The sequence below is a fragment of the Camellia sinensis genome, chromosome 10, assembly GCF_055761805.1.
Source record: "Camellia sinensis isolate YWXY chromosome 10, ASM5576180v1, whole genome shotgun sequence".
Lineage (NCBI taxonomy): Eukaryota > Viridiplantae > Streptophyta > Magnoliopsida > Ericales > Theaceae > Camellia > Camellia sinensis.
In genome coordinates, this window is record NC_138970.1 from 25,483,228 (window position 1) to 25,555,316 (window position 72,089).

The 72,089-nt window shown below is 36.5% G+C and overlaps 3 protein-coding genes across 3 annotated transcripts; all 3 read left to right on the forward strand.

The window, feature by feature from the left end:
* Positions 1-26,735: 26,735 nt before the first annotated feature.
* HIT3 (HIS triad family protein 3) lies at positions 26,736-42,823 on the forward strand. The gene is made up of 5 exons (XM_028234082.2): positions 26,736-27,151; positions 28,640-28,697; positions 40,360-40,449; positions 42,304-42,421; positions 42,515-42,823. The coding sequence occupies exons 1-5, from the start codon at positions 26,886-26,888 to the stop codon at positions 42,580-42,582; spliced, it is 600 nt and encodes a 199-aa protein (XP_028089883.2). The 5' UTR covers positions 26,736-26,885; the 3' UTR covers positions 42,583-42,823.
* Positions 42,824-50,916: 8,093 nt separating this feature from the next.
* On the forward strand, positions 50,917-53,205 carry PKS4 (phytochrome kinase substrate 4). Its single transcript, XM_028234083.2, has one exon. It carries the CDS (start codon positions 51,119-51,121, stop codon positions 52,736-52,738), a length of 1,620 nt encoding a protein of 539 aa, XP_028089884.2. The 5' UTR covers positions 50,917-51,118; the 3' UTR covers positions 52,739-53,205.
* Positions 53,206-64,356: 11,151 nt separating this feature from the next.
* On the forward strand, positions 64,357-67,313 carry LOC114290187 (DUF309 domain protein). The gene is made up of 3 exons (XM_028234084.2): positions 64,357-64,796; positions 65,409-65,556; positions 67,022-67,313. The coding sequence occupies exons 1-3, from the start codon at positions 64,455-64,457 to the stop codon at positions 67,255-67,257; spliced, it is 726 nt and encodes a 241-aa protein (XP_028089885.2). The 5' UTR covers positions 64,357-64,454; the 3' UTR covers positions 67,258-67,313.
* Positions 67,314-72,089: the final 4,776 nt, after the last annotated feature.

The window sequence follows — 72,089 nt, forward strand, 5'->3', positions numbered from 1 at the left end:
TAGTATTAGAGACAGCAAGTTTGTAGACACTAACCTAAGTGATTTTTGGTCTTTTTTTGCGGCGGTAGGAGACCGTCTCAATTAATACTCTTTACCGTTGTAAATATGGTGCGACGACATAGTTCCCGACTCAAAAAATTTTAGCGACCCTCGTACTCTCGTCCCTCACCATACCGTCGAAACGCCGTTGCAAAAAATTTTTTGCGACAGCAATTATGTTTTTTGAGACAGCACTCTACCGACTCAAAAAGTATGTTCTCTTGTAGTGCTTTCAATAGATATTTTTCCAAATTCACATAATTCACATGCTTAAATTTGCAAATTCATCTCGACCACATAATCACATGCATATATAGTACGGGTTGGGTTATCACAGTCTCCCTCTTTTAAGGAGTTTGGTCCTCCAAACTTGTTTACCTCAAGTTGAAAATAATTCCAGATATCGTTGCCGCATTTCTTCTTCCCGTTCCCAAGTGGCTTCACTTCCATGATGTTCCCTCCATTCTACTTTTACCTTTGGGATAGTCTTGTTCCTTAGTTGTTTGACTTGCGGATCAAGGATTCGAAAGGGTTTGTTCTTATAAGCCATATCGTCATCAAGTACAATTTGATGATAGTCAATAACATGGGAAGGGTTCCAAAGGTAGCCTCGCAACATTGATACGTGAAACACATTGTGTATTTGCTCCATGCCTGGTGGTAAAGCACTCCGATAGACAATCAGACCCAATATTTCCAAAATCTGAAACGACCCTATCTATCGGGGTGATAATTTCCCTTTTTTCCCAAATCATATGTACCCTTTCATTGAAGTGACTTTGACAAAAACATGATCCCCAACTTCAAGCTCCAAGTCTCTCATTCTTTGATCTGCATAGCTCTTTGTCGGCTTTGAGCAGTTTTCAATCTCTGTTGGATGATTTGAATCTTTTCCGTAGTAACTTGCGCAATTTCAGGCCCAATCAACGACGTATCCCCAACCTCGGTCCAACAAATCGGAGTTCGACATTTTCTCCCATACAAAGCTTCATATGATGCCATTCCAATACTAGAGTGGAAACTATTGTTATAAGCAAATTTCGCCAAAGGTAAATGAGTTTCCCAACTTCCACGGAAATCCAAAACACACATTCAGAGCATGTCCTCCAACGTCTGTATAGTTCTTTTAGATTGTCCATCGGTTTGTGGATGAAATGTAGTACTAAACCTCAACTCTGTCCCCAGTGCTTTTTGTAAGCTTTTCCAAAACCTTAACACAAACTTAGAATCTTTATCCAATACAATGGAAACCGGAACACCGTGCAATCGAATAATCTCAGCAATTGTCACGACCCAAACCCAGCCCTATGGGTTTAGCACCGTAACCGGCCAGTAATCCGAGATTACCGAAGGCCTGCTTAACAGTAATACAGTAAAACAGAGTACAGGGCCTGGCGGAAGCCAAAACAGTAATTAAACAATGTCCATTGAGCTGTGACAGTCTGTATGCCAAAAAGATTTTTCATGCATTCATACATACACAAACAGTACAGTCTATACAGAATTTACAGTCACACAGTACAGGGACCTAATCCCTTGATAACAGTACAGTTAGCAACAGACAGTCTATACAGTAATCCAAACAGTATGGAGACAGACGGGGGAAACAAACAAAACACCCCAAAGCCATAGCATGGCAACTCGGAACCTCGCAGTGAGGCACAAAGGCTGGCTTGACAAAACTGGAGTTACCCTGACGCTCCTAGCTCCGATCTGGTGCCTGTACACCTACATATATATATGAGCAGTGAGCTAAAGCCCAGTGAATAACATAAAGCGTAAAGGGGTTTAGAATGAATGTCCTTACAGTAATGAAAACAGTTCAATTCAATCAGTATTTCAGTTGTTCAGTACAGTAAACAGTCATATGTGGTACATCCATTAGCATAACAGTGACAGTGGGTCTTAAAAGACCGAACAGTAATGATGGCCATCAGTCAATAAACAGTAGTGGCTCCACGAGGGAACCGACAGAGAATTCTGTCGCAGTAACAGTAACAGTAAACAGTAAGTACTAAGGATGCCACAGTACAGTTCAGAAATAAAGGACATACATTCATTCAGTAAATAATACCAGTTCAATAAACAGTTCAGTTCAGTATCCAAAAGATAATCAGTTGAACATATCTTTACACAATTGTTACTCACAGAGTTCTGGGCTACAGTATGCTAGAGTGTGTCTCCCCAGTTGCCAACCCTACACAGTTCACAGGTTGAACACACACTAAGCTACACAGTTGGGAAATATCATAACTTAATCCCTAATTTGCCTTGGTGTGTTCTACATCTATATCCTCATTAAGATGCCTTAAACTAGGCCTAAGAATGCCTAGGGTGGGATGAGGATGCAAAAATACACTTAGAAAACATTTCGCAAAGTTTGCTGAAAATAGGAGCCTCGCTCGAGCGGGACTTTCTACGCTCGAGCGTAAGTTCAAAATCAAAGGCTTCGCTCGAGCGAGGAATCCTTCGCTCGAGCGGTCTGCAAAACAGTAAAAATACTGGATGCTGCGATTTTGCGCGCAATGGTCGCTCGATGGTCGCTCGAGCGGAGCCCTGGACAAAGGTGCTCGCTCGAGCGGGTAATCCTTCGCTCGAGCGAGGAAGCCAAATCTGGAATTTCCAGATCTGCCTCCCAAGCTCAAACCAAGCATTCTACCACTCCAAACTCGACCTCTTGGGCCCAAATTCTGGAAAACATAACTAAATTCAATGTATAACAAGTTTCAAAGCTCAATTTATAAATTCAAGCCCCAAAGGTGAGTCAATTAAAACCATATTCAAACCCATTTTCAAGAATATGAAGAACATGCAAACATGCATGAATTCAAACCAATTTCAAAGCTCCAATTTATGCTCTAAGGACCTAATTGTTTCCAAAACATGATGAAATCATGGACCATTACAAAATTATGGACATGCATGTGAGGAAACATGAACTTACAACCTCAAAACTCAAGAATGGCAACATGCATGCAACAATCAAGCTTCAATTCAACATTAATGACCCAAAACATGACTTAGCTTCTACAATCTAACCTGGACTAGGGGTGAGCATGGTCCGGATTGGACCGGATTGGGATAAAACCAGGACCAATCTGTTATTTACGGTTCCTAAAAAATTGGAACCAATCCAATCCGTTTAAATCATGGAACCAATCCGAACCAATCCATTTAAATACGGATTGGATCGGTTTAGGACCACGGATTCACATAATTAAATAACAAAAATATATATATAACACTTGAATTTCATAAAAATATAAACATAGCGCTATATTAGTTCCATAATAGCAACATGTTTTTCTATAATAACGACATACTGTTCTAGAATTTAAACAACCATAAGAAAACTGGTTTCACCATAAGTATTTAGACCATTGCAAATTAAAACTTAAAACTAACAAACAAAAGTAATAAAAGAAGATATTATACGATTTTAGGTTTGAGTTTAGATTTTACATAGAATAAGAAAAGATACTATGGGGGAGGATGTATAATAAAAATATAGACTATTTGTATACGGTCCGGATCGGTTCCAATCCGGAACCGTGGGATTCAATCCGGAACCAATCCGTGAACTACGGATTTTTAATTATTCAATCCGGAACCGAACCACGGATTCAAAAAACCAATCCAAACCTATCGGATTGGACTGGACTGGATCGGATTACGGATTTCACGGATTCCTTGCTCAGCCCTAACCTGGACCATGCAACAATCAACTCAAAACATGAACAAGAAGACAATGGAGCTACCTTTAGTCTTGTAGTTCAAGAAGGGAGCTCAAATATGCAATCTCCTTAACAATTTCTTCAATTTCCAAGCAAAACCAAGCCAAAAGAGGTGAAATCTAACTCTCTCCCTTAACTCTCTCCCTCTAGTCGGCAAAAGCAAGAAATGAGCTGAGCAAAATGTTTGATTCAAGCATACCAAGGCTCTAACATGTTATAATAAGGGCCCACTAACAATGGCAATAAGGTAAATAGAGCAACTATTGCAATTAACTTATTTTAATCTAATTTAATCATACCTAATCAATTTTCAGATAAATATACCATAAAATCACATTAATTCTGAGGATCATGGAACATCAATCGGTTTCTAATTCGGCCGCCGATATGGCCTTCAATTAGCAGTTTAAACATATAAGCATGAACAGATAATCATCCAGTCAAACAGATAGAATGCAATTTAACTAACATATACTCAATCAATTCGGTTTCCAAATTTCAGTCAGTCAGTTCCGTACTTTAATCAGTTCAATTATCAGTCGTAATCAATTCAGTTTAACGGTAATCAATCAGTCATAAGTCGATAAACAGTATGAGGGTTGTTACAGCAATGTACACAGTAGCAAGTCAATCTGCATTATAAACAGTCTCCACAGGCAAAAAGTGAACAGACTTAGTCAATCTATCCACAATAACCCATATAGAATCCATACATCGGGGTGTTCGGGGTAAGTCCACAATAAAATCCATAGTTATATGCTCCCACTTCTATTCTGGAATAGGGAGAGGTTGAAGTAACCCTGTCCGTCTTTGATGCTCCGCTTTCACTTGTTGACATTGAAGGCACCTTGAAATGAATTCCGCAATTTCTCTCTTCATATTAGGCCACTAAAAGGCTTGCTTGAGATCTTAGTACATTTTGGTATTCCCGAGATGTATAGCAAACTTGGACTTGTGAGCTTCTTCCAAGACTCTTCCTTTAACTTTGGGGACATTTCGAACACACAATCTTCTCTTGAACTTCAACGCTTGAGCTTCTAAAGAAAATCCCAGTCTCGGTTTTGCTTCCATCTTATCATGTACTTTCTCGAGAAATTCATTCTCTAATTGCCTTTGTTTAATTTTCTCAATAATAGTTGGTTGTGCGGTCATTGCGGCCAACATTCCATCCCGTTCATGTAACAAAATTTCTACCTCCATTTTTTCAAAGTCAAGTAATAGTTCATTCCGCTCCATAAGCAAATGTCACGACCCAAACCCGCTCCTAAAAGTTTGGTTCATGACCGGCCCGTACATAGGCCTCAAACAGAATTAAATTATAATATTTAAACACATACGGGGCCTTAAGCGGAAGCAATATCAATAAAAGACAACATCCATTGAGCTTGTGCATACATGATAGTTTAATTAGATTCAAGCATTTAAATACATTCCCAGAGTTACACATACAATCACAGACTTTATATAGATCTCACATACACTTACATAAGACTTAATAATTTATATGACTCCCAACACAAATTAAGGCCTCAACACGGAGGTGTACCCCAGGCGACTTGGCAAACATGTAGACCTCAATACAATTCTAGTGTCAATCTCCGATGGCTCACCTACATAAATATACATAAAAGTGGAGTGAGTAGGGCTCAGTGAATAATAGCAATGTAAGGAGATGAGTTAAACGGGTATCGGCTTTAAAGAATGTAAACATGCATATCAAACCATACACAGATCTTATTCATAATTATATTTTAAAACGGCCTCAGACTCACATGTAACATAGAACGACCTTAGGCCCATATATAATACAGAGCGGCTATAAGCCCAAATGTGATACAGGACGGCTGTAAGCCCAGATATAATACAGATCGGCTATAAGCCTAGATACAATACAGAATGGCTATAAGCCTAGATATAATACAAATCGGCTTTAAGCCCAGATGTGATACAGAACGACTTTACGCACAGACACGATACAGATTGGCTTTAAGCCCACAAATAATACAGAACGGCCTTAGGCCCAACATATTATGCAGAGCGGCCTCAGGCCCAATATCAACAGATTGGCCTTGGGCCCATTATTAACAAAATAGAATGATTCCAGATACACAAAGATATCATTGTTCCATAATACACATATGCTCCATTTGTTCATCATGAATTTAGATAGTTAACTTGCAGATAATAGAACGTCAGTATTAACTCTTAACAGTAAGCAAAACGTACTGCTACAGTACTATTACTCGATAGTGCACAAAGATTTTTCCATGGTTTATTACAAGTTGACATAGTTGTCTTGCGGATAACAGAACATTAATAATAACTATTAACAGAAGGCAAATGTATCACTGCATTAATAGGGACAGAACAATTCACATCATAACGGCCTCAAGCCCACTTCTATTAATAGGGACAAGACGGCCTTAGGTCCATACTAATGTCATTATTCAATTATATCCATTAATTTAAGCAAAGCACAATATTAATGGAATAGACCATTCACAAATGACAATACATAAATCATAATCATAGGAAGTAAGTGAGATATATCGTTACACTACTATTACTCATAGTGATCGGCTCCCGGTAGTAATGGGACGATGTTTTTGTCTCGACCTATGAGCACAATACACAACACGTAATATAAGATTATATTCGATCCTTTACTTATTGTCTTTGATCATTCAATCAATTAGCCATGGTGGTACCAAGCTCATTATTCCTTAATAAGTTATAATCCATGTCTTAGAAAACAGGAGGAATCGATGGGAAATGGTTTAGGTGAAGTAATGGTACAAAATTGGTTGGCAGAAAGTGAACAGTCATCACTAATCTGGGTATAACTATTTTTGTATTTATAATTTGGGAGTGAGACCACTACCATTGGAAACTAGACTTCCGGGACATGATTTTAGGCACAAGAATCACTCAAAACGGAGTTCGGAGGCAAAAGATATGCTTATTCAAAGTTGGCTGAACAGAGCTATCTCCCGCACGTACGGGAAACAGAGCCGCACGTGCGGCTCTGGGCAGTTTGCAGTTCGAAAATGACTCTTTTTGCTCCAACACTTGGTTTTTCCATTTTTAAGCTTGGTTCTTAACATAAATCACTCAAAAACATGTAAAATTATCTCATAACATGATAAACTAACATCAATCAAGTGTAATTCCATTTTAAACAAATAAATCCTTGCCTCAAAAATAGAAATTCAAGTCTCATCTTCTATATAATCAAACTTCTATAATATATACCCCAAAATCATACAAATACATCTTACACATGGTTGATCTTCACACCAAAACTTGGTATTCTATGAATCATTCTTAAGATTGAACCCAATTCAAGCAAATTTAAGGAAATCAAGGTTCAATTCCTTGAGTTCAACTCATTTCATTCACAACCCAACACACTTGTTCATTTACATATTAATTTTCCAAGTTCATCCTTGATTTCATGTAGTAGATGCATTATTTACAAGGATAATAGTTGAAGCCACATACCTTAACTTAATTCCTTGTTTTTCCCTTTAATCTCTTCAATTTTCCAGGCTTCCATGGATGATCCTCTTTCTCTCTCTATCTCTCTTTCACGGTTCTCTCTCTCTCTCCCTTAGATATTTTGTTTGACTTCAAAATGACAAACTCCTAACTCACATGGCCTATCCATATATGTATATATCACACACTTAAGCTTTTCACAATAAGGAGGGCCAAACACGCCCTTACGAATCGCGCAAAATCAAATTTAAATTAAACTTCTCATATGACTCTAAAAATTATGCTGATCATAAATATGTCATCTGTTCCGGTTTCTGAAGTCTTGAAGGCCTTTAATTTGCAGTACAAAGTTAACCACCCAAACATGCATTAACGAATCAAACAAATTAAATTTCCAATTAATTTTTCCAAGCAGCTCTTAAAATTCCCATTAACATATCCAAATACTCAATTTTAATTTCTGAACCCGTAAAGGTCGATAATTTCAATTTTAAAGCCGTGACTCAACAGATAATTCCTCAATTTGAACAAATATCATTAAATTAAAATGCATTAACCCATAAGGACTTAAAAGTAATTTCGGATACGGATTTTGGGGTCGTTACATTCTCCCCACCTTAAGAAGTTTGGTCCTCCAAACTTGATTCACCCTGTCATAAGTCAAGTTCGTTTTGGATATACAACATTTCTCAATTATTTAGCCATTCACAATCCTATACAATCAATTTCAATGGAGTTTGCTCCTAGAATCACAAGTAATTCATCTTTACTGGCTAATTGGTAACCCAATTTATAATAGTACTCAATAACGTCAAAGCATCATCTCATTATTCACAACCCTCGTACATTTCAATTTATTGATCCACAAGTCATACCTTCTAAATAATATAACAACTTAAGGGTATTCAGAAATGGATTCACTTCAAGTGTTCGCTTACATGTGACTCATAAGCTATCAAACATAATTCAAACTCTTTGGGTTCGCAAACAACCCCAATTATCATAATTCCTCAAAGGGTAAGGAAACGTTCACCACTTAATCGTGTTTCAAAGGCACGTGCATGCTACAACAATTAAACCTAGAATAAACAAATAAGTTCGACATTAACGGCCTTATGGCTCTTGCTCACTAGTAAGTTAAGTATTCAAATCAATGGTTTGGTAATTTGAAGTATCCTCAAGCGATTTACTTCCATAACAGATGGGATAATTGAAGTCTAAATTTTGAATAATCAAATTCAGGCTTAAATCCTCAACTTCAATGAAGGCTCAGATGATCAGAATTAAACTCATCAATTCGAATCAGATTCCTAACAGATTTCAAAGAGTAACCCAAATCCCATATCAAGGAATTACATGTTTAGAGTAAATTATTAGTAAAATTAAATACGGATCAAACCTTTATGGTCATAATTTCCAAATTACAGTAAGGTACTAATCATTTAAAATTCATGTTTGCTTGGAGGATCTTAAAGTCAATATCATGACATTAAACATAAAATGCATTATTCGGATTCCAAATCAGAAACAGATTCATATACATATTCATAATCATTTTCATATTCAGATTTTACATAGAATCATGCGTGGAACATTCATTAGTACTAACAAATCCGATGACCCATAAAGGGACGGCCTCGAAGGCATTCTGATGACCCATAAAGGGACTTGATGACCCCTAAAGGGACGCATATCATATGATGCTATGGATGCCACGAATGCATTTCAGAATTCTAGACAAACATTCACTCATTGTAAGGCACAACTAACGTGCTGAGGCATGTTAACAATCATACATCCTCATACTCCATACGAGAACATTAAATCAGGCCCATAAAATCCTTTATACATAATCTCAGCCCAAGAAGGATTAATTCCTTATAGACTTAACGATTCAAACAAATAGATAGAGCCCGAGGTAATCATACTAATCACAATGTACCACTTTCGTCTATCACATTCCTTAGATATTGTACTAAATTAATCACATGTCACCCAGCACTTCATGCATATCATAAACAATATCCCTGATATCAATAGGTGTTAATACAACCTCAATAACAAGGTCAGTCTCGGTCTACCAATTTCTTTGCAATAGTTATCCAGACATTCATGTACGAGCCATAAATCATCAATAACAGACTCGTAGATGGGTATCTACGCCAATAGTTCCATACAAAGTGCACAAAATTCTGTGGGTCATAAACAACTCGTTTAGGCACGTGGTCAATTTACCCATCAAACACAAGATCACATATTATTCATCTATGTCAGAAGTACCGAATTTAATTGATGGTATATCATCTCTGAGTAACATAGATCACATAGGTTTTGCCTGAATAACAGTTTATATACCTCACTGATCATTAAGGCACCAAATCAAATCTTTATAACTTTGAGTAACACAGAAACTCTTAACATAGGCTATTTGCCCGTTGATCTACTCGTTCTATAGTCAAATGATTCAAATAAACGAATGAACTCCAACTAATATTTTGCTTAGAAATATCTCAAATACATAAAACAGTCATCGGAGTAAGTTCTGTTTCACCACTTAAAAGGATCATGCACTCTCCAATAGCCCGTCAAACATACATAACACTTCCTACCGTATTCTTTGATTCCTTTATTGAGTTCACATGCAGACTGTTAACACATCAAGTATCATTTATTAATTACTCCATGACACATAGTTTCGCATACTTAGTCATAACACACACAAGCGTACAAGGATACGAGTGGGACAATTCCTTTATTTCCACTTCTTATATCAAACCATTCTTAAGTTCCATACTCGTTATTAATAATTGCATTTCTCAATTGCCATACACTTCATTGATTCACAACAATCTCAGTTTCCCCAAAATTCCTCACGGTTTAATTTCACATATAACACAGATAGAAGCTCAGTTTAATCTCTTTTCACCTTATGTTTCCACAAACAGGCCTTTATTTATCAATTTGAATATCCTAAGAACATCGATATTCCACATCCTTCAAAACTTTAGCCTTATGTACCCCATTCTCATTTTATAACAATTATCCAATTCTCCTTAATCACAAAACTCAATCCATGAAACAAAACATATGAATCTTCTTTTATTACCCCAAAGTCCATAAGAGATCAGATTCTTAGGCTCAATACTTAACTGATTGTAGAAGCTCACATACCTCGTTCAAAATGCACATCATCTCATTTCGTTACTAGATACATGCAACTTAAATGCATTCTAGACACTCCAATACTCAATGGACACGTGTGTGAGATCTTAACTCGTGCTCTGATACCACCTGTCACAACCCAAACTCGCCCCTAAAAGTTTGGTTCATGACCGGCCCGTACATAGGCCTCAAACAGAATTAAATTATAATATTTAAACACATACGGGCCTTAAGCGGAAGCAATATTAATAAAAGACAACATCCATTGAGCTTTGTGCATACGTGATGGTTTAATTAGATTCAAGCATTTAAATACATTCCCAGAGTTATACATACAATCACAGACTTTATATAGATCTCACACACACTTACATAAGACTTAATAATTTATATGACTCTCAACACAAATTAAGGCCTCAACACGGGGGCGTACCCCAGGGGCTTGGCAAACAGGTAGACCTCAATACAATTCTAGTGTCAATCTCCGATGGATCACCTACATAAATATACATAAAAACGGAGTGAGCAGAGCTCAGTGAATAACAGCAATGTAAGGAGATGGGTTAAACAGGTATAGGCTTTAAAGAATGTAAACATGCATATCAAACCATACACAGATCTTAATCATAATTATATTTTAAAACGGCCTCAGACTCACATGTAACACAGAACGGCCTTAGGCCCATATATAATACAGAGCGGCTATAAGCCCAAATGTGATACAGGACGGCTGTAAGCCCAGATATAATACAGATCGGCTACAAGCCTAGATACAATACAGAACGGCTATAAGCCTAGATATAATACAGATCGGCTTTAAGCCCAGATGTGATACAGAACGACTTTAAGCCCAAACATGATACAGATTGGCTTTAAGCCCACAAATAATACAGAACGGCCTTAGGCCCAACATATTATACAGAGTGGCCTCAGGCCCAAATATCAACAAATTGGCCTCGGGTCCATTATTAACAAAACAGAATGATTCTAGATACACAAAGATATCATTGTTCCATAATACACATATGTTTCATTTGTTCATCATGAATTTAGAAAGTTAACTTGCAGATAACAGAACGTCAGTATTAACTCTTAACAGTAAGCAAAACGTACTGCTACAGTACTATTACTCGATAGTGCACAAAGATTTTTCCATGGTTTATTACAAGTTGACATAGTTGTCTTGCCGATAACAGAACATTAATAATAACTATTAACAGAAGGCAAATGTATCACTGTATTAATAGGGACAGAACAATTCACATCATAACGGCCTCAAGCCCACTTCTATTAATAGGGACAAGACGGCCTTAGGTCCATACTAATGCCATTATTCAATTATATCCATTAATTTAAGCAAAGCACAATATTAATGGAATAGACCATTCACAAATGACAATACATAAATCATAATGACAGGAAGTAAGTGAGATATATCGTTACACTACTATTACTCACAGTGATCGGCTCCCGGTAGTAATAGGACGATGTCTTCGTCTCGACCTATGAGCACAATGCACAACACATAATATGAGATTATATTCGATCCTTTACTCATTCTCTTTGATCATTCAATCAATTAGCCATGGTGGTACCAAGCTCATTATTCCTTAATAAGTTATAATCCATGTCTTAGAAAACAGGAGGAATCGATGGGAAATGGTATAGGTGAAGAAATGGTACAAAACTGGCTGACAGAAAGTGAATAGTCATCACTAATATGGGTATAACTATTTTTGTATTTAGAATTTGGGAGTGAGACCACCACCATTGGAAACTAGACTTCCGAGACTTGATTTTAGGCTCAAGGATCACTTAAAACGGAGTTCGGAGGCAAAAGATATGCTTATTTAAAGTTGGCTGAACAGAGCTGTCTCCCGCACGTGCGGGAAACAGAGCCGCACGTGCGGCTCTGGGCAGTTTGCAGTCCGAAAATGGCTCTTTTTGCTCCAACACTTGGTTTTTCCATTTTTAAGCTTGGTTCTTAACATAAATCACTCAAAAACATGTAAAATTATCTCATAACATGATAAACTAACATCAATCAAGTGTAATTCCATTTTAAACAAATCAATCCTTGCCTCAAAAATAGAAATTCAAGTCTCATCTTTTATATAATCAAACTTCTATAATATATACCCCAGAACCATACAAATACATCTTACACATGGTTGATCTTCACACCAAAACTTGGTATTCCATGAATCATTCTTAAGATTGAACCCAATTCAAGCAAATTTAAGGAAATCAAGGTTCAATTCCTTGAGTTTAACTCATTTCATTCATAGCCCAACACACTTGTTCATTTACATATTAATTTTCCAAGTCCATCCTTGATTTCATGTAGTAAATGCATTATTTACAAGGATAATAGTTGAAGCCACATACCTTAACTTAATTCCTTGTTTTTCCCTTTAATCTCTTCAATTTTCCAAGTTTCCATGGATGATCCTCTTTCCCTCTCTATCTCTCTTTCGCGGTTCTCTCTCTCTCTCTCTCCCTTAGATATTTTGTTTGACTTCAAAATGACAAACTACCAACTCACACTGCCTATCTATATATGTATATATCACACACTTAAGCTTTTCACAATAAGGAGGGTCAAACACGCCCTTACGAATCGCCTAAAATCAAATTTAAATTAAACTTCCCAGATGACTCTAAAAATTATGCTGATCATAAATATGTCCTCTGTTCCGGTTTCTGAAGCCTCGAAGGCCTTCAATTTGCAGTACAAAGTTAACCACCCAAACATGTATTAACGAATCAAACGAATTAAATTTTCAATTAATTTTTCCAACAGCTCTAAAAATTCCCATTAACATATCCAAATACTCAATTTTAATTTCTGAACCCGTAAAGGTCGATAATTTCAATTTTAAAGCCGTGACTCAACAGATAATTCCTCAATTTGAACATATATCATTAAATTAAAATGCATTAACCCACAAGGACTTAAAAGTAATTTTTAATACGGATTTTGGGGCCGTTACAGCAAACATGCTAAGTTTCCCGCTGACTTTCTACTAAGAACATCCACTACCGTGTTGGTTTTACCGAGATGATAATGAATCTGCAAGTCATAATCCTTGATGAGTTTTAACCACCATCTTTGTCGCATATTAAGCTCTTTTTGAGTAAAGAAATACTTGAGGCTCTTGTGGTCGGTGTTGTAGCGACCCTAATTTTCTTAAGTCATTTATTTATTATTATGATTATTATTATCTTATTTTATTTTTGGCTTTATTAATTATGTGATCACATGAAAATTTAATGTGATATTTAATGAATTTAATGTGGTGATTAATTAATTAAATTTGTTATTTAATTATATATATTTAATCCAAATATTTATATATTTATATTTGTTATATAAAAAAAAAGAAGTGTTATATATATAGGTATATATAAATATATTTTATCTTATATTTATATCTATATATATTGTAATTATGTGTATTATATAATATAATATATTATAATATTCATATTAGATTAGAAAAGAAAATTAGGTTATTATATATATATATATATATTATATAAGTAATCAACTAGGTATAGGAGTTGATAAGAAAATAAATATTAGAAAAGTGAATTACAGAGGAGGCCGCCGTGAGAGAGAGCCGAGAGAGAGAGAGAGGGATTGATCATCAAAGAAAAAAAAAAAAAGAGTGCTGTGTGCGTGTGGCGTGAAAGTGAAGAAGAAGAAAAAGAGCAAAAAGAAAAAATAGATTATGGTTTTATTTTGGTGGCTCCATTAGTTTTTCAAATATTTCTTGGATTTTCAAAATAATATTGTGAGTACAAAACCCACTTTCTTTGATTTATGTTTAATTCGCTGTTTTATTTGTTTATTTATTTTTATTTGTTTGATGTTAGTTTGATTTTGTTTTATATAAAGATGATAGATTAATTTTAATTATTTTGATTAGTTGTGAATATAAGATTTAGGGTTTATAGATGATAGATTGATTTTAAGTATTTTGACTAGTAGTATACGTAAAGTTTAGGGTTCTTAGATAAGTGATTGATTTTAATTACTTTGATTAGTTGTGTGGGTAAACTTTAGGGTTTTTAGATGATTGATTAATTTTAATTACTTTGATTAGATATATATGTAAAGTTTAGGATTTTTAGATGATTGATTAATTTTAATTATGTTTATTAGACGTATATGTAAGATTTAAGATTTTTAGATGATTAATAGATTGTAATAATTTTAATTAGTTGGGTATGAAAGGTTTGGGATTGTTTTAGTCGATTGATTAATTTTAATTATGTTGATTAGACGTATATGTAAGATGTAGGATTTTTAGATGATTAATAGATTGTAATAATTTTAATTAGTTGGGTATGAAAGGTTTGGGATTTTTTTAGACGATTGATTAATTTTAATTATGTTGATTAGACGTATATGTAAGATTTAAGATTTTTAGATGATTAATAGATTGTAATAATTTTAATTAGTTGGGTATGAAAGGTTTGGGATTGTTTTAGTCGATTGATTAATTTTAATTATGTTGATTAGACGTATATGTAAGGTTTAGGATTTTTAGATGATTAATAGATTGTAATAATTTTAATTAGTTGGGTATGTAAGGTTTGGGATTGTTTTAGATGATTGATTAATTTTAATTATGTTGATTAGACGCATATGTAAGGTTTAGAATTTTTAGATGATTAATTGATTGTAATAGTTTTAATTAGTTGGGTATGTAAGGTTTGGGTTTTTTTTTTAAGGTGATTGATTAATTTTAATTATGTTGATTAGATGTATATGTAAGGTTTAAGGTTTTAGATGATTAATTGATTGTAATAATTTTAATTAATTGAGTATATAAGGTTTAGGATTTTTAGATGATTGATTCATTTTAATTATGTTGATTAGATGTATATGTAAGGTCTAAGATTTTAGATAATTAATTGATTTTAATTATTTTAATTAGTTGGATATGTAAGGTTTAGAATTTTTAAATGATTGACTAATTTTTAATTATTTTGATTAGACGTGTATGTAAGGTTTAGAGTTTTTGGATGATTGATTGATTTTAATTATTTGCATTAGTTGGGTATGCAAGGTTTAAGGTTTTATTTTGGGTGACTTTATTAATTCTTTGAGTGATTCTTTGATCTTCAAAATAATATTGTGAGTACAAAATCCACTTCCCTTGATTTATATTTAACTCTTTGTTTTTATTTATTTATTTAATATTAGTTTGATTTTATATTTACATAAAGATGATAGATTGATTTTAATTATTTTGATTAGTTGTGTAGGTAAAGTTTAGGTTTTTTTTTAGATGATTGATTAATTCTAATTATTTTGTTTAGTTATGTATGCAAGGTTTAGGGTTTATAGATGATTGATTGATTTTAATTATTTTGATTAGTTGTTTCTATAAGGTTTAGGGTTTTTAAATGATTGAATGATTTTAATTATTTTGATTAATTGTATATGCAAGATTTAGGATTTTTATATGGATTGATTTTATGATTGTAATCACACTCATGATTATATAAAATTAAAATAAACTTAGAATCCATTGATATTGGTTAGAGGATGGATTGATTCGTTGTTTTTATTTATTTATTTTTATTTTGATGTTGTATTGATTTTGTATTTGCATGTAAATGAAGGATTGATTTTACTTATTTGGATTAATTGTGTATGCCATGTTTATGATTTTTATAGGGATTTATTTTATGGTTGTAATTACACTCATGGTTATATGAAATTGATATTAATCATGAACTTGTAGATAAATTCCTTATACTCCACCATGACTCCATGGATTGTTGTTTTATTTGAGTGATGGGGAGAAAGAGTGTATAAAAAAGTGAGGATTATGAGAGTTGTTTAATGCCTTATACCCGGCATTGTTATATTTGTCTCATGATGTTGATGAGATGTTATTTATATTGTTGCCTCGTTCTCATGAGTAGACGAGTGCTTTGATTTACGCGCGTACGTATATGCTAACCATCCGGGGAGTGTGAGTCAAACTCGGGACGATATCCCCGTGCAAGTTTGGCTTCGGAGCGGTGTTAGGTATACGGGAGGCACATGGGATATATGTGTAGGCCGGAAGGGGAGGGCCGAAGTGGTGGAGTTAAGGTACGAAAATTTAATTATGAGTTTATTGATTTGTACATCTTGAAAAATAGTAATCGACCTCAATAAATTATGAAATTTGAGGAGAGGCATGTATACGTGGTTTTGGACAACTTTTGTGTTGTAGCTTTTTATTAAAAAGATCGATTAGAACTTATAATCGGATGACCTTGGTTATTGTCGGTTTGATTCATTTTGGTAATGCAGATTTTATAGGCTGTTTTAACTCATGAAACGAGCTCATTTTTATTGGTTTCGCGTAAACTGAAGTAAAACATCATTCTGCACACTTTTCGTGTTTTGAAATTTTTCGAAAAAAATCATCTTAGGGCAGTTTTGGTTCGTTTTCAGCTTCAGATTTTTCGATTGAATTCTGTCTAGATTTTTATATCAAGTTTTTCTCTTAACCTGTTCAGTTTCTGTTAAATTCGTTCGCGCAGTCTTATAGGAAATTTGATTCTGTACAACTTTCGTTCTTTGAGTTTTGATCAATTCGAATTATTTAAGTATGAAACGGTGTAATTTTATATTTGATTCAACAAGTTGCTTATGATTAAATTATACTAACTTTATTTGTTTTGCAGGATGGTGGGTCTTACTAACTTTTTATGCAGGGCTGACCCACCATATTTCTATTTCTATTTTGTGTATTTTATAATAAATTTATATTTCGTTGTATACGGACAAGAAACTAAATGCCACCGTGTCTCGAGAAACTACCCATTCGTCTCGGTGCGGTTGGAACTACTTGTCTTGTCCCGTGATAAGAAATAATGTACTTTTTGTTTGTGTCTGGTAGACACATGGGTGTCAATTCTTGTACTCATACCAGTATACTTGTATACTGACCCGTTTTGTCTCTTGGCAACTCGGGTGCGTTCTGTTGGAGCGCAGCTGAGCTTCCTTTGCAGGATTAGTAAGGGCTTTGGTGGTGACAAGAAATAACCGTGATCGTAGGACCAGTCGTTTGGACTTCTTTTATTTTTCTTGAGCTTAGGGTTGATACTAATTTATGTAATTATTATTATTATTTTTTTTTAATGATGACCTTAGTATTTTGGAAAATTTGGCTTAGGTTGTAACCTTACATTATTTAAGTTGTTTTGAAGTATTTATTGTTACTGTAACGTTGGATATATTAGATAGTTTATGAAATTATGGTGCATGGTATGATTGGTGTTTTGTTAATTACCTTATTGAGACTAGAATGTTTAGATTTTTGTTTCACCCCTAGGATTTGGATGATGGAATATTGATTGGGGTTTAGTCCTAATTTAATATTTAATTGTCCAAATTTTGGGGCGTGACAGGTGTAGACTTCACATGTTGCTTCATAAAGATAATGTTGCCATATCTTCAATGCAAATACCACAGCAACTAATTCTAATTCATGCGTAGGGTAATTCTTTTCATGTGGCTTCAATTGTCGAGATGCATACGCAATTACCTTTCCATTCTGCATAAATACACACCCTAAACCCTTATGAGAAGCATCACTATAAATAACAAACCCTTCTGTACCCGATGGTAAGGTGATGATCGATGCTGTTGTGAGCCTTGTCTTTAATTCTTGGAAAGCGGACTCCTTATGTTATGTTCACTCAAATGGAACACCTTTTTTTGGCAATTGGGTAAGCGACACCGCAATCTTAATGAAATCTTTAACAAATCTTCAATAGTAACCGGCTAAACCCATAAAACTACGTATTTCTATAATATTGGTAGGAGCAGGCCAATTCACAATAGCTTCTATCTTTTGCGGATCGACAGACACACCATCCTTGTTAATTACATGCTCCAAAAACACAACTTCATTCAACCAAAATTCACATATCTTCAATTTAGCATATAACTTTTTGTCCCTAAGTGTTTGAAGAATTAATCTCAAGTGCCTTTCATGTTCCTCCATACTCTTCGAATAAATAAGAATGTCATCAATGAATACCACCACAAACTCATCCAAGTACGGTTTGAAAACCCGATTCATTAAATCCATAAAAGCTGCCGGTGCATTTGTAACCCCAAATGGCATAACTAAAAATTTATAATGGTCGTACCTGGTTCGGAAGACAGTCTTCTCAATAAACTCTACTTTGACTTTCAACTGATGGTACTTGAATCTCAAGTCGATTTTTGAAAACACTTGTGCCCCCTGTAATTGGTAAAACAAATCATCAATTCATGGTAAAGGATATTTATTCTTCACCGTTACCTTATTAAGTTCTCAGTAATCAATACACAACCGAAGGGTCCCATCATTCTTTTTCACAAATAAAACGGGTGCGCCCTATGGCGATGTACTCGGCCGAATGAACCCATTGTTAAGCAATTCTTGCAACTATATTTTCAATTCCTTCATTTCTGCCGGAGACATTCTGTACGGAGCCTTGGAAATAGGTTGAGTTTGTAACGTCCCATTACTTGCTGGCCCAAGTAACCTGTGGGTCGACCAACCATACCTAAAAGCTTAAGTCCAAGTTATTTAGTAGGAAGGTACTGGTGTTTTATATGTCCAAGATCACTTATGCAAACTTCCGATGTGGGATGGGGTATTACAAACTCCCCTATTTATAAATCCTTGCGTCCTCGCGAGGGTCTATAATCAATCAGAATACCACGACAAGCTCGTGGCCGGCCCAGAATAAGTGGCCCATATGGTTGTGTGCATGGGTCGACTCTGATACCATTCGTAACGCCCCACTATTTGTTGGCCCAAATAACCCTGTGGGTTAACCAATCATACCCAAAAGCTTAAGTCCAAGTTATTTAGTAACAATGTAGTGGTGCTTTATATGTCCAAGATCACCCATGTAAACTTCCGATGTAGGATAGGGTGTTATAGAGTACCTAGTACAATATCAATGACAAATTCAATCTCACGATCTATCAAGTCCCCTGGCAATTCTTAAGGAAATACATTCAGAAACTCACTAACAATCTGAATATTTTTAACAACCACCTCAGTTGTCTCTGCATGCAAAATACTACACAAATAACCCCTACAACCCTTCTAAAGTAGTTTATAAGCTTTCATAGCTGATATCAAATAGGGTGGAGGGGCCACCCCATGTCCCACAAAAGTAAACTCATCCTGACCCGGTGGACGGGAAACAACTTGCGTAGACACACAATCGATGGTTGCATGATGCTTAGCTAACCAATTCATTCCTAAAATTATATCAAAGTGTACCATATCAAGAGGCATCAAATTAGCATATAATGGAATATCTCAAAGTAAAAACTCATATACAGAATACATAGAAACACATAACATATAGTCCCCGGATGGGAGAGACACGCACAATACATAATTCAAGGGTTCTATAGATCTATTCAAGTTAGGAGCAAATGTTTTCGAAACAAAGGAATGGGTGGAACCCGAATCAAGTAGCACATGAGCAGGTTGACCATTGATGAAAAGCGTACCTAAAACCATAGTGTTTGAATTTTGGACATCACTCGGAACAAAAGCAAATACTCTCCCTTGCCTAACGTTGTCTTTATAAGTAGTAGGCCTTGCTGGGGTCTTTGTTGTAGGAGTGGAATTGACTGAACTAGTAGTTGGCCTATTTCCTTTTTGTTGCCTAAACATAGGACAATCTCTCACCATATGCCTTGTCTTTCCACAATTAAAGCAAGCTCTTGATACTCGATAACAAATCCCCTGGTGCTTTTTTCTACACTCCGGGCAAGTTGGTGTCGAATTATGGATAGAACATGAAGTGTTGGAAGTTCTCAAATTTTGCTTCTTACTTTGTGAGGACGCCGACCCTTTGTGCACATTGGAGCCTTGCCTTTTGCCCTTCCAATCCAAGTACCGGGTGTGGTTGGCTTGGTTGTTTTCCTCTACGATGGCCCTATCCAATACATCCATATATTTCTGTATCTGCAATACATTAATCTTCTTAAGAATGTAGTCTGTGAGACCTCCATCAAATTTCCTCGTCTTCTTGTAGTTCGTATAGACCATGTACAGTGCGAAACGGGTTAATTCGGTAAATTGCGCTTCATACTCCGCTACGGTCTTATTTTCTTACTTTAAGTTTTCAAACTCTGACGCCTTCCTGTCTCAGATACTCTGTGGGAAGTACTTCTCATAAAAGATCTCCAAAAATTGACCCCAATTCACCCTTTGATGCTCTCCTCGAATAAGCATCCACCAACGACGCGCCTCATCCTCTAGTGTAAAAGCAGCTAGCAAGACTTTATGTGCCTCTATACATGGAAAGACTTCAAACAATTTCTCGATACCAAGCACCCAAGCCTCCGCCTTTAATGGCTCAATTCCTATTTTGAACAAGAGCGATTTCATTTTCTTAAATTCTTTTGTGAGAGCAATAGTTCAGTCGTCGGCCTGGTGGTCTTGCACTATAGGTGGTGGCACAGGCATCGGTGGCCGTAGTTATTGTTTCTGTTGTTGTCTAAAGGCCTCCGCCATGTCCATGATCATTGCCTCCATTCTATCAAGTCGTGCAGAGGTTGAATCCTCCACATCCTCTGCCCATGTTCTCACCATGATTGAAAGGAACACACATTATAACTTTCCCAAATAATAAACACATAAGTCACATTTACAAGTGCACATTTTCATGTCATACTTGATTATGGATACAACTTAAACCCTTTTTGGATTTTTTATTGTTTGCATGGACTCGTGTGTGAGATATTAACTTGTGCTCTGATACCACTCTGTCATGACCCGAACTCGCTCCTAAAAGTTTGGGTCATAACCGGTCGGTAATCACTTGATTACCTTTGGCCTCAAACAAACATACAGAGTAATTATAGCAATGAGGCCAAAAGCGAAAGTATACAACAAAAGCATAAGTCCATTGAGCTATACTAATATGAGCAAAAAGTAACACATCCATGTCATTTACATGCCCATGCAAAAAGAATATAAGTATCGGAAGAAATTTGTGCATAACGTTTACAAATCCAAGACCACAATAGCAAAAACAAAATAAAGTCAAAGTATGATGTGAGCCAAAGATAAAACTTCATCTTGGAGGTGTGACTCAATTGGATCTAAAAAAGAATGGCTTTTGAAGTTGACTCTAGGGGTGTGCTTCATGCTGCAGATTACCTACATGTGCATACATAGGATTAGAAGAGCGAAGCTCATTGAGTAACAATACAATAGAACAGTGCAAATAGATAGTCATAAGATTCTCACAATGCTCAAAATCGTATAAACAAAATGGCCTCGAGCCTAACATATAACAAAACGGCCTCGGGCCCAATCATATTTCAAAATGGCCTCAGGCCCAACGTGTCATGACCTCATTCCGCCCCTAGTAGAATAGTGCCATGATGGCCAATAATCCGAGATTACCAAAGACTAACTTATAAGGATTCACACACAAACAGAGTATACATATGGGGCTTACATGTGCAGAAGCAATAAATTTAAATCTAAATAGTCCACAAGAGCTGTGCATAAGTCAAGTGAAATGACATACATTTTAACATGGTGTATAACCTGAATACAAATAAAATAAGTACATGTTACATCTTGATCAAAAGGCTTCTCAAGCCGACATATACAAGAGAAATGAATTACAAAGCTAAGAAGCATAATCTTCACGATGCTAGCAAAACATGAATCCAAAACAACTTCCAAATAACATCTAGGCATCACCGCCTTCTTGCTCATCACCTATATATATATATATATAAGGAGAGGGTGAGCTTGGATACTCAGTGAATGATATTAGTAATAAAGGTTTGAATGAATGATATTCGAGATCTTTATCAAAACAATACATAGCATGTCTTGTACAAAATCAAGGGATGGACCAAGTTCATCTATCAAGTCTTTCAAAGCTTCAAGGAATGCCTACTAGCATCAATATAATACAAAGGATGACATTCTTGACAAAACAAGGGAATAATCGACCCGGAATCAATTAGACAAACCCACCCGTACAAGACCGTCGGTGGCAAGGGAGATATCTCAAACAAGGGTACTAGTTGCATTATAGTCCCCTAGCACTAAGGACTTTCCAAGACTGTCATCAAAACAAGATAATACTTGATACAAAACTAGGAATAATCATTCATACTTGAACAAACACTTTTTCAAAACGAAACAAGCAAAGTTTTTACAAAAATATTAGAACATAGCTTTATTAAAAATACCACTCACTTAGCTCTTCGGGTGTATGGATTAAGGCAAGAATCCAAGACCTACAAACACATGGCAAGGTCTACTGATTGTATTTCAAGAAGACAAGAATGAATGCTCAAAAGATGGCTATGCAATGCATCCCTAAAACAATCTTTACATGGGTGTAAATAATCCCGGCACTTCTTTTAAAACTAACTCAAGACAAAATAAAACATGTGCTGGGAGTTAAAACACTATTTTTCATCTCGGGAAAACATGCTGGGTACCAACCAGGTCTTGGTCGAGGTCCCACACCTCTTGGCCGAGATGCGGTCTCCTAGGCCTAGGTGTACATGCAAGATAGACTAAGGTGCAAGTGATCATGCAATGTAGGCTAAGGTGAGATACGATACTTGGCCTAGGTGTGAGATTTTGGCAAGAGTGGGTCTCGGCGACCACACTTAGGCAAATGAAGTCTAGAAATTTGGGTTTCCTCTTGAAGAACATGAAGAACATGGACATGAAGAACTTGAATGCTAAAATCGTAACTTCTCTATCCAAAATCTGAGATTTCATGATATGAGTCAAAAGCATGGACCTGAGTACCCACACTTTGAGATTTTATGAAAATAAACACAAAAACATGGATCTTGATATAAACTTTCGGATTAAAACATGGTTTTCTTTCAAGAACATAAGAACATCATTTTCTCTTTCTAAAACCAAACTTTAAACCAATGCATGGCTCATGAATGATGCTAGATCATGTAATGCAATAAGATTAACATAAAGAACGACAAAAGTAGATCAAGAATCTAACCTCAAAACACGAATCTAACGGTTCAAACTCTAAAGATCAAGCTTGGGATTTAGCTCTCTCACTCTAAACTTCTCTTCCTCTTCCTAGAGCTTCTCTCTCTATAATACAAAAGGTATGACACAAAATGACATGGGTTCTCAGCTAGTACCTGACTTAACCCTCTGCTGGGACACGTGGCAACGTCGGATTAGATCTATTAAAAAAGGTGACAGAATGATAAGACACGAGTATGACAAAGTGTGTATAACAAGCAAGGTGACAAGGGCACTCTAACAAGGTAATGATCTCGGATTAGGGCATCGGCTTCGGGCAAGAAGGTTTCGATGATCTCGGCTAAGAAGGATAACACTTGGCCTAGCTGTGCCACACCTCGACCTAGATGTGCCACACCCCAGTCTAGGTTATAACAGTCCAGGAACAAGATCACTAGGTGCAAAGATCAAGGATGTTGGTTGCCTAGATGATAACATCTCGGCCTGGATGATACACATCTCGGCCTAGGTGATGCACACCTCGGCCTAGATGATGACATCTTGGCCAATATGCCAAGGTGAAGATGGAGGTCAACCAAGGTGGTTCCAAGATGGTCCTAGGTATAAGAGGTTCAAAGGTGTGACCTAGGCTACACACACTAAGCAAGGGACAAAGCATACAAACAATACTCAAGCAAATCACATAAGCACAAAACAAAACAGGGACCTTTACTTTAGGCAAAACAAGTCAACCTACAAATGCAAGCTTAACAAAACAAAATCATGCAGATGCACATGAACATGGCTAAGATGAGGATGAGGGCCATTACACAACATACATCAAAACGGCCTCGGGCCCAATCACATTTCAAAACAACCTCGGGCCCAATATATAACAAAACGGCCTCAGGTCCAATCATATATCAAAACGACCTCAGGCCCAACATATAACAAAACGGCCACAAGCCCAATCCTATAACAAAACAACCTCGGCCTAACATATAACAAAACGGCATCGGGCTTAACGTTGCACATTGCATATAATATTAATGAGGTTTCTCATTTCAAACAAATCATAATGTCAACACCATTCACCATTTATGGTTTGAGGTACACAATAACGAACATATAAATATGGTATTATTACTCACAACGAGATTAATCTTGTGGCATTTCCTCCAGCACACGACCTACACTAAACATGTCACACACATATTCGATAAGTAATTCACTTCAATTGTACTATTTTCTTTCATTATTCACAACCTTCTTTAATGACTTTCTATTCATAATTTAACTCCCAAAAGGGGCTAAAATAAGGTTGGGAACGCATTCTGGAGGTCAGGGTAGCAAGACAAAACAACACAATTTTTTTTCCTGTTTGGTCCAGCCGCTTGAGTGATCTGGCTCCGCACGTGGAGAAATGGTTGCCACTCGAGCGCATAGTGAGAAGTGGGTTTAGGCTTAAATCTTGGGTGCTCGCACGGAGCCCGAGGCCACACGAGTGGTCTGGGCTCACTCAGGCAGTCCGAAAATAGCTTCAAGATGCAAACGTTTTCCTTTTATTCCTAAACCCTAATCCATGTAAAAACAACTCAAAAACATGATATCTAAGCATGATACAAGTGTAATTCCACATCAAACATATCAATCTTGCATCAACAACAATTTCATGGTCCCATCTTTTCACAATTTCATGGTTTACATTCATATGTTCAAAATACATATATTCATGAATGATTTTCTCACAAATCTTGTTTATATGAACCATCTAGGGTTTGTTTCATGGATCAGTCATAAAAATGAACTCAAATCAAACAATGGTGTAGAGATTAAGGTCCAATTTCATGCCTTTAGCTCTAGTCACTACACAACTCAAAATCCTAACTCAAAACTCCTAATTTCTTCATGATTTCTTGACAAAGATGAGTTAAAGACAAAGTTTGTAAGTAAATTAACATACCTCAACTCAAATCTAAGATTTGCCCTTTGATTTTCTTCAAATCCTTAGCTTTCTCTTCCTCTCTCTCTAGGGCTCTCAACCAACAAATGAAGAACAATAGGGCTAAACACACATATATGACCCAATTTATGAAACATGATTAAATCATTATGAATCATAATTTTTCAAAATTTCATCGTAAGCTCTATAAATCATATTAATCATAGATATGAAGTCGCTTTTTGTTTATCACGCCTCTAAGGCCTTTAATTTCGGTTCAAAGTCCAATTGCAACAGATATTCCTATTTTTAACAGATATTTTTCCAAATTCATGTAATTCACATACTTAAATTTGTAAATTCATCTCGACTACATAATCACATGCATAATTAAGTATAGTACGAGTTGGGTTATTACATTAGTCCACATTATTTTCTTATATTCAAATAAGTCTTATGAGTGATATAGTTACCAAAATACCTCTAATAATATTCACATTTAAAGTATAAATGTTCACACCGTTAATATAAATATTCATACTATCAATGTGAACATTCACACATCAATGTGAATATTCATATTATAAAATATGAATGTTCATATTACCAATTTGGTAACCGTTCAAAAAATATTTATAAGGGTAGAAATATCCATAAAATACTTTAAATATGAGAATTAGGATTTGGTAGATCAAATGTTCAAATAATAGAATTTATTTATATTTTATGGATTAATCGGGATACAAACACTTGAAAAAGGATTTTCTAATAAATCTTCATTTATTTTATTATGTTATTTTTAAATTAAAAATAAGATAAATTACAACCAGACATTGAGGTTTTAGATAGGGACATTTTTTTTAAATTTTTATAAATCTTTTATTTAATTTTGTTTATTTCATTAATTAGTTCTAGGAGTTTGATATAATTATATGGATTTTATTTTTAATAAAGTTAAAACAATCAAAATCAATAGAGATAGTGGTTACACACTAAATAAACAAAATAAATATACACTTTAATATAAAAAATACAATTACATATATGTTCATGTATACAACTAATGAATTATTAAAAACAAAAAGTTAAGTGTTACATAAATTAAAGTCTTGAAAAAGTCTGGTATAATTATGTTAAAAGTATAAAGTTGATTATATTTTTTTTCAAACTTAAAGAGATGTGTCTAAGTTACAATAAAAAAAATAAGTAAAATTACAAAAAAAAAAAAAAAACAGAATTTTAGTATTGTATCAATTCAAATTATAATATTTTGATTTATTTTTTAAATTATAATATTTTTTAGACATTTTTCATATAAGTATTTTTTTTTGGGAACAATCTACCCTTACATTATAATGACTAAATTATTGTTTTTTTTGCCAGTTACCTAACAGAAATAAACACGTATTTGAATTGAAACAATTCAAAAATATTTAAAAATAAAAATTAATAATTTATTTTGTTACAAACTTCAAATCTTTATTTATTTATTTTAAAATGTATTTATCATTTATTTTTAATAACTTAGAAAGTCAATCAAGAGTAAAAAGCATGAAGGGCAGAGAGAGGAGCGGGTCTAGGGATGGGGATGATACTGATATAAACCCCAGTAGGAGTAGTAGTAGTAGTCGCCTTGCTGTATTGATCTCTCATTTGTCTCTCTCTCCTCCTCCTACTCCTACTCATCTTCTCCATCTTCAGCCTTCCATGGCTTCCGAGAAAGAAGCTGCTCTCGCTGCAGTCCCCTCCGATTCCCCCACCATGTAATCTCTCTCTCTCTGTCTACATCTTCGTTGTTTTTTTGTTCTTAATTTCTGTTATCTTTTGATTATCGTTACGGTATCTGAAATTTACTTAACTAATTATGCTTTAGTTTTCTTAAATTTTCAATTAATTTTCAATTAACGGCTTGATTTCCACGCAGTTTGTGTATTACATTATAGAAAGTGTGTTTTATGAGATGTTTTATCTGTTTTAATTGTTAAGATTATGTGAAAAACTGAAGTGGGGATTTGGATATGTGTTGTGTATTTTGATTATTGTTGGAAAGGCTGGTGTTTTTGTTTGAGTTTACAGATTGAGAATTCTGACATAGATTTAGGGAGTGTTTGGTTTATTGGAATGAAGTGGAATCAAATGATTATTCTACCAAATGTCTATTCTCTTTGATTCACTAAAAAATGATGAAAAATGCACTGCGAGGTGGGTGTTTGGTTTTTTTTTTTTTTTCAGTGTTGTTTTCGTTTTTAGTAAATTTAAAAAACTTTAAGCTTCTAGATTTTATTTTACTTGATGAGATGAACTGGAAAATTTAAAAATTAAAAAAAAAAAAATCTAGAAAAGACAAAGATAAGCTAAACACGGTGGACCTTTTTTGGCTTATTTTGGATTTTTAATTTTTTTGGAGTACTTCAAAAAAATTTACTTTTTTGATCCATCTACACAAGATAGACTAGAAAAGTTTTTAAAAAAAAGACGTAATTTTGAAAAAAAGTTACTAAAGACAAAAAAGTGCAGAAAAAAATGTGACATATTTGGAAGTTTCTAATCAGCCACTACTCACCATTTCCATAACAAAGTTAAGGAATGACTATTCTATTAAAGTGAACCAAACTCTACATTAGTGTAAAGATCAACAAAGTAATATTGTGTCGTTGGAAACTTCTTGGTATTTGGGGAATTGGGTTTGTAACCAATAAGCCAAAAGCCACTATACGCTGTCACATCTCTTTCTCATCTTTTCTTTCACTAAAATAGTCAATTCCCAAATGAGGCCAATTATGGGTAAATTACTCCAGCAGTTAATGTGGTTTGACCTTTGCATCACTTTTGGTTCTTGCACTTACAATTTTTGCATATAAAACCCCCATTTATTGTGATGTGAACCTTCCATCTAGTTCCATGCAAAATCACAACCCAAAATAGTAATGTGATGCACGTGTACTCCATTTATGCACTCAAACTGTAAGCACAGGGATCAAAGTGATACCAAAGTCAAATCATGGAAGCTCATCCAATGTATTCTATTCTAAACTTGCTAACAAATGGCATATCATAATATAGAGACTAAGAACATATTTAAAAATTTTCAAGCTCACATAGTTCTTTTAATTTGAAGTCTGCATTATGTTCTTTGTGCTTTGAATTGCGTGGTAGGATTTTAGAATTGGAGGTTTCTATCTGAAATTCTGAATATTTTCATTGACATGTTCATCTGAGACTCTTATCTTTCTCTATTGTTTAATGTGCAGATTTGACAAAATTATTAAGAAGGAAATACCATCTAAAGTGGTTTATGAGGATGATGAGGTACTATTGTACTGTTTGTTTTAGTTTATGCACTTTCTCTGTGGAGGATTCCTTGGGATGAAATGCTGTCCATGGTTCCTTGAGATGTCAAGGCCTTGTGTGGAGACCCATGTTATTCTTTAATTGAGTTGTCGTAGATACTTCAATCTCTTCTAGTCATGTTGCTTTTAATGTTCAGGAATCTTACTTTGAACTATTGTGTTTTTAGAATTTATAAGTGTGCTATGATATTTTTTCTTTTGGTATGCTATGATATTTTTTCTTTTGGACTGAAGGATATAATATATATATATGAGAGGGTAATTGTGAACAAATTGGGCCAAGCTAGGAAAGTTTTCTTTAGAAGTTGGGCCGTGCAATGGGTTGAGATAAGAGTTGGTGTAGCTCGGTCTTGGGCTAAGAAGACATTAGGCCGGTCAGAGATGGGTTGCTAAGGTCTGGACCTAGCTATCTGAAGGTAGTCCTTTATCGGACCGAGATGTTGTCAATAGAGAGGGCCGAGCTATGTGTAGCACGGCAAGGTGCCATTCGGTAGATCGGCTTCTGGTCACACGGCCCGAACGGCAAGGGACTGAGATATGGTAGCTCGGTCAGGAATGTATATCCGAGCATAAGGGTGTGGCCATCTCACTTGGCTGGCAGTGATGAGGGTGTTCCAAGGATAAGCATTATCCTTAGGCATGAGACTCCTAAGAGGACTCTGTTAAGGAGAGTTAGAGTTTTACTGGGATTGTGCTAACTATCTCACTTGGTTGGTAGTGAGTAGGGTGTTATTAAGATAGGCATCATCCTTGGGAATGTGATTCTTAGGAGGACTCTGCTGAAGAGAGTTAGAGTCCTCCTAGGATTGTGCCAGGCGGATTCTATAAAAACTCATGACAGGATCTATGGACAGGTATTGCAATTCTTACTCCCAAATACACAGAGCTTATTGTCTATTGTCTACTTTGTTGACTTAGGCATCGGAGGGGTTTCTGGCACACACTCACTGGTCAGCTCAGATTTGTGTTTTCAAGTAGCGAAGCGATGACGTTTGGAGGAGTGCAAACTTGATCAACAGGATTACATGAGAAGATTATTTCGTGCTCGTACAATTGGCGCAGTCTGTGGGAAGTGCAACAGAGAACGAACCTTTTGATCAAATTCTTCTTCAACTAATTTTAAATGGCGCACAATGACGACGTGCCACACTATGCTATTAATGGACAAACCCCAGAGGGGGGCACGAGGCACGAAGGTTTGCCCTTTGTTCCTCCCATGGCAGAGTTGGATCCCCAGTGACGGAACTCATGAAGGGACACGTGAGAGAGGCGAGGGATTAGTCCTCGTCGTTCTCAAAGCCCTGATAGGCAAAGGCGGAGGATTGATCCTCAGGTTCTAGAAGATCGCGTAGGGGAGCAGGACGAATTAATAAAAAGAATGGCGGCCGACATAGAGACGATGAAATGCCAGATAAAGGGTAAAGGGGTGGCAAGAGAAGAGATTCGCGAATGCAGAACGCGTTCTCACCACTCAGGGGATTGCAGCAGGCAAATCACACCATCCCAGATTGAGAACAGGAGTCTCAGAACAGTCGAGACACAATCAAGGACGTCCAGGACTCGTTTCTCCAGATCTGAGAGAACGAGGACTGAAAGGTGTTGTACGGAGAGAAGCAATTATCGGCTCTCGCATACACACCAAACGACATCTAGGCACACTGAGTTGCCTAGGTCGGTGGACTTATGAACAGTACTGGAAGAGAGAGCTCAAAGGAGAGAAGAAGCCCATGCACGCGACCCCTAAAATGTCTTTGCTTTGCAGCGGTTGGCTCCTTGGATACATGGAAGTGTTAAGGTTGGAGTGTTAGTACCGCGCCTTGCTTACGAGCCAACAGACAAAGCTTTAGCAAGGTTGTAAACCTCGCCGTTCATTTTGGTAATTGAGAACGCACCGTTACCTTTGGGCTTCCATCAACCCAAGTTCACCACTTATGAGGGGAAATCAGACCCCTACATGCATATCAGGGTAGATGAAGACGGTGCTCGCGCTAAGGCAAAATTTGGCATAACAGCGATGTCGGACAAAAAGCCCACAACAAAGGTCAACACAATTGGATGTGATGACCGACCAAACAAGAATGGTCGAGGCAGGCGACCAAGCGGCGAGGACATCTAGGCAAGGAGGTTTAGAGTCTGCACCGCCATCACCACGGTGTTCAATAAACCTATCTACCAAATTCTTAGTGAGATACGCGATAAACCCTTTGTTCGGCGGCTAGCCAAGTTGGGAGAAGCACAAAGGGGTTATGACGTTAGGTATTGGTGTACCTTCCATGATGAAGTGGGGCACCGAACTGAAAATTGTACGCCCTTAAGGCAGTGTCTGGAAGAGTTAGTGGCACAGGCCACCTAAACCAGTATATTGAGGGGGGAGCTTAGCCAACCCCCCAGAACCGCGACGGGCCAGATGGAATGCTAGCTGACGGTCTGCCCCAAGGCGTAATCAATGTGATACATGGGATCATCGAGCCTGAACGAGTATGTGAGCTCAGGGGCATGATAAAAAAGGTTGAGCACATGGGGGAGGTACAGAGTGCACAACCTGCCGCGAAAAAGGGAAAAACGGAGGCAACTAACGTCATCACCTTTTTTGATAAAGACTTAGCAAGGTTACAATGCCCTCACAACGACGCATTAATGGTTACTTTGCGTGTCAAAAATTTTGACATCAAACGATTCTGATTGACCAAGAGAGCTCTACAAAGCCTGAAAGAATATATGACTAATGGAAGCTTATATAGACGACAGAACAATGGAAGCTTACATAGATGACATGGTGGTCAAGAGCAAGAATGAAGGAGACCATCTTAAGGACCTAGCTCAGATGTTTTGAATTTTGAAGACCCACAAATTGCGACTGAACGCAGCCAAGTGCACGTTTGGCGTGGGATCAGGAAAGTTTCTGGGCTTTCTAGATACAAACCGTGAGATAGAAGCTGATCCATCGCAAATCAAAGCCATTCAAGAGCTATAAAGGCCCCACACAGTCAAAGAAGTACAGTATCTCACAGGCCTGGCTGTTGCCTTTAACCGATTCATAAGTCGATCGTCCGACAGATGTCAACCATTCTTCTAAGCAATGAAGGCCAAGTTCGAGTGGGATAACGAGTGCGATCGAGCTCTACAAAGCCTGAAAAAATATATGACCTCTCCGCTATTGTTGGCTACCCTGGTTCTCGGAGAATAACTTTTTCTATACTTAGTAGTCTTCCAGCACGCAGTCAGCGCAATGTTGGTACGAGCGGAGGGAATACAACACTTGCCTATCTTTTACGTCAGCAAGACTTTGTTGGGCGCTGAAATGAGGTACCCGCCGTTGAAGAAGTTGGCTTTAGTGTTGATGATGGCCTCCAGAAAATTGTCGCACTACTTCCATGCCCACACAGTGATCGTCTTATCAGCCTTCCCCTTAAAAGCCTTGTTCGAAAGGGCGGACTTTTTTTGGGCGAATTTTGAAGTGGGCCGTGGAGTTAGGACAGTTCGACATTAAGTTCCAACCAAGAACCGCAATAAAAGCCTAAGCCTTGGCAGACTTTGTGGTCGAATTTACTTCAGGAAGTCATCATGTTTGCCCAGTTGACTTGACCGAGGCAACTAAACAAACAGGGGAAAGTGTCGCCAGGACAGCATAACCCGCGCAGCAAGTCACTCAATTGCGCAACAAACCAGTCAACCTTGCAGAAAGAAAAAAAGGAGCAGACCGCATTACGACAAGCAAGGACTTGGCTGAAAGTGAAGTTCTCAGATAACCAGGCAGTGAGGACCAGACCATAATGATGGACAATAACTTAGAAGAAGACAACGTCAACGCCAACGCCCACGCCCCTAATCCTAAGGCATCATCAGTTCCTTCCACTTGCTGGAAGTTGTTTGTAGGAGAGATGTGGAAACTTTTCGTAGGTAGAGCGTCCAACAGGCACGGTGTAGGGCTCGGCATAGTTTTCATCTCACCAGATGGCTTGACCATTGAACATGCAAGTAACCTTGGATTTCCAACATCCAACAACGAGGTGGAGTATGAAGCATTATTAGTTGGTTTGAAGTCAGCATTTCGCATGGAAGCCACCGAGCTGATGGTATACAGTGACTCCCAACTTCTAGTCAACTAAATTTTGGGCGACTACGAAGCAAAGGATGATAAAATGGCCAAGTACTACGAGTTGGTTAGAAAGGAGATCATGAAATTTGAAGTAGTTAGGATAGAGCAAAGCGGCCGAGAGGAAAATAATAAAGCAAATAAGCTGGCCGGTTTTGCGTTAATGGCAGATATGTCTATCCCACACCCATTGTTAATAGACTTCTTGCCAAGAACAAGTATTGAAGAGCCTGAAGCGGCCGAAGCATGATGTGCCGATCTAGGTCCTTCCTGGATGGACCCCATCATAGCGTTTTTGAAAGACGACATTCTACTTGAAGAAAAGAAGGAAGCCAACAAAATTCGCGCCAAATCGCAGCGGTTTTGGCTTTCCCTAGCCCTGGCGTTGTACAAGAAGTCCTTCACAGGACCATACTTAATGTGTGTCCATCTTAGCAAGGTCGAGGCATTCTTGTTTGAAATTCACGAAGGTGTGTGCGGGAGTCATCAAGGAGGGCGATCCCTGGCCTACCAAGCTATTTCACAAGGGCATTGGTGGCTGTATATGCAAGCAGACGCAGAGAAGTACATCAAGAAGTGTGAGAAATGTCAGAAGTTCACACATTAAATACATCAACCAGCTAGAGAGTTCCTGCCTTTGACTAGCCCTTGGCCCTTTACAATGTGGGGCTTGGATATAGTAGGACCATTCCCAACTACGTCGGGCAACAAGAAGTTATTTCTCGTGGCAACGGACTACTTCACAAAATGAGTGGACGCAGAAGCACTCGCATCCATCAAAGAAAAAGACGTCAAGAAGTTTGTCTGGCAGAACATTATAACCCGGTTTGGAATTCCCAAAGGCTTTGATATCTAACGACGACACTCAGTTTAATGGAAAAATCTTTAGGGGTTTTTGGGAAGAATACAAGATAAAATTTTATAACTCTACGCCGGCATACTCCCAGGCCAATGGCCAGGCTGAAGTTTCCAACAAGATAGTCTTAGATGGTCTGAAAAATAGGCTGGAAAAAGCAAAAGGCAAATGGGCTAAGGAACTTCCCCACGTCTTATGGGCTTACCGAACTACACCTCGGTGGTTAATTGGCGAAACACCTTTTTCCTTGGCTTATGGCATGGAGGCAATAATCCCTGTGGAAGTTGGCCTCCCCACTATCAGAAGCGAAAATTTTGATCCAGACTTGAATGGAGAGGCTATAGCCCTAGAATTAGACCTTGCAGAAGAGAGAAGAGATACATATTGCCTCGTATCAACGGGAGTTGTCTAGTAAATATAATAAAGCGGTGCACCCAAGGCAATTCAAGATTAGAGATTGGGTACTGCGCAAAGTAATTGACAACACTTTGGTGCCTGGAGATGGCAAATTAGGACCTAATTGGGAAGGACCGTACAGAGTGATTGGTTTGGGAGGAAAAATGGTATATCACATGAAGATGTGGACGGCAGAGCTATTCTAAGGCCATGGAATACGGCCAATCTCAAAGTATTTTATTTTTAGCTCTTTCTTAAGCATTTGTAATTTTTCTTTTTAATATTCAATAAAACAAATAGACATTTTTTTTTTTTGTAAAAATTCTTTCCTCTGTTTGTAAAAATTGTTCGTACTCATTGCTCGACTGGGAGACAATTAAGAAGGTTGGTAGGTTTGACCAACACTTTTTTCATTCTTTAGCCGAGATGAGAATCTAGGCTCGAGAAGGTTGGCTGGTTTAACCAACACTTTTTTCATTCTTTAGCTGAGATAAGGATCTAAGCTCAAGAACGTTGGTAGGTTTGACCAACACTTTTTTCATTCTTCAATCGAGATAAGGATCTAGGCTCAAGAAGGTTAGCAGGTTTGACCAACACTTTTTTCATTCTTCAGTCAAGATAAGGATCTAGGCTCAAGAAGGTTGGTAGATTTAACCAACACTTTTTTCATTCTTCAACCGAGATAAGAATCTAGGCTCAAGAAGGTTGGCAGGTTTGATCAACACTTTTTTCATTCTTTAGCCGAGGTAAGGATCTAGGCTCAAGAAGGTTGGCAGGTTTGACCAGGTTGGCAGGTTTGACCAACACTTTTTCATTCTTCAGTTGAAATAAGGATCTAGGCTAAAAAAGGTTGGTAGATTTGACCAACAGTATGCATCCTTTAGCCTAGATAAGGATTTAGGCTTAAGAAGGTTGGCAGGTTTGACCAAAATAAGTTTTTACTCTTTATCCGAGATAAGGATCTAGACTTAAGAAGGTTTGCAGGTTTAACCAACAGTTTGCACACTCTAGCCGAGATAAGGATCTAGGCTAAAAGAGGGTGGGTAGGTGTGGCCAATAGGTTTTTTCAGTAGCCGAGGTAGATATCTCAACTAAGGAAGGTTGGCAGGAAGAGGCAGAGCTGTTGAGCCCAGCCAGGTATGCAGTTAAAATGATACACTACAATAAAGGAAAAGTGTAGTGACCGAGCAAGAAGCACAAATTTTTTTTTCATCTGTTGAAAGGTGATTGCAAGAGGGTGGGGCATATAACCCGGTTACATAACATAGAACAAAAATCAAGCAAAAAACAAGAAAAAGGCTTCCTGGTCAAGCAAAAAAGGTCAGCATCTTGGTCACCACGGACTTCATCGCTGGGCAGGCCGGCTCGGGCTTTAGCTTCATGTGTTCGATCGGTCACGGCCACTCCGTCGATCGTATTAGGCACGGTTTTGCTGGGCGGATCAACCCGAGCGGACAATGAAGACTGGCGATTAAGGTTAGTGTTTATGGGAGGTGCATCATCTGGGTCTGGGATCTTCTCCTCCCCCTTTTGAAGGAACTTCTGTTGGACGGCGTTTGCGTAGTCCATCATATAGCCCGGTATGAAGTGAGGAGGAGGGTTCAGAAACACTTCGAAGTCCGGCCCATGACCAAGCTTAGCCATTGCCGTCTTCCAGCCACACTTAAAAAAGATGTCCTTGGCCGCCTCGCACTGCTGGACGTAAGGTTTTCTCGCTTTCTTTAAAACCCTGATCCTCGGCGTCCTCTATCTTCTTTCTTAGCTCTTGGACCTCGGCATTCTTTTTCTTCTCCAACATGGCCAACTCGCACAGATAGTGATCTTTTTTCTCGGCTAGGGCTTTTTACTTGTCAACCTCGGCCGTGTTGACTAGTTCAACCAGCCTTTCATTTTTAGATGCCAGCTCGGTTAGCTTCACCTTGACCTTCTTTAGTTTTGCTGCCTTGGCGTTTGCATCAGCTACGGCCGACTGCGTTGTTTTTCGCAGTTCTAGCACATACTTGTGGGCTACGTGGTTTTTTTGCAAGGCCTGCGGATCGAAAAAGAGTGGTTAGGATAAATCAAGCAATTAGATGGACAATATGGGTATAAATAAATGGGTGGAAGACTTACAAGCACCATTGACTTATTCGCCAAGCAAATGGCTTTCAGCTCGGTCAAGTGATCGTGATGCTGCATGTCTGTTGGCAAACAGATGCTCTTTGAGAGGTTAAAAGCAAGCATGTGGTCCGTCTCAACAACCACTGAATCTTTGGTGGACACAACGTGGTTTTTGTAAGACACGGATGGTGCCCACACTGGGGGAGAAGAAGGGTTTGCTCGGCCAGAATGAACAGGTTCTGGGTTCGGCAACACAGGTTCAAGAAGCGCGGTCTTTTCCAAGTGTTGTTCGGCGGATGAGGTGCGCGCACGCTTGCCTGGTCGAGATGTTGCCTTGGTGGTTGGAAGGGCGACGACTGTTTCGCGCTGTTGGCCAAGGGGTGCTATTTCGATTTGAACCTCGCCGGAGGTCTGCTCGGTAATAAGAGCTCGCACGGCCCTCCTTTTCGCTATTTCTTGTTCTTCGGTAAGTGGAATTAGATTGATTTGAGGTAGAGTGGGGTCCAGCTCGGGTGAGGGCTCTAAAAGGAAATCGGTTACTCTGGTCTTCCTCTTACCACTATAGCGGTAAGTCGGTTGCACATCAAGCAGTTCGGCCCAATCTCGATGCTGATAGCGTAGCGCGGCTCGAAGTGCGGCTTGATTCGAGTATGCGTAAGCTGATTTAAGATGATTCAAATCTGCAGGAGGGACAAACATCACAAGGGTTAGTACGACAGTTGTTATGATGGCAAAGAAGATTAAACCGGGCTGTCCTTACCGGTTGTTCCGTTGTTCCAGTTGATGTTGTAGCCCGGTATCTAGGCTTCCTAATCTTTAAAATTTCCAAACACCCAGAGAAAATCATCGTCGTTTAGGTCTTTATGTGGTGTACTCTTGACGATTTTCTCTCGGCCCTTTCTTATTCTAAGGTAATAGACCCAATCGTCGTCATTCTGACCGAGCGAATATTAGTGGAATAGCTCGGCCAGTCCAAGGTTGAGGCCAAGGCAGCGATTGAGTTCAGCGATGCCATTTATTATTCTGTACGTGTTAGTGGATAATTATGTGGGGCATAACCTGGTTTGCCTAAGGAATTGACAAATGAGGGGTTGGACTGGGAACCGAAGTCCACCCTCTACAATAGACAGCAGTGTGAACGGAACAAAGCCTGATTTGCCCCAAGGCTGTCCAGCTCTGCTAGTTCAAGTTGAACGTTGTTGGGGATGTTGTAGTCCCTTCGAAACTCGGCTATAACGCCGAGCGAATTCACGAGGAACCGGTACTTGTCCATGGGTGTGGCCTTAGTTTGTTTATAAATATCTACTCGTCTCCTTAGCCCGGCTTTGTAGTGAATGGTGTGCTTAAATAAATTTAGTCAAAGTCTGCACAGTGAAGAACATAGAATGTGTTATGGCCAGCTGGTGACCGGGCTAAGGCATCAGTGTAAATTAGTTTGCTCAGTCTTGGGAGAAGGGACGGCGTATAGCTCGGCCAAAAACTGAGGCAAAGTTTTAGCTTGGTCTTGGGATAGGGCGAGATTTTTATCTCGGTCCATGAAAAGGACCAAGTTGCAGCTCGGTCATGGTTAGGTGATGTTTTCCTAGTTCAGTGAGGCACATCTAAGTGAGCACAAACCTGTTTGTAGCTCGGTTTCAGTACGATTTCTGGATCAAAATCAAAGTTCTTGTGGGATTTCAGTTCCAGTTAGGTAGAAGATCTTCCTAAGGCGTGGGGTTTGGGAAGCTAATTTAGTTCTAAGCTCATTTTAGCGCATAAACAAAAACTATACATACTCTTGCAGTATCAGTATAATGGGTTTATAATGCTAAAAGCATCAAGAATCTAAAGAGCGTCATATAAAGTGTTTGAAAGAACATGGAACTTACGAGTTTTTTGTGGAAGATGTGACATTGATCAGCAAAAGGTGTTCCTGCAATAGTGTTAAGCTCGATTTGGCCGATGGTACCAGGGTTTGAATGCAAGCAAGTGCAGGATTGGAGTTTTGTTCGCAGGGGGTTGTTTTTGTTTGTGGGTTAGAAGATGAACAGTAATTGTGATTGTTTGAAGACTAGGGAGATGGATATGAAATGGAGGCAAAACGGTGGGACTATTCAAATTTCAGAGTAATGATTGACGGCTGTCACAGCGATAGAGGCAATCGTGAGGGGCCATGTGTCCCAGTAAGGACGTGCTGCCAGAAACATGGGAGAGCGGGCTGTACGACCTCGAAGACGTGGAAACCAAGTGAGTTTTAGCTCGGTTGGCCTGAGTGTTTCGGTTTGGGTGGTTTGGATATTTTAGCACGGCTTGAGGATAATAATCCCAATCATGCTTCGCAGATGGAATTAAGGGGCAATTGAGAGGGTAATTTGTGTACAAATTGGGCCGAGCTAGGTGGAGCCTCCTTTGGATGTTGGGCCGCGTGCTAGGCCGAGGAAAGGATAGGTGTAGCTCGGTTGACTGTGCAGTCATTGAGCCAGGGCCTAAACCAGGTTGCCTAGATATAGTCCAGAAACGAACCGAGGTTTTTCTAGTATATAGAGCCGAGCTGGAATAAGCTTGGTAGAATGCCATCTTAGTTCTGTCTAGCACAGAACCAGACCAGGCTAGCTCGGTTGACTATGCTACCAGCCGAGGTAACAGACTTGAACAATCTCACTTGGTTGTGAGAAGGGCGTTCTCAGGATAGGCTTTATCCTTGGGAGTGTGATTCCTAGGAAGACTCTGTTAAGGAAAGTTGGAGTCCTACTAGGATTGTGTCAAGCGAAATCTATAAAAGTTCATGACAGGACTTACGCACAGGTATTGCAATTCTTACTCCCAAATACACAGAGCTTATTGTCTATTGTCTACTTTGCTGACTTAGGCATCGAACGGGTTTCTGACACACATCCACCGGCTAGCTTACGTTTGTGTTTTCAGGTAGCGAAGTAACGACATTTGGAAGAATGCAAACTTGATCAACATGATTACATGAAAAGATTATTTCGTGTTCATACAATATATATTCATAAAGAATTTCAAGATAATTGGTGTCAGCTTGTTATTGTGCACTTCCCTTATATCCCCTTTATTTTGACATGTTATCTGCTATTTATTGAATTTGTAACTCATTGTTTATCAGTGTTTTGAACTAGTAAAGGAATATTTCCTATGGGTGCTACAAATAGCCCTAACCCTTTTTCTTTGAACCTCCCACTTCTTTGGATCTCCACCAACCAAAATTGCCCTCCACCTTTTTTTCTTTGAACCCTCACCATAGTCCCAACTATAACCCCTTTCTTTGAACCCCTACCCTTCCTCTGGCAGCCTCCATCACCCCCTCCTTCACCTCCAGGAGCCCCCTTCCTAGTCACTCCACCCGTTCTAGCCACTCCCTCTAGCAGCCCCCTTCCCAACCTCACCACCCTTCCCCGCAACCCCCCACCTCCGAAAGCCCCTTCTTAGCCTCCCCTTCCCAACCATCTCACCCCTCCCCCACCTCTCCCCATATCCCTTCCCCACCCTCCACAGCCTCCTTCCTTCTTCCTTGACACACCTCAGTCCCTTATCCTCTCCCCTGACGGCTCCCACCCCCTCTAACTCCTCCACAACCGCCTTAACATACACACACACAACATAGAGGGACTGCGAGGGAAGAAGAGGGTTGTGGTGGTTGCAGAGGTGGGGGGTTGCTAGGGTGGGGTGGGGTTGCAAAGCTGGTGGTAGGTGAGTGGGGTGGGGTTAGGATTAGGGAGGTTAGGGATGGGGAAAAAAGTTTGAAACTTATATTAGAATAAAATTGTGGGTGGCAGCACTCATTTTCTATACTGTAGATCAAAAGTAAATATTTCCTATAATCATTTGATTGTTCTTAGTAGCACTTGGAAATTTAGGAACTATTATTTACTTCAAAACCTTATTTTAAAGTAATTGTTGTGCTCAAAGAAGGTGATATTGATTAAAAGAGGTAAACAACATATATGTTGATTGCCTTTTCTTTCATTAATTTTTTTTTTATAACGAGTAATAAATAGTAATGATATTGCTATTTATGTTTTTATTTGTTTTCTACATCATAAAAAGAAAAAAATCCATTTATTTTATTTTATTTTTAATTTGGGTTTTGCTCTAAGTAAGCTTGTTGGTGATTTTGTATTTTGTTGCAATTTTAGTTCCTACTTTAATTTTATATTTTTGTTTTTATTTCAGGTTCTTGCTTTTAGGGACATATCCCCCCAAGCTCCTACACACATTGTGATCATTCCCAAAGTTAGGGATGGCTTAACTGGACTCTCTAAGGTATTCCTTGATACCTTGTTTTCTTATACATTTTCGTATTGCTCTAGTGCCTACATGGAGGAAGTGAAATGAATGACCTAACAACTTGCTTTTGCAAAGAAGCTTTGACTCCAAGCTATGGAGAGCCGCTATATATATGTAGGGCCAGGCCATGGAGGTCAATTTTTCCTTTTAATATCTCCTTCTTCATTTCCCTTTGATCAAAAGAGCCCTAAGCCTCATCCTCATTATCCGACAAGTAGAGACAAGATTAAAGAATACTAATATGCTTGAGCTTTCAGGAGATTTGGGCTAGGACTACTCATCTCTTTTAGGCAAGTTAGAAACTTGTCTTCTGTCATTCTCAGTTCCCTCATTTTTTTCCTTCACTCTTTGCCATGACCTCAATCCATTCATTTGAAGGGGCTGCACTCGCTTCCTCCTTTTTCCTCCAAACTTACTTACTAGTATGTGATGTTATTGGAGGAGGGACAAGCAAACTGGGAATGCCCAAAAGTCTTGCAGTATGCACATCTCTTAGCTGTCTGTAGTTTTTTTGCCTTTACTTTTCCTCTTTTATTAATTTTTTTATTTTTATTTATTTATTTATTTTATTTTTATTTTTTTATGTAGCTGTTTTTTAGGACCGATTGGAGCTTAGTTAACACTTGTATCATTATGTAAAGCATGATAAAGTATGTGACAACCCTCTCTTTGTGTGTGTGTGTGAGAGAGAGAGAGAGAGAGCTGCTGCAGTTATGTGCCTGCCTGCATCATTTTAGATATTTTTCCAGAGGAAAATTGACAATATATCTGGATTTATTCACACAAACAGTTAAGAAGTATGGATACGGACACGTGACATGACACAGACAAGCCAACACGTTAATTTTCAAAAAATGCAGGACACAACACGTGAAGGACATGCATGAAATATATAATTTTATATATTTATTATATGTTATATATATAAATGTATCATTTAAATATAATAAACATGCAATATGATACTAATTTATATAGATTTTGTTTTATTATTGTATCTTAAGTTGTTTTGTTTAAACTTATAATTAGTTTCACATGTGTCTAATTGATAGACACATGTGTTTAAGCAATTGATATGTGCGTCTTTTAAGTGTCCAAGGAGTGCCCGAGTCTTTAATTTTTTTTTAAAAATATGACATGTTTTGAAGAGTGTCGGACACGTGTCTTAAGAGTGTCCAAAGAGTGTCGGTGTCCGACACGGACACGACACGGATACGTCACCTTAGAAGTGTCCGTGCTTCTTTGACAAACTGTTTAGTGATATTGTTGAGAAAAGTGTAAAAGAAAATGGTAGAGAATTTTCCTACTATGGGACTCATGATAACCTTATTTACTTTAAAATTGATCAATATCAGTGGCTTCTTCATTGATAATTAGCTGCTAATTTCACTTCACGGTTTTAATTTGTAGTCACAGATTTCTGCTTCGTCGCCTCATAGTACTTTCTCTTTGTTCAATAAAATTTGTCCTATATATGGGAAATGGTTTGAGCTTAGGAGTTTGTTATTATTATTTGATCTTTGTCACCAAATTATAAATGGTATATGTGATGGATGAAAGAAGAGCATTATAGAGTCATGTAATCAATCTTTTTCTTGTTTTTGTTTCTCTTTGTTCTGAATTTCTGATTATTTATAGATGATCGGTATGTTTCTTACTTTAGGCATTTATTTATTTATGTACATGGTTAGTTCTTACTGATGTACATGGTTTGCTTATGAGTATGTGCTTCTGCAGAGGTTAGTTTTGAGCCGGAATTGGTTAAGTTTCATCTCTGTCTCTTTTTTTTTATATCATTTTTTGCTTCATCACATGGGCTTTTTTTCCCAGGCCGAGGAAAGGCACTGTCACATTCTTGGCCGCTTGCTTTACACTGCCAAACTGGTTGCTAAACAGGAGGGACTTGAAGAGGGATTCAGGATTGTGATCAATGATGGGCCAAACGGATGTTCGTATTCTTTCTCAGATTCTCTTAAATTTAAACTACATAAACATGTAATCCATTTCTGGGATTATTTCTAAGGTGGAAATGTTTTGGCAGGTCAATCTGTATATCATCTTCATGTTCACCTCCTCGGGGGACGTCAAATGAACTGGCCCCCTGGCTAAGATGGAATTGCTGTAGATCTCCGGTCGTGAGGGTGGAGAGATATCGCATGAAATTAAGTTTTAATTCCGATTCTACCCTAAGAACTTGATAGGAGTTTCCTCCATACAATATTATGTGATTTTGCAACAAACAGTGACCGCCTGGTCTTCCAAGTTGCAATGGGAGCAAGAACCTTAATTATTATGTTAACTGATGTTTATGAGATAATATTATAAATTGGGTTGTGGTTGCTGACACTCAGCGTCATGTCATGTTGTGTTTTGCATCTCTGTTCATCATTATATTGCTAGTATTGTGCTGCTACGGCACACTCATGCAGATTAAATTTGGTGATGGAGTGGCTTTTTGTTCAACATTCTGTTATCAAGGAGAGTATGGGGAACTAATTATGCATTGCGTTGTGCAAGGTAACTAGTTCTTGTTGTTTTTATTTGTGTGCTGTTAACAAAAAACCCTAGCCCCTTCATCTGCGCTACCACCTCCACCCTCTCTCACCATCCCTACCACTTCCCAACCCACCCCTGACATTCCTCCACCCCTTTCCTACCCATTCATATCACCTCATCCCCACCCACCTTTGCCTCTCCCATTTATTGTTGTCACCCCACCACTCCTCCGAAACGCCTTTGCCACCCCCCAACCCAACATCTTAGTCTACCCAAAACTTAAGTCACCTCAACCATATAAAAAACACTTTTACCCTTTTTCGTTGCGACCTCACACCTCTTCCATCTGTTGTTAAAACCTGTGAAGTGCAAGTGCAATGTGTGGAAAATGCAAGTGCAAACTGCCTAGGGTTGTGTACAGTTTTTTTTTTTTCGTTTGTGTACACTTGTCACTTGCACCCAGCATATATTCTATTTGCACCTTGTAAAATTTGCCGCAACGATGGAGGAGGGGTAAAATGGTGATGGGAAGGGAATGGAGAGGTTTGAATGATTCTGATGACTAGGGATGGGATTGTGTCGATAACAATGTTGTGTCGGCTTGGCTTGGGCCGATGTTGGGTTGTCTTGGGCCTCCTGTAGGGCAGGGGAATGGGTTGCATTTGGTACTTTATTTAGATTAATTAATTTATTGATTTTGTGGTGGATTGTTTCTAGAATAAATATTTGTTTTGAATCAATGGAACTTGTTCAATTTCTAGCCACACAAAAAAAAAAAAAGAAGTCTGCAAAATAGGAAACACTTCATGTTAGGGTTGGTGGTGATTAATGCCTCCCTTCCACATGCGCAATACGCGTCTTCCAAAATCAATTGAATTCATGGATAGTCCATAGCCACAAAGGATGACATTTTTAAATACTATGTCTCCCAGGGCAACTTCAATATTTATGGCACCAAATAATCTTGAATTAAAAAAATGAAGTACAAGGTAGAGGTTTTGTGTGTGTGTGTGTGTGTTGTTGAGTTAGAAAAATGAAAAGAAAATTAATAGGCAAGTTTGTTTAGTTTGGTTTTTATAATCTATTTTTGAAATTGAAAAAAAAAACTAATTTATTGAAAAAGATAGTAGACAAAAAAATATTTATTATTTTTATATGCTTTTATATCTTTTGAGGTTGAAGATAATTTTTAAAATTTAAAAAAAATATTTTTTTTAGCGTTTATCTTTGTTAAATTAATTTATATTTTTTCAAAAAAAAGCTCAGAAAATTAATTTTAAAAATGAAACCAAACATGTGAAATTATTTGTTTGCTTATATCTAACAAAAACAAATATTTATAAGTAATTATATATGTATATATAATTATGATGCAATCAATCTTATGTTGTAACTTCAATAGCTCACTTAGTTGTAAATTAAAATTACAATCCGATATAATCGTTATCATAACTCTAATCCCATCATTATAATAGCTCACTTAGTCATAAATTAAAATTATGATTCAATATTATATCATTGTTATTATAACTCTATTCCTATTATATTATAATGATGATTACATAGCATGGTAATAATAACAAAAGGAAGTGTATGTTATATTCATTTTTAAGAGAGTGCACATCATTAGACGTGAAATGTATCAAAAATGTCAAAAGAAAATGGACCCTTTTGAAGCCCTAGTCCACATTAACAAATTAACAAAGTATTGTCTAATTTGAGCCCCTCATCTGGTTGCAGGACCAACAACACAACAACATATATTCCATGCTATGATGCCAAAATATGTGAGAGAGAGAGAGAGAGAGAGAGAGAGAGAGTGTGTGAATTGATCATTCGACATAGTGTGGACACAAAAAGGTTATCAAGATGAGGTTTAGGTATCAATTTTTTGAAAAAACAAAACCAAAAAAGTAGGTTATATTGATATTTCTCTAAGGATTGAAAAAAATACGATAAATCTCATAAATTTACGCTGTGTTTAATTGGGGGATTCGAGGAGGGATTTGGAAAGGAAAAAGGAAAATGTGTGTGAAACTAGGTGAAATATAGACATATTTTATTCACATTTCACCTATCTTTTCCATTTTCCTTTCCAAATCTCTCTTCAAATCCCCCAACCAAACACAGCATTAGTATAATTATATTGAACTCAAGTAACATTTCAATTCACATAATATTTAGTTTTAATTTTGTCAAAAATTCATTACAAAATTCATTAGTCAAATAGATGAAAAAATAATGTTCTATCTTTTACATTAAAAAATATAAAAATTATCTTATTTATCTTTGTAGCTTGATACAATCTGTATTAATTTTAGTCTATTTAACTTTATTAGAAGAGAGGTTGATGATGTGATGTGACTAATGTTTAATGAATGCATTTAAATTAGGCTATTTATAAGTAAACTACATAAAATTAAATTCCAAACCAAATATGATACAAATGTGATTATTCTAACATTATTTTTGTTCCAATCTCTTATCACCTCTTTTCCTCTGTGCCTGCCTATCACCCAAATACTTTCTATTGATTGGTTAGGGTTTGAGAAGAATTAATAAGAGAAGGATAAAAATCTGTCAAATAAGAGAAATAAAGAAATGTTTGAGAGGCAAAATTCAAGAAGAATAATATTAAGGATTATAAAAAAAATATCATGAAATATTTTGTGAAATTTTTTTATTTTTTGATTAATATATTTTTTTATATGTGTAATCTAATGATAAAAAATATTTTATAATTATTTTTATAATATTTTTTTCATGATATCTAACATTAGTGAGTGAGAATGGAAGGGTACATAAGGAGGGAGGGGCCGTCGCTGGTGGGGTGGGAATTAGGGAGAGAAGAGAGAGGGGAAGAAAATTGATGTGAGGATGTTGGATGATTGAGGGTCTGTCTATGCTAATGGGGCCCAAATTTTTATGAGAGGGCTATGTATAGTTTGTGGGTTAAAGAATTTTCAATAATAGCATGTGCATGTGAACTTTCAAATTTTGATATATTATTATTGTTATTTATTAAGTTTAACACATATAAATTTCACCTCTCAATTCATATGTTAAATTTATTATTTTATTAAAGTATTTTTTGAACCCTTTGTAAGTCATTATTAAAACAATGAAAACAAAATAATTTGACATCTTTTTTTGATTATGCTAAATTTGACATTATTTAAGGAGTTTGGAGTTATTACTAAGTATGGTGTCAGTAACAACTGTTATGTATTTTATTGGGTCTATTTTAGAGACTAATTTAATAATTTAAACTGTTCATATTTTAAAAGATGTCAAATAGAATATATCAATAAAAAATCACATCAATTGAATCTCGTTGGCTCTTTCCTCAAATCATTTTTGTATTTTAAAAAAAATAAAATAAATGTAATTTGAAATATAAAACTCAATGCAAATGTGATTTGATGAAAAAGAGAATGATATCTAATCGACGTGATTTTTTACAAGTATATTTTACTTAATATTTTTTAAAATATGAATAATATAAATTATCGAATTAAACCCTGAAATAGGCCTAAAGTGTACAATAATTGCTGCTGCGCCTCAATCACTTTTTGAAAATAGCCATTAAGGTGTGGAGATGCTCTAACGCTTTTTTATTTTTAAAATTTTTTAAGTGACTTGAATTTGTTATTTTTAAAACTATCTTCTCCAATGATGTTTTCTATTCTTTCTCTTATCTCTTTTTTAAAACTAAAATATCCTCTCAATTGCTTGATGGCTTAGGGAGTTGAGGGATAGAGGAGAAAAAAAAAAAAAAAAAAAAAAAACCTTAGTGCTTCCCTTCGTTAGTGGAGTGATTTGTTCACTCCTCAAAATAGGGAGTCATATATTTTTAAGAATGATTTTATTTTTACAAAATATAAGGATATAGAGTGTATTGAAAATGCACTAAAATTTATGAAACCTTCTTTATCATCTCAATCTCATATGTTACTATTATGTTGGTAGCAAATTATTTGAGGCATTTAATTTAAAATTAATTGTCAATAGATAAAGGAGAGCTTTTTTGATAAATTCACTTTTTAAGAGCTTTATTCTATTCAACCCATATTCTTTTTGACTATTCCATTAGGTCCTATTTGAGATAAGAAGACCAAAATACTCTTTTCATCTACTTATGTTCCATTTAGTTCACATTATTTTCTTATATTTCAATAAGTCCTATGGGTGACATTATTACCAAAATACCTCTAATGTGAATGTTCACACCGTCAATGTGAATGTTCATATCGTCAATGTGTAGGGGATTGGCCCATGTCGATCCTCGTGGGTGCCCGAAAAATTTAGAGTCGGACCGGGACGGGCCCGACCCGTTGACAATGTGAATATTCACATTAATAGGAGTGTAAAATTGGCCCACGTCCCGTGGCGGCGTAAAACCCGCCCGCGGCCCATGGACGGCCCGGTTCGGCCTGTTGACAATGTGAATATTCACATTGACATGTTAACATTCACATTGATAAGGGTACAAAATTGGCCCGCGGCCCATGGGCGGCCAAAAGCCCGCCCACGCCTTGAGGCGGGCTCGGCTCGGCTCGTTGACAATGTGAATATTCACATTGACATGTTAACATTCACATTGATAGGAGTGTAAAATTAGCCCGCACCTCGTGGCTGCTCGAAACCCGCCCACGGCCCGTGGGCGGCTCAGGGCGGGGCCGGCCCGGCCTGTTGACAATGTGAATATTCACATTGATAAGAGTATAAAATTGGCCAGCGGCCCAAGACAGGCCCGACCCAGCCCGTTGACAGTGTGAATATTCACATTGACATGTTAACATTCACATTGATAAGAGTGTAAAATTGGCCAGCAGCTCGTGGGCGGCCCGAAGCCCGACCGCAGCCCAAGGCGGGCTTGGCCCGACCCGTGACAATGTGAATATTCACATTGACATGTTAACATTAACATTGATAGGAGTGTAAAATTTGCCTGCTGCCTGAAGCTTGCCCGCGGCCCGAGGTAGGCCCGGCCTGTCCCATTGACAATGTGAATATTCACATTGACTATTTAACATGCACATTGATAGGAATATAGAATTGGCCCGTGGCCCGTGGGTTGCCCAAAGCCCGCCTACGGCCTGGGGCAAGCTCGTTTGGGTCCGGGCCCGAGCATGTCCGAGACCCTAGGATAGGGCCTAGGCCATCACTTTGAAGCCTGGCCCGACCCATCAGCCCGCTTAAGGGCCATTCAAGGCTCGGTCCGAGGCCCAGCCCGCCCGAGGCGTAATGTCTTTTTTTGTGAAAAATAATAAAATTTTGATAGAAAAAATTAAAAAGAATTAAAAAATATGGCCAGGCCTGTCTAAGCCCGACCTAAGCTCGAGGCTAGGCCCAGGCCCACCGGCCCGACTCGAGACTCGATCCATCGGCTCGTCCAAAGCCCGAATACCCTTGTGCCAGGGTTAGGGCCTGGGCCTAATTTTTTGGTCCGTGGGCCAGGCCGGGCCAGATTTTTTCGGACAACCACGGGGCTCGATATGGGCCGACTCAGGCCTCTACGCATTGATGATATGAACATTCACATTGATGATGTGTACATTCACATTATGGGCATTTTGATAATTATGTCTCCCATAGGACTTATTGAAACATAAGAAAATAATGTGGACCAAATAGAATATGAGGAGATGAAAATGATATTTTAGTCTTCTTACCTCAAATAGGACTTAATGGAATATTCAAAAAGAATGTAGGCTGCCCGAAGCTCGCCCGCAACTCGGGAAAGGCTCGTTTGGGATCAGGCTCGAGCCTAATCCGAGACCCTAGGCTAGGGCCTAGGCCATCACTTTGAAGCCCGGCTCGGCCCATCGGCCTAGTTAAGGCCCATTTAAGGCTTGGTCCGAGGCTCGGCCTATGCCGAGGCTAGTGTCTTTTTTTGTGAAAAATAATAAAATTTTGGTTAAAAAAATTAAAAAAAATTAAAAAAAAATGGCCAGGCCCTCCCAAGCCTGAGGCTAGGCCCAAGCCCAGCGGCCCGACCCACCGGCTTGGGCCCAGACCCAAACGAGCCTGCCCCAGGCCGTGGGCAGGCTTCGGGCAGCCCACGGGCCGCGGGCCAATTCTACATTCCTATCAATGTGCATGTTAACATATCAATGTGAATATTCACATTGTCAACGGGCCGGCTCGGGCCTACCCCGAGTCGCGGGCAAGCTTCGGGCAGCAGACAAATTTTACACTCCTATCAATGTTAATGTTAACATGTCAATGTGAATATTCACAATGTCACGGGTCGGGCTGCGGTCGGGCTTCAGGCCGCCCACGGGCTGCGGGCCAATTTTACACTCTTATTAATATAAATGTTAACATGTCAATGTGAATATTCACATTGTCAACGGGCCGGGTCGGGCCCGTCCTGGGTCGCTGGCCAATTTTATGCTCTTATCAATGTGAATGTTAACATGTCAATGTGAATATTCACATTGCTAACAGGCTAGGCCGGGCCCGCCCCGGGCCGTGGGCAGGTTTCGGGCAGCCACGGGATGCGGGCTAATTTTACACTCCTAGCAATGTAAATGTTAACATGTCAATATAAATATTCACATTGTCAACGAGTCGGGCCAGGCCGGGCCCGCCCCGGGCCGCGGGAGGGGGCTTTTGGCCGCCCATGGGCCGTGGACCAATTTTATACTCTTATCAATGTGAATGTTAACATGTCAATGTGAATATTCACATTATCAACGGGCCGAACTGGGCCTGCCCCGGGCCGCCGGCGGGTTTCGCGCCGCCACGGGACGCGGACCAATTTTACACTCCTATTAATGTGAATGTTAACATATCAATGTGAATATTTACATTGTCAACGGGCCGAGCCCGTCCCGGCTCGCGGGCGGGTTTCGGGCCGCCCATGGGCCAATTTTACATTCCTACCAATGTAAATTTTAAAATATGAATGTTCATATCATAAAATTGCTAACCGTTCAAAAAATATTTATAAGGGTATCAAAATTAAATATAAGGGCATAAGTGTCCAAGAAAATAGTATAAATAAAAAAAAATGACTTTATGGAATAAAACTATACATACATGGGACTAAATGGGTTAAAAAATTCCTTTATGAACTTCTTGGATAAAAACACTTCTAAATGAAATTTATCAATAAAAATCCCTAGATAAAGGGATTATTAAATTATATGGACTAAATTTAGATGGCTCAAATAAGTAATATGAGATAAGTTTCTAACACTCTATGAACTAAATTTAGATGGCTCAGATAAGTAATATGTGGGATAAGTTTCTAATATTCTTCTTTATATGTGACCCATGTGACCCACTTGTATGTAGAAATGATAGGAAGACAAAAGAAAATGACTTGGCAAAGATCACTCAAGATCTAACTTAGATTTCATGTTACAATTATTATACACATTCATCTCAAAATCAGTTGATTGATTATTAGAGGCATTTAACGCACATCCAATTGGTTTTTCTTCCTTAGAACCAAGGATACAAAATGGAAAACCCGGTCACGGTATCAGAACACTGGGTCTTGAGTTGTCTTCAGTAGGCCAAGTCGTCACACAAGTCTAATTTTCTTGTCTAACGTTTTTCTGTTACCTTTACAAGCGATCAAGCTATATATGCAAGGGATTGTTAAAAACCTGTTTCATATCACTTCTCTAAACTATTCTAATTTGGTTCATATATAATTTAGAAGTTACTCCACTCATTACTAATTAATTTTGAAAAAAACTTTAGAAGTATCATGTGACATTATTAAATTCATTATACTAATACATAATAAAGTCATTCTATACTGACTTATAATCAATTCATAATTAATATAAAAATAAGTCATGATCAAATTGTAATTATATACCTTTTTTTTTTAAGGATGCATGTATTATGAAATTTTCCTACATTCTCTATCCTCACATTATTGAAGGAATTCAATATCTTTATGATTGCAACAAAAAAAAAAAAAAAATGATAGGAAAATTTTAAAACGCAACTCAACAACACTACATAAGCCAGACAGAACATATGAATTGAATTCCATAGACAATTCATTTCAGTCTCTATTGCCCACAACTCCATTTTCTTTTTCAAACTTTTCTCTGTACATTCTCTTCTTCAAAAGTGAGAAAGAAGAAGAAGAAGAACACAAATGGAAACTCAATGCTAATCCATGGAAACCTCTATTCATTACAGATCATTCCAACAAAAGTGCTACCAAAAAGATGCATCTTTCTCCTCCTATCTCAGCCCCCAACCACCACCACCACCGCCACCACCGCCACCTTCCCAAGAGCCCAATGAATCCACAGTTGACGACTCCGATCAGATAAGCGTTTTCGACGCTGAAAACTACTTCAGCGAAAGCAGCAGCAGCAACAACAACAACAACAACAATGAGCACAAAGAGAATAATAAGATAGCTTCTTCATCATCACCACCACCTATTTTCCCACCTGATCAGAGAAGTGAATTTTCAATTGTTTCGCGACTCTCTTCTGTTTCATCTGACGATAGGTATCGCAATGGAAGGAATTACAGAACGCATTCGTTTCACGCTACGCCAACCGCTTCTTCTGAAGCTAGTTGGAATAGCCGGACCGGTCTTTTGTCGAATCCTCCGGGCTCCATTGCTGTGTCTTTAAAAAACCTTCCTACTCGCGATAATTTCAATATCAATGGAGAACGAGTTAGCTCTGCTAAAAAATGGTTTTTAGGTCGGAAGTGTCCGTGTTCGTGTAAGAAATCTGTTGAAGTAAAGGAGAAGAGCTCAATTGTAAAAACTTCAGAGAGTAAAAAATTACAATCCAATCAAAGTGTGATTGAATCGGAATTTAAAACGGTATTTACGAAACAACAATCTGTGAAGAAATCGCATTTGGTTGAAAGTTCGGAGATGTTAGTTCCGAATCTACGACGAGTTTCATCACAGAAGTGTTCGATGAATGATGTGATTGAAAGTTCGCTGAAAGTAGATCCGAATTCGAGGCGGTTTTCATCGCAGTGTCAATTTTCAGCCAACGCCACCGTGGAGAACCGCCACCACCATCACGGCCGCCAGTTCAACGAGGGAGCTGGATTCTCGTTCCCGATTTTGAATCAATCCTCGAAGATTATGTTGACGGGAGCACAAACCTGTACTCCTATGGAAGATCCACCTCGGGATTCGTTGGAGGTTTTTCGGCCACCGGAGGAGTCTGCTTCCGGCAAGTCAATGGCGGTTCAACACCGTGCACTGGCGGCGCACGGCGGCGATTTTGCGTTTCCAGCGAGTGCGATTTCTCGGATCACCGCCGCAACAGACGACGACGTTGCGAGCGATGCGAGCTCTGATTTGTTCGAGATCGAGAACTTATCGACTCATCCACCACTACCGCCGCCGCCGCCGCCGCCGTCGTACCCTATGTTCTTCCGGCGAGACTCGCTCGACGAAGCAGCGACTTTCAATGCTAGAAGACTGGCTGCCGGAGGCAGCGTAAACTTCCGGCGGCGGAGTTCGGACGAGGCTGCGGCGACGCCGTCGATTGCAGTGGCGGAGTGTTACGAGCCTAGCGAGGCGAGCATTGACTGGAGCGTCACCACGGCGGAGGGGTTTGATCGAGCTAGTGTCACGAATTTGTCGATTTCAGCCTCCGATATAGAAGAATTTGCAACTATACAACAAGTAAAGAGTGGTGACGGTGGTAGTGGTGGCAGTGGAGATGGGAGTAGGAGGAGGTTGGGAAATTATGGGGGGTTGTTGAGCTGTCGGTGTGAGAAGGCGGTGAATGTGGGGCTGCCACCACGGTTCTAAATATCAATCGATAGGTATTGAATCTTCCTGTTATTATTTAATATATCGATTGATATTGTAGATTGATATTTGATTATATTATTGATATTAATATGTTATTTAATACTGTTATTTAAAACTATAGCCACAACAGACGGTGGTAAAGGAAGAGGAGGGGCGGAGGACGGTGGTTGGGGGTGGCAGAATGTGAGTGGTGGTGGTGGTGGGGGAGAGTACAAGAAGTAGGGCAGGGGGTACATAGCAAGGATTTTAATAAGCCAACGATTGGGAGGTCGCGGTCTGCACGATTGTCTCTGGCTTTTGCAACATATACAACGTGACTCCATAGCTACATCATGCTGTGTTTGTCTGCTTATTTATGTGGCGATGGTTCTCTCATTCTCTCTCTGTCTTTCTTATTTTATTCATTTCAGGCTTGTGGGTCCAATCCAAATTTCAATTCAATTTTGTGAGTTATTTTTTAGTGATTTTTTTCTTTTGAGAAGCTTTCTTGTGATTTGATAGAACTTACTGGTTTTTTATGGACTTTGATTCTTTACGAGGAAAGATTTCTATTATATATAATATATTTAATAGTTATAAAATAAAAATTTATAATCATTTTAAATTAATATTTACCATTGAATGATATAATGGATGTTTATAACGAAGAAAATCACAATTCGTGTTTATAATTATAAAAAAGACAAAATTCATATTACATTCATATGATATGATTTGATAGTACTTTAACCTTCTGTTTTTTTTTTTTTTTTTAAATAGATACCCTTCACCTGATTTTGGATTAAAATACAACCATTAACATCGTTAATTATAAATGTGAAATGACTATAATACTCTCAAACTTTAGATTTTTTGTTATTTTATTTCTCTCTCTCATCTCTCATACACATACTTTATAATGTCTAGTATTAATTTATTTAAATCACAATTGTAAAATTTTAATTATTTATTATAATTCTTAAATTTCTATTTTTATTTTAATTTAATTATATTTTAGATCACAGTTAATTTTAAATATTTAACTATTTATTGCAATTACTAACTTTTTAATCTAATTTTAATTTAATTATATTTTAGACCACAATTAATTCTAAATTTTAATTATTTATCATAATTTCTAACATGTTAATATCATTTTAATTTAATTACATTTTAGATCAATTCTTAATTATTGTTTATTTTATTTTATATTTTATTTAATTATATTTTATATTTTAGATCAATTCTTAATTATATTATATTTTATTTATTTTAATTAAAATATTAATCTAATTTTAAGTTTGGAGAAAATGGGGATAAAATTTTCCTTTTGTTGTATTAATTTCATTCTAATTTTTTAAAAAACAAAACACATTCTGAAAAATAGTGTGTGTAATACACCTTCCGTTAGTTTGGATGAAAAAACTAACAGTAACACTTTAATTCAAAACCACATACGGATTTTATGGCTATATTTGAACAATAGGAGGGTGAAGTACTCCGTCTCAAACCACAAGGGAGTAAAATGAACTTAACCCTTATAAAAAAGCTTCATCAAAATAATTTATTGAAGCGCTCTTATGTGAATTTTTTTTTCATGTAATATAATAAATTTTATTATTTATTAAATAATATTTATTTTAAATATAGATAGGACTTTTATTATATCAATACATTTTGGAGGTGAAACAAAGTGGGGAAATAAAACTGATAACAAATAACATTAATCTTAATACAATGATGATGAAGATTAGCAAAAGCAAATGGACCGTCAAATTGCCAAAATGTCCAAGACAGGTGACTGATTTAATGGATGAAACACTCTCTTACTAACCTTTGAAAATAAAAGGATGGTTTAAACTTTATTACTACACAACATTTGCATTTGTAGCACATATGCGATGTTTTGATTTTCTTTAACAGATCTATATTATTTTCACCATCTGCAATCCCTTCTTTCCCTTGTGTACAACAAATACACACACAATTCGTTTGGATTCCTAAGTATTTATCAAAATGAAAGTAAGAATGAGTTAATCTAACATACATAAATAACTATATCAGTAAAATTCTCTTGTAAGTTGTAACTAATCAATTTCAAAAGAATGGTATGTAGTAATGTTGAACAACTTTGCTTGCCTACCCCAATGTTAAAATGTGTTTGTAGTTTATAAGACCAAGCACCCCTTTATAGACCAAATTATTCTATAAAGAAAAAGAAAAAGAAAAAGAAAAAGAGATAAATTTTTCAATTTTGAAAATAAAAAATTTCTCGATTTCTTGAATGTTGTTTAAATTTTTTTAGTTTTCTTGAATTTTTCTCAAAACTAAGATACTTCAAATGAAAATTTTCTTTAAAATTGTTAAATTTTTTTCCTGGTTTATCTAGAATCTAAGGTCATGTTTTATTCACAAGATTATTAGTGAAGTATTAATAATTCTATTAAATTAGTGTGGTATTCACTATCCAATTGGATTAATATCCATTCGATTAATAATCTCACCTCTACCCTATTACTAATAATTCTACAAATTTGTTAGATTAATTATCCATTGGATTAATAATCCTAAACCAAAATGTTAAAACAAACATAGGATAATTCGGCCCACGGATTAATAATCTCAATCCCATGCTCTAATCCACCCAATCAAACATGCCCTAAAAGCCTTCTTTTTGAAATTTAAAAAACAAATTCACTAAAAGCCAAAACAGAGTATTAAAAAACTAATCCCAAATGCACCCTAATGGTTTACTAACAGTCACAATAGAAGCAGAGGAGAACTGAAAATTGAAAATCAAGAACTATCTAAGAGTGACATTTTCGTTATTTAGGATCGATTATCATAATAATTTGAGAGATTGGAGCGGATGTGATCCACATAATTAAGGCGGGGTGACTTAAGTGGAGGAGTGCGTCTAGAGTACTGTGTGATAAACGAGTATCCACTAGACTAAAAGAGAAGTTCTATAGAACGGCTATTAGACCAGTGATGTTGTATGGGACGGAATGTTAGGTAACTAAGAAACAACATATAGATAAGATGAGTATTGCTGAGATGAGGATGCTGAGGTGAATGTGTGACAAGACTAGAAGAGGCAGAGTTAGAAATGAGCATATTCAAGAATAAATAGGAGTAGTACCGATAGAAGATATGTTGAGAGAGAATAGATTGAGATAGTTTATTCATATTCAACGAAGACCAACAAAGACAGTAGTAAAAAAATGCGATACAGTGACGGTAGATGGTAGTGTTAGGGAAAAAGGTAGACCTAAATTGATGTGGACTAGTATAGTAAATAGAGATATGAATCTTCTTAATAGGACTAACGAAATGACATTGAGTAGAGTCAAGTGGAGAAAAATGATTCATGCAGCTGATCCATTTTGATGGGACTTAAGGCTTGGTTTGGTTTGGTATTCAAATAATTTTTTAGTTCAAATCATAATGATTAGGTTGAGAATAATTTCTTTTTGAAAATTACACTGACCTCCTTTGAGATTTAAAGAAAATATTATAAATTTTATAATTTTGACATAATTATGCTGATTTCTCGTTTTAGTAAGGCTAAAAAGACTAAAACTAATGCAGATGGTATGAAAACATAAAAACATAAAATATATATTTCAATGTAAAATAAATGACAATAATATTTTTTTTCATTCTGACAACTAATGAGTTTTTGATAAAAATGGGACAAAGTGTTATATGAATTAAAACATTAAGACAATCCAATGTAATTATATCAAACTTATAAAACATTTTCTCTAAATCTTTGAGATTGTCCATGTAATTTACCCATTTTTTTATTATAATAATTGTGGAATATCAGTGTGATCTACGTAAAATAAAAGAGAAATTTCAATTTAGTATAAATCTTAAAAAATAATTACAATTGTGAGAGCCAATTTGAGCCAAAGAGAGAAGCTTTCTAAAAAGAGTAAGAAGAGTACCAAAAGGACAAGGAATAGATGAGTTAGTCCCATCCTAGGTTGGGATGGCCATTTTAATTCGATCTGGGGGGTTATCTATACTTGCCCGAATGGGGCAGATGATGATGGAATAAAGAGTGACTACACCATAATTTGGTGTGACTCACTTCACTCTATCTCTTCTCTCTTATCATTCTATACAACCTTCCTGCAAGAATGTTATATCTGTCAGTTAGTTAGTTAATTTGAATTCAAACATCAATGGACACAACTTTGTGAACCATGGTGACTGTTATTGTATATATTATACCTATTACCAAGAGTCACTTATTTGTATATAAATAAGTGACAGAAGGTTTGGAATAGTATACAAAAGGAACCAAAAAGTTTACCAATTTCTAACTTTCGGATTATAGACATTCTCGCGTGATAAACACCCTCACGGGTATTTCAATCTATTGCCATTGATTAGATTATCTTTCAGTGGTATCAGAGCCTGGATATACATTATCGCAGATGTCGAATTTTAGCCCGGAAGAAAGACAAGTTTCCGAACTCTTTTTGCCGAAAATTCAAAAAATTATTGATCAACAATCTTCGGCATTGGTGAATTCCGTTTGTTTATATAATTATCACCAACGTGTCGTATTCCCAGAATACTATCCGAAGAAAATAACTGTTGGTGGCGCTGTTGTTCCGAACCTTGCCGAAAGTGAAGCCGAGTTGCACCGTTGGAAGAAATTTTGTAAAATATTTTTCGGTTCAAATTGGGTCTCCAAATTTGCCCCATCTTGTTCTTCACAGAATTTTGATCACAACGGTGTAATTCGTTGTGAAAAACGGCAAAAATTTGATCCCCAAAATTCGAGTTTCAATGCGTGGTCGCCGACTCCCGTTACCGGAGAAGACAACCTGTGCATTAATTCCGTTGCAAATCCTATTCTGGAAATTCAAAATATTGGGCCAAAAATAAAACCAACAAGAAGGGGTCCAAAAATAAAGATAACAGCCAGGAAGTCTGTACCATTGGGCCTAAAACTTAAGAAGAATTTTCTTCAGCCCAGCGGCCCAGAATCGCAGCCAGCCTAGCGCACAGACCAGCCCAGGTCCGAGACCCAGCCAGCCCAGTGCGCAGCCCAGCCAAGCAGCCCAACGCTACAGCCCAGCGCGCGTCAACCTTCGCGCGTCGCCCCAGCGCCCCGCGCCCGGACCCGCGTCCGGACCCGCGTCCGTCTGCCTCACCCGACCCGCGTCCTGCTCTACGCGTTGACCAACGGTTCAAGCCGGTTCAGCCACACTATTGAACCGACAGATTGGTTCAAGGGTTTTTTCGGCTCGTTCTCGCTCATTTCAAGGCCGTTTTAAGTCATTCAAAAGCCAAAATTTCTAAAATTTTGCTAAGAATTTTTTTGTGGGTACTTGTTCTAAATTTTCTACAAACAAAATTCAAGGAGGAGGCTATCCAAGGGTGTTACCAAGGATAACATCCAAAGAACCATTGTTTCATAGGCACCATTGTGTTCCTTGGGCTCGTAACTATTATTACAATACTCATAAGCAAAGTATTGGGTCCACAACTACAAGGCAACAGTACCGTTCCATTCTTTCACATCATTTTCATCATCGGGGCCGATTCAACAACTACAAGGCTTATCCTTATTAAGACCTGTTGTTGTTTTTAATCTTGCTTATTTTTATTTTTATTGTAATATTCACATTTGAAAGTTTCATATTCACATTTGAATTTTCATAGTAACACATTTTGTTTTTAATATGGCTATTAAAAATACAATGGATTCTTCGAGGATCGAGATGCTTAATGGAAATAATTTCCAAGCATGGAAACGCCACATTTCTTATCTTCTTACACATGAGAAGACATTGCATACTTTATCCACTTCTAAACCAGATGATGATTCAAATTGGTTCCAAAATAAATGGATAGAAGATGATGCAATGGCCAAGGCAACTATGTTACATAATATGAAAGATAACATTATTCCGCTCTTTGAAGAACATGAAATTGCAAGATAACTAATGGAAGCACTAGAAAGTAAGTATAGAGTTCGATCGGATACTCAAATTCAATTGCTCTTGGACAAATATAATAACACTCGTATGAGTGATAATGATAGCGTTGGTGATCATGTTAATCAAATGGAATTAATTGCTAAAGAATTATCCAACGCTGATCATTCTTTGTCGGACAAGATGCAAGTAACTACCATACTTAATAGTTTTCCATTGTCTTGGGATCATGTTATCACATCTCTAACTCATAGCGGACGAGAGATTTCAATGGTAACATTACCTGTTCTCTTAGTTTTGGAAGAAGAAAGAATGAAGCGCAGGTGTAAAGAAGGATTATCTTCTAACTTGTTGATGGCACAATCTTCACCACAACCACAGAATAATATCCGCACACCATTCAACAAGAAAAAGACTACTTTTTTCAAGAAAAAATGGAAGAAGGGATTTCAGAAAGGATGGAAGAAATCACAAGAATGGGAAAAGCAACAACATCACTAGCGTCAAATAGGTCCATGTTACAAGTGCGGTCAAAAAGGTCATATCAAAGCCAATTGCCCTCAGAAGAAGCAGAAAAAGGATAACAACCCTGTTGCCATGACAATTTCTGAAGCATTGGTACTTGAGCCTTCATCAAATTCATGGTGAATTGATTTTGCTGCAACTAGACATATTGTGCAAAATAAAGACATGTTCGTGGATTTTACTGAAAAGAAGGTTGGTGAACATAGAATCTACATGGGCAACAACTCCTATAGTGATGTTTTGGGCATCGGTAATTGTCAGTTCTCTATTGATGGAACTTCTATTGTGCTTCATGATGTGCTTTATGTACCCAACATTCGGCGAAATTTAATTTCAGTTCCGGTGTTAACTCAAAAAGGTTTTGAGATTAATTTTAGGTTTAACACAGTATTGATTAAGAAATGAAGTGTATTAGTGAAAGGTGTAAGAGTGAATGACATGTACTCTCTTCCTATTGATAATAAAGTATGTATTTCTGATTATTTGCATGTTTCTACTAGTACTAGTTCTTATTTATGGCATTTAAGGTTAGGTCACATTAATAAAAATAAAATGTCTCGAATGTTTAAAAGTGACTTATTGCCTAAAGTATGTTTCGATGATTTTGATATATGTGAACCATGTATCCAATGCAAAATGACTAGCAAGCCATTTTTTAACCATTGGAAATCATCAAAATTACTTGAAATAATTCATTCGGATATTGGTGGCCCTTTAAGAACTAAAACTCATCGAGGCATGGAATACTTTATACTTTCACTGATGATTATTCAAGATATGGACATATCTACCTTCTTAAACACAAATTCGAAGCAATTGAAAAGTTTAAGGCATATAAATTAGAGGTAGAAAAGCAACTTGGTCGGTCCATTAAACACTTAAATAATGATAGAGGTGGCGAATATGAAGTTATGGATTCTTTTTGCAAGGAGAATGGCATCAAACATTTGTTTACAATGCCATATACACCACAACAAAATGGGATCGCAGAAAGACAAAATCGTACTCTCATGGAAATGACAAGGTCTATGATGGCTCATGCTGATCTTCCTATTCATTTTTGGGGGGGAAACCTTGTCCACCGCTGCGTATATCTTAAATAGAGTCGAAACAAAAGCCAAACCTCTGACTCCTTACGAATGCTGGCATGGATCTACACCTAATGTTCAAAATCTCAAAGTTTGGGGATGTAAGGCACATGTACTTATTCCCAAACCTTTAAGGGATAAATTGGGAAGCAAAACTTGGGAATGCAAGCTTATTGGTTATGTCGAAAATAGGAGTGGTTATCGTTTTTACCATCCCGAACGTGGATTAATAGAAAGTAGAGATGCTATTTTTCTTGAATCCACTGATCTTGTTACACCCACTGAACAAATTGAATTGCTCTTTGACGTATCTCAGGATTCTTCTCTTCCTTCTTCATCCCATAGTCCACATATTCTCCTCGAACCATCTAATAGTGGGAGCAAACGCAAGTTTTCTGACGTTGCTTTACCTGCTTCGAATTCTGAGATAAGTGGGAGTAAGAGAGCAAGATGTCCATTTACGGTTTTGAAAGATCATTATGTTTTTCAAGTTGAAGAACTTAATAACTTAGTCGATGATCCTACTAGTTATAATGAAACAATGAGTAGCAATGATGCTACACAATGGCTTGAGGCAATGAATGAAGAACTTGACTCGATCAAGAAAAATGATGTTTGGGAATTAACTGATCTCCCAAATGGAAGAAAAGCCATTGGTTGCAAATGGGTTCTTAGAAAGAAATTCAAAGTAGATAGAACTTTGGAGAAATACAAGGCCAGGTTAGTAGCAAAGGGTTTCACTCAACAACCTGGAATAGACTTCGTAGATACATATTCTCCTATTGCAAAATTTGCTTCAATAAGAATTCTAATGGCAGTAGTCGCCAGGATGGATTTGGAATTGCATCAATTAGATTTTAAAACAACTTTTCTCAATGGAGAATTAAAAGAGAAAATTTATATGATGCAACCTGATGGTTTCCAGAACCAAGGCAACGAGGATAAAGTCTACAAGTTGAAGAAATCTCTATATGAACTTAAACAAACTTCACGACAATGGTACTTGAAATTTCACCAAGCCATTTTAGAAATGGGCTATGTTGTAAGTCTATTATATCATTGTGTTTATATCTGGAAAAATAATGACAAGTTAGCAATATTGTCTTTATATGTGGATGACATATTGTTAGCAGGAAATTGTCCAGATATGATTATAAAAACCAAAACTTTCTTAGCATCTAGATTTGAAATGAAAGACATGGGTCTTGCAACCTATGTTCTAGGAATTAGAATTTCCGGAGATAGAAATTCAAAATTATTATATCTAGATCAAAAGAAATATCTAGTCAAGGTGCTTAAAAGATTTAATATGGATAACTGTAATTCTTTAAGTACGCTTGTTTGCAAGGGACAAAGTCTTAGTAAAAGTATGAGTCCTCAAACTAAATCTGATATTGAGGAAATGAGAAATGTTCCGTATGCTCAGGCAGTAAGCAGTCTAATGTATGCCATGACAAACACTAGACCTGACATCTGTCATGCAGTTGGATTGGTAAGTCATTTTCAATCCAATCCAGGTAAAGAACATTGGCAAGCAGTCAAAAGAATATTCAGATATTTAAAAGGCACTAAAAATTTGAAGTTATGTTTTGGTTTGTGTGATCTAGACATAAAAGGATATACTGACGCGGATTTTACAGAAGATGTAGATGATAGAAAATCTACTAGTGGTTATGTGTTCTTGTTTGGTGGAACAGCTGTTTCTTGGTTAAGTAAGAAACAGAATTGTGTTGCAAAGTATACTATGAAAGCTGAATACATAGCTTGCAGCATAGCCGTTAGTAATGCGGTCTGGATAAAACGTTTTGTTGACAGTTTACAATTAGGTATATCTGTTAGACCAGTCAGTATGTTTTGTGATAATCAGTCTGCCATCTCATTAATAAAAAGTGGAGCAAATAGCTCTAAGGGAAAACATATTGATGTTAGTTACCACTATATTCAGGACATAGTGGAAAAAGATGAAATTAAAGTCAACTATATACCCTCAGAAGAGATGGTGGCTGACCCTATGACCAAAGGGTTGTCTCTGGAAAAATTCAGAGAACATGTAGCTAATATAGGATTGAAAAATACCTAGCTAGGTGGTTTAGCTACTTATACAAAAGCATAGTCAGATGACTCTGGGGACACCTAGATAGCCGATGTTTTGCGACTCTATCTTGCATGGAAACATGTGTTTGGTCAGATAACAAGATAGAAGAACTGACAAGGTACGGATATCATAGTTAGCATGAGATGTAAAGTCCATAATATGTAACGTGCTAACTAGATGATATTGTCTGCTTGATCAACTAAAGTCATTGATAAGGTGTGTTAAGGAAAACCTTCAGGAATGGGTCTTAAAGGAAGTACTTAACAATAATTTCAGTGCAGGTTGTCACATGAAAAATATGTATGGCTGAAGTCGTCAATGGTGATTGGGTATGGACTATGAACCCATCACTGAAAATTGATGCCGTTCACTTGTTATATAGTGAATTGAAGTCGTCTGAAATGTGTTATCAGTAGGAGAACACATTCGTACGGATGCGGTCTGATTGGTGACAAAAACGTGCGCACGTATGACCAAGTCACAATCAGACGTCGATCTATGAAGTAATTTCATAGATGAAAGTTAGCATGAGGCAAAATTTTGGTACCAAGGTTAAAAATGCTCAACTAAGGTTTATCGTCTTATTATGGTGTGTTCAAGTGGGAGATGATGGAAAGTGACCACACCATAATTTGGTGTGCCTCACTTCACTCTATCTCTTCTCTCTTATCATTCTATAGAACCTTCCCGCAAGAATGTTATATCTGTCAGTTAGTTAGTTAATTTGAATTCAAGCATCAATGGACACAACTTTGTGAACCATGGTGACTGTTATTGTATATATTATACCTATTACCAAGAGTAATTTATTTGTATATAAATAAGTGACAGAAGGTTTGGAATAGTATACAAAAGGAACCAAAAAGTTTACTAATTTCAAACTTTCGGATTATAGACATTCTCGCGTGATAAACACCCTCACGAGTATTTCGATCTATTGCCATTGATTAGATTATCTTTCAGATGAATTATGTTTTGGTCACCCACAACGGGAGTGGGGTAGGGCGGGGACGGATATCACTTCTCCCGATTCAAACCCGATCTGATATAAATAATATATATATATATATATACATAAAATGTAATTAGATATAAAAAAAATAATATTAAAAGTTTATGATTTTTTTTAAATATAAATAAATAATAATCTTAAAAGACTCACTATTTAGGTATATTAAAATTAAAAAAAATTATTTAATATGCTAAGAATTTAAATGGCTCTTACTTTTTTTGACTATTTAAAATGTGATTGGATGTTCACAGGTATCGGGTATCCACAGGTATCCACGGTGACAGGGATGGGGTTAAAAAATTCCACCAGTAGCAGGGGTGGGGCGGGTGTGGGGGCGGGGAATGATAAACCTATCCCGTGACCATCCCTAGTCCTAGGTAAGGTTTACATGACATCACTAAACCACAATAATAATTATGAAAGGACCAACATAATTCTATAAATAGGGAATAAGATCAGAGAGCTAAGGTATGAAATATTAACTCACACAAATATAATTCTCATTTATCTTCGAAAAGGTTAACTTGATAGTCGGAGTACACCCTCCGCGACACAATCTTGTCAAACTCCGTTATCTTGTATTGCGTAGGAAAGATTAACTATCCAGTTATAATCAGCTCACAAAAAACAAGGGGAAAAAAAAAAGGGAAACATTTTTTCTATAAATTTTTTATGAATTTATAATAACTTTATACAAGTGTTATTGACATAAAATTTCCCCTAAAATAAATTGAGGAAATATCAAATTGGTATAATTTAAAAAAAAAAATTACAAATTGACAATTTTTTTTTTTATAAATATTAATAATTATAATTATAATCATAAATAAATTTTTTTATGAATATATAATAATTATTATTATTTTTTTTTTTTTTTCAAATCCGGTGGTGCAATTACCTCACATAAATTTGAGTGGCGGGGTTTGTAACTGAAAGCCAACACACTCCACCCGTCCCCTCAACCACACAAACGAATTGAAGAAAAAAAAAATCACATAAAAAAAGAAAGAAAAAAAAATGGCATGGAATTTCGAATCGGGATTGGTCGTCCTCAATGGCGAGTCTCTCAGTTTCTCACCTCAGACTTGTCTCTCCTCCGCGATTCAATCATATTCTGTCATCATCATCGCTGCCATTGTTGTTGAAGTATCAAACAGCTAAGGCCTCTGGTTCGATCTCTGCATCCTACAGATTCTCCTCCGGCATCGACCAAGAGGAGGACGACCACAGCGCCGCCGGAGGATTTAAAGAAGCGGTGGCGCTATTCAACGGCGGGGATTACTACAAGTGCCATGACTTACTCGAAGATCTATGGAACCAAGCTCAGGAGCCCCCTCGTACCCTCTTTCACGGTATTCTACAGTGCGCCGTGGGCTTTTATCACCTCTTCAACCAGGTTTGTTGGCAATGTGTATTCTCAACTACATTCATTTCTAAACTTTGTTGCTGTAATTATAAAATTTGATGCTTGAATTTTAGGCAAATTTCACCATAATGAATCCGAGCAGCTTTTTTACGTCCAATTAGTACACGTTATGTCATGTGTCATGGGTTTATAGATAAAATTATGAACTTGTTTAATTTGGTCAGTTAACCTCAACCAAAACATTTTCCTTCAATTCAGCGTTATCAATTAGACTAAAATTGATACAAAATTTAAAATTAACGGTCAAATCGAGCTAATTAAAGTGACAGGGAACCAAAATAACACAAGAGGCAAAAAAGAACTACGGATGTAATTGACCCTTGAATTTTTTACATTACGTCAATTTAGTCCATTGATAATGTCCTTTCGGAAATTGAAATGAAATCATATGGCAAAGTAGTCCATTCACTCTCAAGTTTGGATTTGCATCCGATTTGAAATGTTCCAAATCATTTTGAATGAAGCATTTTGCCATTGGCTTCTGTCTATTTTTGTAATGGATGTTATTGATGTATATTGGCGATAAAATTGATACAAGATGACCATGGGTATAATTTGCCCCATATATTTGTTCCATTGTAGAACCATAAAGGAGCAATGATGGAATTGGGAGAGGGGCTGTGTAAGCTACGGAAGATGAATTTTGAGAGCGGACCCTTTCTTCAATTCGAGAAAGAGATTTCTGCAGTTCTGGATTTCATTTATCTAACTCAGCTAGAGCTCGCTGCCTGTGAGTTTATTTATATTGTGTGTATTTTCTGTTTGTGCTCTCAGTTTGTTTTATATTCATTCATTTAGCTAGACCACATGTTTTTATCATAGAAGTTAATGATTTTGAATTTTACATTTGTGCCTCTTAATCCTAGTCCAATGGTTAGTTTGATTGATTCTAGAATGGGAAGTGATAGTTGCGGTTGAAGTTGTTTTTTGTTTTTCCTTTTAGGCACTTTCACAATCTAACCCAACAAATTGAGGAGTTGCTTTTGGCAGTCAATGATTCAGTTTGCTATGACAAATATTATACTCGATAGATGTAAAAATATGTGAAACCACCCCTATTGCACGTTTAACACCAAGGGGTTGTTTGGGAGATGTTCTAAAAAAGCCACGAAGTCAAAAATCTTACTTGTCATCAGCTAAAAAAGCCAAAAAAATCTACTCAACTTTCCAAACACATCATCAGCTTTTATAGATTCTACAAAAAAAGTCATGAAAGCAAAAGAGCCACTGAAAAAGCCAACTGTAACCGGCCTTACGCTCCCTGAATAATAATGTATTGGATATTGAAAATCTGAATGCTTATCCTGCATGCCTATTTCCTGCTTTGACTTCAATAGTGGTTCTTCATTTATCATGCTTTTGTTGTTCAAGATCTCATGTTGTCTAGTTCCAGATGCTTCCTTGGTTGAGATTGGCCAATTGATTATTTTGTCATGGACCTATGATAGCTTCATCTTCTTTTACTAAATGAAGACTCCAATTAATGTGATTTCTGCAGATATGTTATCCATAGTGCAAATTGATTGGCCTTGATCTTGCAAACCCATGTATTTCTAGGGACCCATGAAAAACAAAAACAAGCCATCAACTTGGGGCTCACTTGTGAGCAGAGACTACATGTACAAGGGACCTAGATTTAGCATATGCACCAGATTTGTGACCTAAAGTTGTTAGCATCTTGGTGGCCCTGAGTCCGAGACATGAAACACTTTCTGTAAATGGTGCCCCAAGATTGGTATAAATAAATAATGCCGTTTGCGTGAACTAATAGCAGAGCTTTATGAACTTATACCATGATATCACCAGAAGCTTTTCATGATTAACATTTGTATTTCCTTCAAGGTATTACTAGGGTGGTTCATTCGAAACAAAAGCTATAGATAAAATGGATAATATCCTTCTACTTTATGTGTGGTGGATGTAGGGAATGGCTCAAACTTTTTTTAAACTTCTGATATCTTCCTATGCTTTTCTGTTATATTTTCTTTTTTCTAGATGATGTACTAAAGTTGGTTTGATCAAACCTTGCTTGAATTTCTATTTCCACCCATACTCTTAGCATTCAAGTTTGTCTTGTCTTCCAAGGATTATTTTTATTTATTAATTATTGAAAAGCTGTAGGAAAATGGGAAGAATTGGAGGATGAAGGTGAAAAAAAGAAGAGTAAGGTGAAACATTTTTGGTTTTGGTTGCAGGTACCGATGATTTTTGTATTGCGCTAGATCAGTCCGAAAGATCGTACCAACTTCTTGGTGGTTATGCTGCAGGACAACGTTTGTATTGTTTGGAAAGTGACCCTAATGACATTATGTACATTGTATTCTGCCCCGAGAGATCTTATGGAACCGGTGAGCCACCAAGAGTAAAACTTCCGACCTTAAATGCATCTGGAGAGCATCTCAAGGAGATCGAGTATAACGGACTTGATTGAAGACAGAAGTTTGTACATATTAATTCATTGGTTTTACAAAGTTTTAGTTGCTCTTATAGGTCAATTTATACCTAGATTGTGTCGTAAATAATTATTGTTCACTAAAAACTCTTTTTTGGCATTTTCCCAAGGAGTTTTTTTAAGTGTGCAAGTGCACACCATGTGCCACTTACACAAAAAGTGTAAGTGTAAGGTGTAAGTATAAGTATAAGGTGTAAGTGTAAGGTGTAAGGTGTAAGTGGGTTGCACATGGTGTGCAACCTCAAAAAAGGTGTAAGTGTAAGGTTTAATTTTTTACAAAAGGTGTAAGTGTAAGGTGTAAGTGTAAGGTATAAGGTGTAAGGTGTAAGTTGCACACCATAACCAAACCCTTTTCCCAAATCACCCAACTTGCTAAATGTGCTTTATATTCTCAGTTGTTCATTTCACTTTTGGATAGATGCTTCAACAAATAGTTAGTTAAAAGCTTTACTCATGTCAGTCTTAAGGTCTGGATAACCAATATAGCATTTTTGGCACTTTTGGGGACTAGTCGTTCTAAAGGATTGAAGTCGGGATTAGTACTAGTATGTGAGATAAGTGATGAGATTATATATACCACAATAGCATGTGTATTATATTTGATTAGGATGAGATAAAATAGCAAGATCACTTTTTACTATTGGATGAAGTGATGTTTTTTTTTTTTTGAACAGAGATGAAGTGATGTTAATCTCATGGCATGACAATGGGATTACCAATATTGGGGTGATCTTGCTAATCTTACTATTTTGGGAGATGAGCAATACTATGGAACTATCAATTAATTTCATTGCATTTTCCTAATGAAACACATTATAGTCAATGAGAAAAAATAAAAATAAAAATAAAAATAAAAATACAAGTTTCTCCTTTGTAAGATAGAAGTTTATTTGTACTAAAAAAGAGAACCCAATAGAGACACGCCATGTGTCTACGTGGCGAGGCAAAGGTTATGGCTTTAGCAAATTGAAGAATGTAAGTCGGTGATTCTTGGAGTCCATACAATCAAGTCTATGAGTCCAGATCCTCTACTTGCAATCTTTCCTTACCTCGCTACTTGCAATAGTGGAGATGTACCCTAGGATGATTCAATGGTTCAGATTTGCCTATTTTCAAAAAAAAAAAAAAAAAAAAAAATTAAAAACAAATTTTTTTTAAAAAAAATAGCTAAATCTGGACCGTTGGATCATCCAATGGTATATCTCCACTATTGCAAGTAAGGAGATAAGGAAAAAGTACAAGTAGAGGATCCTAATTCACCATGATTAGCACAAACTCCTTAGAAATAGGAGGTTGCATGTTTATCAACAATTAATATATCTATCTATCTATCTAAACTATATATATATATATATAACCAAATGCAGTTATTTTATCAAAAATCTCTAAATATTTATTCTTAAATTCTCATAATTTTAAAACTCTTTCTTTCCTACATGGCAACCTTTTTTTTGATTGCCTTTCATGTTTTCTATTTTTCTTGATTTTCTATTTGTTTGATTAATTAAAATTAAAATTAATTTCATTACTTATGGATAAAGATTTGAAAATTCCTCAATATAGATAAACATATAAAAACTGAAAATTAATTTTATAGTCTATAGATAAAGATAAAAATTAAACAATTAATTTATAAAAAATTAATTTCATAACTTATAGATAATTTAAAATTTCTTCCCATAAATAAACATATAAAAGTTGATAAATAACTTATAAGAATTAATTTCATGGCCTACAAATAAAGTTAAAGATTAAATAATTTATTTAAAAAAAAGAAGAAATTACTCCTTTTTTTTTTCCCTTCATTTTGTACTTTAATTAATTTCATTATAGATAAACATATAAAAATTCATAAATAATTTATGAAAATTTATTTCATGACCTATAAATAAAGATAAAAATTTAAAAAAAATTAATTTCATGACTTATAAATAAATAAACATATAAAAAATGATAAATAATTTATAAAGATTAATTTCATGGCCTACAGATAAAGATAAAGATTAAATAATTGATTTACAAAAAATTAAAATAATAAAATTTAGATAAAGATATGATTTGTTAATCTATATATCTATCAAAAGCATATATATCTAAATCTTTATTTTGATTTACTCATATTTTTTTTTCTTTCTATCACATATTATCTTTTTTTATTTTAAATTTTTTATTTTATGAAATGCCCTTATCTTTAACTTCTTGTCTCCTATTAAATTCTTAACATTCTCTTGATACTTTTTTATTATTCGTTATTATTTACCAAGTGATAAAGATTAAAAATAAATAAATTATTGGCTCTGAATGAGAAGAGTATTAATAATGAAATTGGTTGGCTCTGAATGAGAAAAATATTAATAATGAAATAATGAAGGCTGCATGGGAGAAGACAGTACAAAAATCTCACAAAATTAATTTTCGTCATTATATTTATACAAGGTAATAATTTGATATTCTTTCTATTAGTTATTAAAAATAGTTTGCATTAGATCATTATTATGTTTTTGTTTTTTATTTTTTATAAGGTTGTCATTCGTTATAGTATTTCTTCAATCCCATCTCTAAATTCTTTTTTTGAAATTTTTGTTTTTTCAATAACAAAGTTTATAATCAATTTCTTATCAAATTTGTTTTCGTAGTCCTTATTTTATTGAAAGATCAAGACGAGTAAAACTTTGATATGATATATGAAATTAATGAACATAACACAAAGATGATAGGGAAATATTACATGTTTGTCAATATCTCTATGTTATTATTAGTTGATTTGCTAGATTATACTATCAATTTAGAGCTCATATGATTTAATTTAATGTCCATGACTTTATTTGTATTTGACCATTTTTTCATTGAGTAGCCTATATAATTTTATTTTTTGGTATATAATAATTAAAGCTATCATTTGTTATATTTCTTCAAGTACAATTCAAATAATTTTTCATCATTTTTTTATAAATAAAATGGATTAAAACTATTTTCTTATATAATTTTTATAATCCTACAAAATTCTTATTTTGATTAATTTTTTTAAAATGATGTAGGAACTATGCAAGTATTATTCAAACTATGGAGAATGATTTATACTTTGATATGATATGTGTATGTCATTGATAGATGAAATCAAAGATAGAGAGATGCTAACATAATCAATTAATAATTTGTTTAAGAAGTTCTTTTTATGAGTAAGGCAACAAACTTAGATTAAATTTTTTAAAAAACTACTTATAAATTATAATTAAAAGTTGATATTTATCCATAATTTGATCTCACAATAATAATATACACCACTGATTTAAAAGTCTAATTAAATTTATTATAACTTTTATGAGTTTATGGAATTTGTCTCTTTTAATGTTTAGTTTAGTTTGATACAAGTTATTTATGTTATCAAATGATTGTGATACTATTATTCTAAACAATTTTTATAATTAATAATTTTTTATGTATATCAAATTTTATTGTGAAATTTTGTAAGTTAATTATTGTTAACATCTACCCTGATGGCTTAACATCGTAACTTGTCGCCATTAAGACATAATTTAAGATTTATTTATCACATAAAATATATATAATCTATTTTTTCGTACATCGCGCGGGTTACCGCTAGTGTCTACTAATTAAATGTATGTATTTATTTGTTGGTTTTGTGGATAGAGATGATGGGACACATGTCATCAATTTGGAAGGCAGGGAGCTCCACTATTAGCGACATCAACGACCACAATTCAAATGCTCAAATGGTTGTAAGATTTATGGGATCACTTTGACCAACATGAGACGTTTGTCATTCATCCAAGGCCCAACCCTTTGATACAACTGCTCGGATTAGGAGGCAGTTATAGTCAAACCTACCTAAGTCTTGAGGAGCACATAACCAACACCCTAAAAAGGAGAAACAAATTGGGACAGGTGTCACTTCAGGAATACGTTCAACTTTCCACTAACAAAAGTTGTTTATAAATACTTCATTTGAAGATAGAACAAATCCCTATAAATCAACCATTCAACATGACTTAGTACATAACCCAATGTCATTTATTCTTAGTTTAGCCCTAATTCCATAGATTTTAGCTTTAGCTCATGATATCCGTATCAAATTAATTATTTTTTCAGTGGTGCTACATATATTAATTAGTGTACTAACTAATGTACCAACTAGTATTATGTCACTATTACTAACCCCACCTATTAATTAAATAAAAAATACCCAAAACCTCTAAAATTATGTCACATCATCTATTAGTACACTAGTTAGTAAACTTATTGGTACATATAACATTATTCTTATTTTTTGGGCTTCATAAATGAGAGGGTAATTTATGAACAAATTGGGCCGAGCTAGGAAGAGTCTTCTTTGGGAGTTGGGCCGTGTAATGGGCCGAGATAAGGACTAGTGTAGCTCAGTCTTAGGCCAAGAAGACGTCTCATATTTCGGATTTAGGCAGAACTATGGGCCGAGGTATGGGCTTCGAGTAGCTCGGTCCCCTGTTGTATGAACTCCAAGCTGGGCAGAGGTACTTTGGACCGAGCTACCTAAACAAATGGGCCTGGTGGTTCGCCGAGGTAATCTAGCTCAGTTAGGTTGCAACATCTTAAACAAAGGAGGTAACATCAATAGCGAGGGCCAAGCTGTGTATAGCTCGGCTGGGTGGTATTCGGTAGATTGGCTTTCAATCACACGGTCCGAATAGCAGGGGACCGAGATAAGGCAATTCGGTCAGGAATGTATAACCAAGGTAAAGGGTTCAACCATCTCACTTGGCTTGCAGTGATGAGACTTCTAGTAGGACTCTGCTAAGGAGAGTTAGAGTCCT

Bases quoted from the DNA above. Each gene is read 5' to 3' on its own strand.
- PKS4 (XM_028234083.2), top strand. From the start codon at position 51,119: ATGGAAACCTCTATTCATTACAGATCATTCCAACAAAAGTGCTACCAA.
- HIT3 (XM_028234082.2), top strand. From the start codon at position 26,886: ATGTATTTATCATTTATTTTTAATAACTTAGAAAGTCAATCAAGAGTA. The intron at 27,152-28,639 runs GTAATCTCTCTC...TTTAATGTGCAG, and splicing joins CCCTCCGATTCCCCCACCAT to ATTTGACAAAATTATTAAGA. The intron at 40,450-42,303 runs GTATTCCTTGAT...TTTTTTTCCCAG, and splicing joins GCTTAACTGGACTCTCTAAG to GCCGAGGAAAGGCACTGTCA.
- LOC114290187 (XM_028234084.2), top strand. From the start codon at position 64,455: ATGGCGAGTCTCTCAGTTTCTCACCTCAGACTTGTCTCTCCTCCGCGA. The intron at 64,797-65,408 runs GTTTGTTGGCAA...GTTCCATTGTAG, and splicing joins TTTATCACCTCTTCAACCAG to AACCATAAAGGAGCAATGAT. The intron at 65,557-67,021 runs GTGAGTTTATTT...TTTTGGTTGCAG, and splicing joins TCAGCTAGAGCTCGCTGCCT to GTACCGATGATTTTTGTATT.